The 65,709-nt window shown below is 24.0% G+C and overlaps 9 protein-coding genes across 11 annotated transcripts; 3 read left to right on the top strand and 6 right to left on the bottom strand.

The window, feature by feature from the left end:
- Positions 1 to 9,279: 9,279 nt before the first annotated feature.
- Positions 9,280 to 10,267, top strand: LOC129615880 (U6 snRNA-associated Sm-like protein LSm5). The gene is made up of 4 exons (XM_055531289.1): positions 9,280 to 9,328; positions 9,394 to 9,736; positions 9,819 to 10,015; positions 10,086 to 10,267. The coding sequence occupies exons 2-4, from the start codon at positions 9,688 to 9,690 to the stop codon at positions 10,116 to 10,118; spliced, it is 279 nt and encodes a 92-aa protein (XP_055387264.1). The 5' UTR covers positions 9,280 to 9,328; positions 9,394 to 9,687; the 3' UTR covers positions 10,119 to 10,267.
- LOC129615879 (serine/threonine-protein kinase RIO3) lies at positions 10,194 to 12,395 on the bottom strand. The gene is made up of 3 exons (XM_055531288.1): positions 11,518 to 12,395; positions 10,646 to 11,451; positions 10,194 to 10,585 (listed from the first exon to the last, which is right to left on the bottom strand). Exons 1-3 carry the CDS (start codon positions 12,149 to 12,151, stop codon positions 10,280 to 10,282), a joined length of 1,746 nt encoding a protein of 581 aa, XP_055387263.1. The 5' UTR covers positions 12,152 to 12,395; the 3' UTR covers positions 10,194 to 10,279.
- Positions 12,396 to 13,245: 850 nt separating this feature from the next.
- Positions 13,246 to 26,785, top strand: LOC129615916 (uncharacterized). 3 transcript variants are annotated; one of them, XM_055531337.1, is made up of 3 exons: positions 13,246 to 13,317; positions 13,391 to 14,229; positions 26,658 to 26,785. In XM_055531337.1, exon 2 carries the CDS (start codon positions 13,435 to 13,437, stop codon positions 14,194 to 14,196), a length of 762 nt encoding a protein of 253 aa, XP_055387312.1. In that variant the 5' UTR covers positions 13,246 to 13,317; positions 13,391 to 13,434; the 3' UTR covers positions 14,197 to 14,229; positions 26,658 to 26,785. The 3 variants fall into 3 exon arrangements, with proteins under 3 accessions (XP_055387312.1, XP_055387311.1, XP_055387310.1); XM_055531336.1 differs by lacking the exon at positions 26,658 to 26,785 and adding an exon at positions 16,320 to 16,426; XM_055531335.1 differs by lacking the exon at positions 26,658 to 26,785 and having other exon boundaries at positions 13,391 to 14,317.
- On the bottom strand, positions 15,090 to 27,870 carry LOC129615894 (uncharacterized). The gene is made up of 13 exons (XM_055531303.1): positions 27,598 to 27,870; positions 27,012 to 27,503; positions 26,595 to 26,786; positions 21,594 to 21,695; positions 19,375 to 20,148; positions 19,091 to 19,300; positions 18,569 to 18,928; positions 18,332 to 18,502; positions 18,154 to 18,266; positions 16,715 to 16,748; positions 16,509 to 16,616; positions 15,475 to 16,410; positions 15,090 to 15,396 (listed from the first exon to the last, which is right to left on the bottom strand). Exons 1-13 carry the CDS (start codon positions 27,794 to 27,796, stop codon positions 15,212 to 15,214), a joined length of 3,876 nt encoding a protein of 1,291 aa, XP_055387278.1. The 5' UTR covers positions 27,797 to 27,870; the 3' UTR covers positions 15,090 to 15,211.
- On the bottom strand, positions 18,006 to 21,886 carry LOC129615915 (uncharacterized). The gene is made up of 5 exons (XM_055531334.1): positions 21,750 to 21,886; positions 21,594 to 21,695; positions 19,375 to 20,148; positions 18,332 to 19,300; positions 18,006 to 18,266 (listed from the first exon to the last, which is right to left on the bottom strand). Exons 1-5 carry the CDS (start codon positions 21,844 to 21,846, stop codon positions 18,073 to 18,075), a joined length of 2,136 nt encoding a protein of 711 aa, XP_055387309.1. The 5' UTR covers positions 21,847 to 21,886; the 3' UTR covers positions 18,006 to 18,072.
- Positions 27,871 to 30,324: 2,454 nt separating the features above from the next.
- LOC129615934 (uncharacterized) lies at positions 30,325 to 32,774 on the bottom strand. The gene is made up of 3 exons (XM_055531363.1): positions 32,528 to 32,774; positions 30,772 to 31,260; positions 30,325 to 30,711 (listed from the first exon to the last, which is right to left on the bottom strand). Exons 1-3 carry the CDS (start codon positions 32,703 to 32,705, stop codon positions 30,515 to 30,517), a joined length of 864 nt encoding a protein of 287 aa, XP_055387338.1. The 5' UTR covers positions 32,706 to 32,774; the 3' UTR covers positions 30,325 to 30,514.
- A 2,691-nt stretch (positions 32,775 to 35,465) lies between these two features.
- On the top strand, positions 35,466 to 38,733 carry LOC129615932 (uncharacterized). The gene is made up of 3 exons (XM_055531361.1): positions 35,466 to 35,747; positions 36,882 to 37,388; positions 38,224 to 38,733. The coding sequence occupies exons 1-3, from the start codon at positions 35,555 to 35,557 to the stop codon at positions 38,421 to 38,423; spliced, it is 900 nt and encodes a 299-aa protein (XP_055387336.1). The 5' UTR covers positions 35,466 to 35,554; the 3' UTR covers positions 38,424 to 38,733.
- A 2,612-nt stretch (positions 38,734 to 41,345) lies between these two features.
- LOC129615878 (uncharacterized protein DDB_G0271670) lies at positions 41,346 to 45,478 on the bottom strand. Its single transcript, XM_055531287.1, has 3 exons — positions 45,305 to 45,478; positions 41,797 to 43,032; positions 41,346 to 41,717 (listed from the first exon to the last, which is right to left on the bottom strand). The coding sequence occupies exons 1-3, from the start codon at positions 45,348 to 45,350 to the stop codon at positions 41,518 to 41,520; spliced, it is 1,482 nt and encodes a 493-aa protein (XP_055387262.1). The 5' UTR covers positions 45,351 to 45,478; the 3' UTR covers positions 41,346 to 41,517.
- Positions 45,479 to 47,184: 1,706 nt separating this feature from the next.
- On the bottom strand, positions 47,185 to 61,899 carry LOC129615893 (serine-rich adhesin for platelets). Its single transcript, XM_055531302.1, has 8 exons — positions 61,712 to 61,899; positions 61,350 to 61,435; positions 58,670 to 58,796; positions 58,194 to 58,387; positions 53,341 to 53,431; positions 49,739 to 51,553; positions 48,725 to 48,853; positions 47,185 to 47,222 (listed from the first exon to the last, which is right to left on the bottom strand). The coding sequence occupies exons 1-8, from the start codon at positions 61,791 to 61,793 to the stop codon at positions 47,185 to 47,187; spliced, it is 2,562 nt and encodes an 853-aa protein (XP_055387277.1). The 5' UTR covers positions 61,794 to 61,899.
- Positions 61,900 to 65,709: the final 3,810 nt, after the last annotated feature.

Here is a 65,709-nt window from a genome sequence, read left to right as displayed (position 1 = left end):
ATGTCGGTGTCATGCTTAAATCGCTCAAAATAGTTGTACCTAAAATTTCAAAATTATAACTATTATTAGGAATTCTTAGGCGAATTTAATTATTTTGAAAAATATTGTAGGCATTTAACACTTAATAATTATTTGATTGAAGTGTAGACTAAAACACAAAATTATAATTATTAGGAAAAAAAAAATTACATATTTGCAAATTATTAAAAATTATCCTTTTTTCTTATTGTCCACAAACCTATAAAAACTACGATTATTAGTAATTAATTATTAAATAGGAAGGTTATCATTTTTGAAAAATTTGTAGCAAACCGTGGCATAAAATTTGCTTTCAAAATCATTTAACCTTCACAAAAACAAAATATATGCATATTTAATTTTGTTAATTGTTCAAGGTGAGATAATATCAAATATTAAGAATTTAGTAATTAATTACATATATTGAGGTTCTAAATTTTGTAAATTATAAAATTTTTGATTTTCAATCAATTATACTTTACTGGTGACGTAAATGTCACCAGCTGTAATATTCTTAAATTTCAGAAAATAATTAATCAAAATGTCAAATTTAATTATTAACTATAGCAATAATTAATAAATAGAAAATTACTAGATCAATTGCAAAAAAAAAATTTAATACTAGCCCAGTTTTTTTTTGAAGAATTAAGAAATTTTTTTACAACAAGATTACGAAATTTAAACTGAAGCATATGTATGTTGTATGCATATTACTCCTATATCCATTTTGAAAATTTTTGTGAAACCAGAATGGGAGTATATACATACATATATATACATATGTACATTGATAAATATAGTAGATACATACATATAATTTATAGCGATTTAAAAAATTTATTGAAAATCAAAAAAATATGTACTTAATATGTATGTACTACATTGTTTCCATAAAAGTACTAAATTGTACTAAATTACTAAACAAAATATTTCTGTAGGGAAAATGTCTGTATGTATGTATGGATTTTACAAATTTATATACATACATGTTTACTTGTGCCATTTTGTTAAAAGACCAGAAAATATCAACTGTCAGATTGTTTTACAATAATTATTTAAATTTACTAATATTTTAGTAATTCAAAAAAATAAGTATACTAAAAACTTATTTAGGGATTCGGCAAAAACACAGCTTACAGTTTTAAAATAGTGTGTATTCAATTAATTTATGAGTCTTTATATTAAACAAGCACATGAGCATTTATGCAACAATCCTAAAAGAAGGCAATTTATATTGTAAAATTAATTTTTATATTAGAGAATTCGAAACACAATTGTAACACAATAATATAATTTTATTTGTATATAATATATGTACATATCTAGTTACCTATACATACCTGCATTATATGTATATGGATGTATTTACATACATGAAATTAAAGACTAAATTTAAATTTTAATATTCCGATTATTTATAATGTTAAAGAAATTTACGTCATTCATTTTTGACATTCAGTCATGTTCTATAAGCACATGCATAATTTTTCCATTTGCGATAATTAAATCATCACATAAAAAACCACACATCTGTATACATATATGTATGTATGCAATATTTCAATGATATTCTTAAAATATTAAAAGCCTAAAGCCTAATAATAATATTAAAAGTAGAGTAGATCAATGCAATAAATTTAAATTTGCGTCTATGTACGTATATTTGCGTACGTAAGAAAGTGGTTTGTATTAAAAAAAAATTCAAGTTATACTTAAATTATATTGCAATAATTTTTATATATTCTTCTTTCTTTTATTTTGATTTTATTAAAAATTCCATTAAAAATAGAAAATTTATTTAGCATATTAATTGAATGCAAGAAATAAAGATAGTAATAAAGATAACCAAACTACATACTAGGGCTACTATATCATTAGGACCTCAGAGAACAAGAATAATTGTTGGAAGGCATCATAATTTATTAATTTTATTCTTCTTGTCGCATCTTCTATTATTTTATTTACATACATATGTACATAGCTATCTACATAGGAATTCAAAAAAATTTTATTTTTCTTCTTATTTTTTAAATATTTTACTTTTATTTATTAGTTTTTTTTACTCTTTAACTTTTGTTCGTTGTTACTTATTTATTCTTTTGATTGCAACAACCGCAGCTTTAACTGTTTACATATACGACAAAATCTACGGCTTAATCTGAGTCTGTCGTATAGGTATGTAAACCCTGTTTGACATCAGACTTTGTCTAACGGCAAATAATATTTGATATTTGAAGTTTTTTGGTTACGCTAACTGCTAAATGCTTAACAAAAACAGTAAATATTAGAGTTATAACAATAAATTAGATAATATTTATTATTTCTAATATATTGTTATAATTAATAATTTATTGTAATTATTACATAATTGAGAAATATGAATGTTTTCGTATGTTTATTAACAAAATGTCAAACTTTCAGCGATAAAGTTAAAAGATCAAAAACCATTTAACCGAACATATACATATGTATATATACTCGTAATAATTAATTAAAATAAGATTAATTAATAATCTATAAGAATACTTTTTCTAATTGCTTTTATGGACCTAGAATTAATATAAGAGGATTAGGTGCTGGAGCAATTAAAATATTAAAAAATTCTAATTACCTAATATCACTAAATCTAAATAACAATGAAAATACTAAACTAAATTTAAGATTACTTGTGATTAAAAAGCACAACGTTAAATTTTGTTCTTGTACTTATAGATTTATTTTGTTATATTATTATAAATGCTGCCACATGCACGCACATTAATCATAAATATGAATGCTTTTATACTTTGTTTGACATATAAAAATCACACCATTAAAGGTTATTAGTTTCCAGACAGACATGCAATTTTTAGTTTTACAATTGTTTGATTGCTTATTTGTATTCCATAGGTTTATATTCAAGCCAGCATACATGAAACTGTATGATCGCATACAATTAAGCAATCAATTAAGCAATTTTGCAAACTGATGGCATGTTTTGATTGAAAATCGAAGAAACTATAGCAGCATATTAATATATGAAAATATTTACGAAATATAAAATAATAAACGAAATTATATAACGCCATCTGCGTAACAATAACAAAAACTTTAATTAACACTATGATTTAAAAGAGCGTCATTTTCAATCATATTTTTATACAAATTTAATTTTTCAATTAAAAACAATTTGGAAAAAATATTTTACATATCATATTTCATTGAACACATAATTCTTAAAAATAAAACATTGGTATAACGGTTAAAGGCATTAAAAATTGATCTCAATTTATTATTAAAAGTATAAAAGAAATTTAATGAAATTAAATTCATTGTCAAATTTAAAGAATTATTTTTGCAAAATTTTGTTTACAATATTTATAGATATAAATAAAGTTAGAATTTCTCACAGCCTAATTGCGTATCTCGCTTTTTCATATCACTTTTTATCCACATTCAAATCAGAATTTTTCGTTTTTTTTTTTAAGATTAATCATTTTTTTCAATTGATTTTTTTCCATGTTTTCTCAAATTATATAAAATAAAAATATTAAAAATAAAGTGAATAAATTTTGTATACATTTTAGGAAAAATTAAATACGCAATACAAAATAATTCTTCTCACTCGAAAATTACATTATACAAATTTATGATGGTATTCTCACTTGTCGAGTAAAATACAAGATCTTGTCTTCTCACTTGTCGAGTAAAATACATGATCAGATTTTTAATCTTAGAAAATGTGATTTCTGTACATGAGTCATAAGTGTAACAGTGATTTCTGCGGTAAATCTAATGAATTTGAGATATGACTAATTGTATGAGCGTTTACACAAAGAGAAATCTGATTTCAAAATAATATTGACGTATTCAGAAAAAATTTCAAAATTGATAACTCATACATACATGCATGAACTATTCATGAAATAAAATACAAAATAAATCCGTCCGTTTCAACTTTCAAAAACAAAGGTAAGTAGATACCAAGCGTACGTAATTATTCATATTAAATTAATTAATTGCAATTATTTTTGACAAAATTCACAAAATCCCTTTAAAAACGTTTAATATTTAAACAATTTTTTTTGTGTTATTTAATTTTGAGATCAAAATACTGTTGTGTCAAATCAATGGAAACATTTAGAAATATTTCATTTTTAAGAATTTATTTTAAATGTTTAAAAACCCAAAATGATGAATTTACATGTAAATGTGTTTGTATATAGATTGTAGATTGTATTATTAGGAATTCTTAGGCGAATTTAATTATTTTGAAAAATATTGTAGGCATTTAACACTTAATAATTATTTGATTGAAGTGTAGACTAAAACACAAAATTATAATTATTAGGAAAAAAAAAATTACATATTTGCAAATTATTAAAAATTATCCTTTTTTCTTATTGTCCACAAACCTATAAAAACTACGATTATTAGTAATTAATTATTAAATAGGAAGGTTATCATTTTTGAAAAATTTGTAGCAAACCGTGGCATAAAATTTGCTTTCAAAATCATTTAACCTTCACAAAAACAAAATATATGCATATTTAATTTTGTTAATTGTTCAAGGTGAGATAATATCAAATATTAAGAATTTAGTAATTAATTACATATATTGAGGTTCTAAATTTTGTAAATTATAAAATTTTTGATTTTCAATCAATTATACTTTACTGGTGACGTAAATGTCACCAGCTGTAATATTCTTAAATTTCAGAAAATAATTAATCAAAATGTCAAATTTAATTATTAACTATAGCAATAATTAATAAATAGAAAATTACTAGATCAATTGCAAAAAAAAAATTTAATACTAGCCCAGTTTTTTTTTGAAGAATTAAGAAATTTTTTTACAACAAGATTACGAAATTTAAACTGAAGCATATGTATGTTGTATGCATATTACTCCTATATCCATTTTGAAAATTTTTGTGAAACCAGAATGGGAGTATATACATACATATATATACATATGTACATTGATAAATATAGTAGATACATACATATAATTTATAGCGATTTAAAAAATTTATTGAAAATCAAAAAAATATGTACTTAATATGTATGTACTACATTGTTTCCATAAAAGTACTAAATTGTACTAAATTACTAAACAAAATATTTCTGTAGGGAAAATGTCTGTATGTATGTATGGATTTTACAAATTTATATACATACATGTTTACTTGTGCCATTTTGTTAAAAGACCAGAAAATATCAACTGTCAGATTGTTTTACAATAATTATTTAAATTTACTAATATTTTAGTAATTCAAAAAAATAAGTATACTAAAAACTTATTTAGGGATTCGGCAAAAACACAGCTTACAGTTTTAAAATAGTGTGTATTCAATTAATTTATGAGTCTTTATATTAAACAAGCACATGAGCATTTATGCAACAATCCTAAAAGAAGGCAATTTATATTGTAAAATTAATTTTTATATTAGAGAATTCGAAACACAATTGTAACACAATAATATAATTTTATTTGTATATAATATATGTACATATCTAGTTACCTATACATACCTGCATTATATGTATATGGATGTATTTACATACATGAAATTAAAGACTAAATTTAAATTTTAATATTCCGATTATTTATAATGTTAAAGAAATTTACGTCATTCATTTTTGACATTCAGTCATGTTCTATAAGCACATGCATAATTTTTCCATTTGCGATAATTAAATCATCACATAAAAAACCACACATCTGTATACATATATGTATGTATGCAATATTTCAATGATATTCTTAAAATATTAAAAGCCTAAAGCCTAATAATAATATTAAAAGTAGAGTAGATCAATGCAATAAATTTAAATTTGCGTCTATGTACGTATATTTGCGTACGTAAGAAAGTGGTTTGTATTAAAAAAAAAATTCAAGTTATACTTAAATTATATTGCAATAATTTTTATATATTCTTCTTTCTTTTATTTTGATTTTATTAAAAATTCCATTAAAAATAGAAAATTTATTTAGCATATTAATTGAATGCAAGAAATAAAGATAGTAATAAAGATAACCAAACTACATACTAGGGCTACTATATCATTAGGACCTCAGAGAACAAGAATAATTGTTGGAAGGCATCATAATTTATTAATTTTATTCTTCTTGTCGCATCTTCTATTATTTTATTTACATACATATGTACATAGCTATCTACATAGGAATTCAAAAAAATTTTATTTTTCTTCTTATTTTTTAAATATTTTACTTTTATTTATTAGTTTTTTTTACTCTTTAACTTTTGTTCGTTGTTACTTATTTATTCTTTTGATTGCAACAACCGCAGCTTTAACTGTTTACATATACGACAAAATCTACGGCTTAATCTGAGTCTGTCGTATAGGTATGTAAACCCTGTTTGACATCAGACTTTGTCTAACGGCAAATAATATTTGATATTTGAAGTTTTTTGGTTACGCTAACTGCTAAATGCTTAACAAAAACAGTAAATATTAGAGTTATAACAATAAATTAGATAATATTTATTATTTCTAATATATTGTTATAATTAATAATTTATTGTAATTATTACATAATTGAGAAATATGAATGTTTTCGTATGTTTATTAACAAAATGTCAAACTTTCAGCGATAAAGTTAAAAGATCAAAAACCATTTAACCGAACATATACATATGTATATATACTCGTAATAATTAATTAAAATAAGATTAATTAATAATCTATAAGAATACTTTTTCTAATTGCTTTTATGGACCTAGAATTAATATAAGAGGATTAGGTGCTGGAGCAATTAAAATATTAAAAAATTCTAATTACCTAATATCACTAAATCTAAATAACAATGAAAATACTAAACTAAATTTAAGATTACTTGTGATTAAAAAGCACAACGTTAAATTTTGTTCTTGTACTTATAGATTTATTTTGTTATATTATTATAAATGCTGCCACATGCACGCACATTAATCATAAATATGAATGCTTTTATACTTTGTTTGACATATAAAAATCACACCATTAAAGGTTATTAGTTTCCAGACAGACATGCAATTTTTAGTTTTACAATTGTTTGATTGCTTATTTGTATTCCATAGGTTTATATTCAAGCCAGCATACATGAAACTGTATGATCGCATACAATTAAGCAATCAATTAAGCAATTTTGCAAACTGATGGCATGTTTTGATTGAAAATCGAAGAAACTATAGCAGCATATTAATATATGAAAATATTTACGAAATATAAAATAATAAACGAAATTATATAACGCCATCTGCGTAACAATAACAAAAACTTTAATTAACACTATGATTTAAAAGAGCGTCATTTTCAATCATATTTTTATACAAATTTAATTTTTCAATTAAAAACAATTTGGAAAAAATATTTTACATATCATATTTCATTGAACACATAATTCTTAAAAATAAAACATTGGTATAACGGTTAAAGGCATTAAAAATTGATCTCAATTTATTATTAAAAGTATAAAAGAAATTTAATGAAATTAAATTCATTGTCAAATTTAAAGAATTATTTTTGCAAAATTTTGTTTACAATATTTATAGATATAAATAAAGTTAGAATTTCTCACAGCCTAATTGCGTATCTCGCTTTTTCATATCACTTTTTATCCACATTCAAATCAGAATTTTTCGTTTTTTTTTTTAAGATTAATCATTTTTTTCAATTGATTTTTTTCCATGTTTTCTCAAATTATATAAAATAAAAATATTAAAAATAAAGTGAATAAATTTTGTATACATTTTAGGAAAAATTAAATACGCAATACAAAATAATTCTTCTCACTCGAAAATTACATTATACAAATTTATGATGGTATTCTCACTTGTCGAGTAAAATACAAGATCTTGTCTTCTCACTTGTCGAGTAAAATACATGATCAGATTTTTAATCTTAGAAAATGTGATTTCTGTACATGAGTCATAAGTGTAACAGTGATTTCTGCGGTAAATCTAATGAATTTGAGATATGACTAATTGTATGAGCGTTTACACAAAGAGAAATCTGATTTCAAAATAATATTGACGTATTCAGAAAAAATTTCAAAATTGATAACTCATACATACATGCATGAACTATTCATGAAATAAAATACAAAATAAATCCGTCCGTTTCAACTTTCAAAAACAAAGGTAAGTAGATACCAAGCGTACGTAATTATTCATATTAAATTAATTAATTGCAATTATTTTTGACAAAATTCACAAAATCCCTTTAAAAACGTTTAATATTTAAACAATTTTTTTTGTGTTATTTAATTTTGAGATCAAAATACTGTTGTGTCAAATCAATGGAAACATTTAGAAATATTTCATTTTTAAGAATTTATTTTAAATGTTTAAAAACCCAAAATGATGAATTTACATGTAAATGTGTTTGTATATAAGGTACACATAACAAAAATATAATACTGATAATATTATAAATAATAAAATACAACTTTAGACTTTGTCCCAAAATTTTTTATAAGTATAGACGTAATTGCTACTTGACTTGGAAACTCCTTATTGTGATAAGGTTAACATCTTTTTATTATCATTATTTATTACTTTTTATAAATTACAATTATATGAAATGAGTTTAAAAATACATGTATGTTGTGATATTTGATTTTTATTTATATACAATCTTGTATATGAAGAGATAATTATTGTTATTATCAAACATCAAAATTAATTTAAATTACGATTTATAGTGTTAATTACGCAATTAAATAAAAAAAATCTACAATATATTACGCGAATGAAACAATATAATAAAATATTTGTCTTGTCTAACAACTACTACTATACTTAAATATTCTATTAAATTTCATTATATTTAAATACGAATAATAACAATTTCTTATTAATTATGTTAAGAAGTCAAGGCATATCAATCATTTTGTTATTAAAATAAAGCTAAATAGGAAATTCAAAGAGAATTTTTATAATTTCTTTGCAAAATATTTTTTACACTATATGAAATGAAATTTGTGTTATTAAATTTAATCAAATTTAATCAGTTAATATTATTGAACAACGGAAAAATTTAGTAGTCTATATTTGTATGTACCTACATTTACATTGCATTATCTGCATTCATATATTGGTAATTATTGTTTATAAGAATCACAAATAAATTTTGGTCAATATAAGTAAATTAAAGTATAATGTTATAAAACTTACATGAAGTGCAAAAATTATTCAAAAACGGCCCAGTAGAAACACTAAACACACCATTTAGTTAAACACTTATTTAATTACTCATTATTGTTACCACAAAATTTACTTACTAATTACCCTGGACCAAACTACCGAATATTTAACACTTTCAAGTAATATTTAACTAAACTTAAAACCATTTTGTATAAAATTGATTATCATCTTAAATGTTTTCCAGCCAAATAAAATTATATGGTATAATTAGACTAGATTTGACAATTAGTTTTACATAACATGGCAACAAAAATTGTTTTACAATATCATCCCTCTAGTGAATACTAGATGTAACAGTTTCATATGAATTTGCAACTAAAATTATTGACATTTAATAGAAAAAAATGTTTTGACATATAAACATTATAGCGGCTTCTGTCCTCGCTGAAAATAAGTTTTTCTAAATAAATAAAATTTTATCAGAAATTTATAGTGTTAAAAAAGTAATATAGTAATAATAAACGAAAACCTGATAAAAATGACGTCTGCTGCTCCACCTCCCACTGTTACAACTCTATTACCACTAGGTATTAAAGAAACTCTTTATATTTTGTGCATTCATATATGTAATTCGCTTACATATTGTGTGTTTTATAATTTTTTACATAGAATTGGTTGATAAATGTATTGGATCTAGAATTCATATCATAATGAAAAACGATAAAGAAATGGTGGGCACACTTTTAGGATTTGACGACTTTGTTAATATGTTATTAGAAGATGTTACAGAGTACGAAAATACATCGGAAGGTAGACGAATTACTAAACTTGATCAAATTCTTTTGAATGGAAACAACATAACTATGGTAAGAATCATTCTTTTTTTTCCTAACAATTTTTTTTTTTGAATTGCATTTTTTTGATTTACATACATAGCTTGTTCCTGGGGGTGATATGCCAGATGCTTAGTTAAAGAAAATTCACTACAGCTTTATACAAATGGGAAAATTTTATAGAAAAAATAAAAACTAATATGAAAAAGATATTAATTTTATTAATAATCTTTTAAATTGTCCATTTTTTAAATATATATTTTGGCAATATAATGTACGCAGTGAAAAAAATTTGATTTAATCTCCTATAGAAATGACTTTTAAAGCCTCTGTACTTTCTATAATTTTATTATCACTTTCTTTTGATTTTTGATTCCTTTCCTCCATTGACTTTTCCCAAGCAAGCTCAAACGGATATTCTAAAGGTTTCTTTTCATCTGGACAACCTTCTAGATTAGGGGCAGTGGCTTGTAAAACGGAAATTCCGCGATGATGTATTTTTTCCAACATACCGGCATTATAATGTTCTGCATTTAAAGATGTTATTTTCTCGAATAATTCTTCTTTTGTCATAATATTTGGCAGTTCTCGGCGTTTGAAAAACTAAAACATTAAAAAAAAAAGGTAAATTTTAAGGTGAATTATTGTCTTTAAATTTTCTACCGATATTATATTGTTACAATCACGCATCAAAAATTCTAATGCGCTTGGATGTTCAGGTTCAACTGATTGTGCAACATCTATAAACCAACATTTTCCATCATACCATAAAATATTGTATTCTGACAGATCAGCATGAATCAACTTGACTTCGTTATACAACATTATCATGGTATCAACTATTTCTTCGTAAGCTAAACTCAATTCTGCGTCTGTCAATTTTGCGTCTTTTAATTTAGGTGCTGCATTATGATTATCTCCAATAAAAGACATTACTAATATATGCTTTTTCAATATGATAACATCCGGGCAGTTTATTTTAAATTTTCGCATACGCATTAAGTTGTGCATTTCTTTTTCCGCCCACATATTTATAACAACGTGGTTATTTTGTTTTTGAAATGTTTTGAGGCGATTTTTAAAACGGAAATCATCTTTTATATAACGATCTCTTTGCTTAAATTCATTAAGTGTTGTTTTAAAAACTTTTACAACACATTCCTTGGGAATAATTAAATCTCCATCATAATTTGGATCAGAAACAGCATGAAGAATAAGAGCTTCTTTTCCTGTTGAAATTATTCCATTTATTTGTTCAAGTAATTGATTGTTTATTAATTTATATAACAATAATCTTGTTCGTGCATCAACTCCCATTTCAGCAGTTGCTTGATTAACTTTTCTATCAGACATTTTGTTCTTTTTTATGTTTCTTGAATAAGTTTTAAGTTGGTTATAAACTTGATTTGAGAGCTTCATATCAAAACCAGCACCATCTCCTGTAGGAAATTCAGGTGGAAATGACATAACTAAAAAAGGAAAAAAGAGAACTTATTTTAGGAATCTATTCAAAACTACTTTTTTATTTCCCATACCTTTGCATGCGTTTCGTATACTACAAATTTGTGAGTCATGTTTTGTTATCATTTTGCCATTTTCTTGGTTTATTTTAAAACCACATTTTGGTATGGCTTCAAAGCGTTTTTCATTAGTTTCAAAACGATCCCAATCCTTCTTTTCACTATAATAAACATCATCTAAATCTTCATCAGAATCACTCTCAAAATCTTCAGCACGTTTGTAATTTTCCAAAGAAATAGAAACTTTAGATTCTTTGTTTTTTTGTTTTTCAAGACGTTTTAATTCTTCGTTATATTCATGATCGAATTGACTTTGAAGAACACGAGCTATTAACTCATCTGAACCACAAACTTCTTCGGGGAATGAATTTTCAGTTTTGTTTTTTTCCAAAACTTCTAATACATCTGCAGTTGAAGTTGAATAAGTTATAAAATTAGTGTTTGATAAAGTATCTTTTGAAACAACTTCATTTAATTCAACTCCCGATTGAAGTAAACCTGCAATTTTCTCATCGTTTATCTGATCTCGAATTTTTTTCGTATATTTATCGATTTCTTTATTCTGAAGATCTTTTGCATATTCTTCTGACATTATTTCTTCGAAATTTGTGGATTGTACTTTTTCAATATTCCCCCATGGTGATGCCATATTTTAAATTCGATATTATGTATTAAAATTATTCTAATATAAAGATAACTACTTAACCTATCTCTTGGAATTAAATTTAAAAGTATAGTGAACTTCACACCTGAGTTATATGTTTTATATAGTAATATCACAAAATGCTATATGTGTTGTTTTGGGAAAGATTAAAAATTTAAATGAAAAAAAGAATATACAAGAGTTTCACTAAATAAATTTGAGTAACGTTGTGAAATATGATTTTTTTTATGTAAATAGCTTTTGACACTGACAGCAATTCTGACAGTAAATTGCATTCTTTATAAATTTAATTATGCTTGAGCATAATAGAGCAGCGCTGCACCAACTATAACAAAATTTATATTCTTAAAATTCAGGGTTTAGGAATGTCAACATAATAAAATTATATTAAGGTGCTTTCGTTTTTTACATCAAAGCAAATTTGGAAAAGATTAGACCGACTTTGCGTGTTCGTTTTTTACCTAAGAGCATACAGAGTTAAGAAATCGCTCGTTGCTAAAATCAGAGCTCTCAGGAAACAATTTTTTTCCTTAAGCCAGAACGTGCTCTTACAATTATAATTTTTAGTTCTATTTATTGTTATCATCGATTCGAGATGTTGAAATATCGAGAGATTTGTACTTCAATTAACACAACATTTCACATACTTTTCATTTCCTCTTTAAATTATTGTGAAAGATGGCATATACATAGTACATTATAATACAGGTTTCGTATTTAAAAACAGCTTAAATAACTAATTTTTTTACTATCAGTATTTTTTCAATAAATATAAATTAAACTAGATTAGGAGCGGATTTATTTTTGACTACATGTATTTATTCATTCTTTTTAATGATAAAAGTATTTGTGTGAAGATAATCTAGGTATTTATTAATACTTTATTAGAAAATTGAACATATTTACTTTAATCTTACTAACTTAAACTTTCACGCTGTGGAACTATTACAATGCGAATCTATTATCAATCTATACTTGTAATCGGTATGTAATGTGTTTACCCTCTAGATAAATTCAATTGTCAACTCTAGTAAGATTCTTAAAAATAATTTATTCTACTGATTTGTGACATAAAGATATTTTGATTGACGTCGATTTGTTTTTATAAAAAATTAATTAATAAAAAAGAAACATCACCACAGTTTTCTAAGGTAAAGCCACTTATTTTTCTTTAAAAACATATTCAATCATTAAATTGACAAATAATATTTTTTTATAATTTAGAGTAATTGTATGGGGCTTTATATTTTAAAAATATTTTATTAAAAATGACAAAATTATTAATAATAACACTGTTAACATGGTTTCAATTCACTGCATACGCAGATGAAATAAACACAGATACAGAATGGAAGGGAATATGGTTCCCAAGAAATCCATATGATGAAAATTTAAGCCTTAGCGATTGTCAAAGCATTTGTGATAATGGACATAATTGTCTGCAAACAGATTTAGATGAAAATAAACACAAAGCCTTATGGACATGTGAAGATAATCGAACTTTTTATGAAGGAAGATTTGATTTAAATCCTTTATATACAGAATTTGATATACCCGTTGCTTATGTGCCTCAAGCTCTTTGTATGAATGAGTCAATATATTATGGTGAAGAACTAACTGCTTTTGGAAATTATAGGCCAGTATGGGCTAGTTACGGGGAATATACATATTTACCACAGCAACGATATATGCATAATTTGGATTTTGGAGCTGTTGTTGCATTATATCATCCATGTGCAAATCGAATGCAAATAAAAAGTTTCAAATCTATTGTTGCCAGTTGTTTATTTAGGCATTTAATATCGCCATCAAGAATGTTGACAAAAGAAAGGCCATTTGCACTTTTAGTATGGGGTAAAAGTTTAGAGATGCCAATTGTTGAACCTTTTATAATTAGAGATTTTATTAAAAAAGAAGCTATTAAAACACCCAAAAATATTTATAGTGATGGAAATTACCAAAGATTATTAATTAAGCCCGCTAATTTGGTGACAGATGAGAAAGATTCTGAATTATGTCCAATTGATTAAGATGTAAAGCTTCCTATATACATATTATATTTGGTATGTACCTTCATAAATTATATGTACAATATTATATCGTCTTTACAAGCCAGTAATACAGAAATTGAATATTGATTTCTTAAATAAAGACTTTGAAAATTATTATAAATTTTATTCCGATATTACCTTATCCATTAAAGTTGTTTGAAATGTAACAAAATCATAGTTGCAAAAAAAAAAAAAAACTCATGAATTTTTAAGATTTTTAAATTTTAATATTTTACAATTCATAAATTTTTTCAAATTAAATTTAAGCTAGTCAATAGTTTTATCTACCAAAAATAAGTACATATGTATTGTATAAATTCTAATAAAAAAATTTGTTATTACCACATAATTATTGCACTCTAAATTAATAGTGAAAGAATTGAGTTTTTTTCTATTTCACCTTCATCAGTAATCATAATTTTAACAGATGTTACGAATGAAAACATTTCATTCGTAACCTTTTAGAATAGGTATCAGTAAAGGTATTATTAAATGTTTTGTGATTTCATGAAAATTGCCTAAAGTCCTAAAAGTTGCCTTTATTGCATATTTTATAACTTCGAATATTTTGTTATTGCGTGAATTGATACAAAAGACGGAAAGGCTGGTTTTTTTGAAATCTCAAAATTTCAATATTTTTCATCAGTATTAGCTTAGATCTTGATGATCTGAGTTTTATAAAATTAGTTACTTTGATAACATGTACTCATGTATTTCATATTGACGTGTGTATAATCCCTTCATAAAATGGTATTTTGATTACTACGTAACACAACACACTTACATGCTATCAAAGAGTTGTTAAAAATTTCATATCTCATACCTTTCCTTAATGCTGTGTTATCAGCTACGTGATTAAATAATTAAAAAAATCAATACATAATAGATTTATTTGTAATACTTATAGCGCATATATGTTTGTATAGATAAACAAATTAGTTTAATCCGATGAAGAACTTATATTGCTGATATACATACGTACGCATAGGTAATCTTAAAAAATAAAGCTAAAAAGCAAAACAAAAAATGTTAATCCTACTGTTGCTTTATACATTATTGCGGATGACTTTCCATTATTACAGTTGTTGGTATTGCAAAGTTTGCAATTTTTACTTTTTATACACCTTTCATATTCAGTCTTTGTTAAATCGGATTGGCAACCTCTTCTTATTAGACCATCTAAAATAAGAAACAGAATTTGCTTACGTAAGGATCATATTTTAACTTTGTATGTAGGCAATATATACATATACTTACATATATTTTGTACGTAACAACCAATTTTATCAGTTTGAATTTGGCAAGAACTTGGCTGTAATTTTTCAACATAGTTTTTGCAATTTTCTTCGAGATCACTTCGACATTTATAGCATGTTGAAATTTCTGGATTTGTTTCATTGCGTCTCCTATCGCAATTTGAATAACAGTATGTACAATTAGATGAATTAATTGGTGATTTACCACACCCACTAACAATGTTTTTATTATTATTATCATGACAATTTAAATGGCATACTGTATTGAAATCTTGACATCCATTTTCTTTAATCCAATCATTTTTATAATCTTTGATACCGCAATCTTTGTCAGATTTTGAGTTACATTGTAGGCAATTGATTTTTTCAATTAATTTTGAATTACATTTATTTTCGTTACAAAGTTCAACAAGATAACCATTATTTTCACTTACGTTTCTTTTAGAAGCACAACCTCGTGTTATAAAATCATTTTCATCAAGATATGTATAACAAAAATTACCATTTAAATCAGGTTGACATTGAATTTTTTTAATATTATCAATATTTTCTGGTTTTTTACATTTCTGATCATTACTTTGACAACTGTAACATTCTTTAAGAATATTACAACCGGATCCTTTACATTCTGAACAAGAATTATCATTTTTGCAGTTTTCCGTATAGAATAAATCAGATTTGCATCCATAAACAGATTCATTGATCCCTCTATTTAGTATATAGCATTCATCATCCTTTTTATAATTATAACATGGTAATAGGTTTGTTTCATTAATGCTATTACAATTTTTTCCTGAACATTGATAACATTTAATACGATCTACAGGTAATATATTTTTATTACAGTTGTCTTCAGAGCAAATTGTACAATTATAATTTCCTTGGCAATAATGATGATTTTCATAATAACAACCGCGAACTGTTGAACCTTCTTTGCCTTTAATTTAGTTGGGTCGAGATGAAAAATAAAATATTTTTTTGTTGTTAATGCAAACATTTTGATGTACTTTTCGTTTTTTTTTTAATAAAACTTACTTATTGCTGTAAAACATTGATTAATTCCTTTTGAACATTCCATTGAATTTATTAATTCAGGACTTTGAACGCATTTCACATTTTCAGCAGAACATCCTATACATTTAACTAAAATTTATATTATATAATTTAGATTATTAAACAAGCAATTAAAATTATTATTTCTAATATTTATGTGTATCTTGTATGTATATATAAAAACTTACTTGCCCAAATTGAATTTACAAAATTTGCAATTAATAACGTCGTAATTACAAAATTTATTTTTGAAATCATTTTTTTTTTGCTAGATTAACGAGCAAGAGTTTCTTTCATCATTTCTAAAATAGTAGTGCTAAAAAAAAACTTTTAAAGAAATTTTCATTCTATTCCAGCTACTATTAAATTTGAAATGTTAATCTTATTTTAATACAGTTAGATAATGTAAAAAATCTTATCATACAATATGTTAGGAGAATATCATTACACACAAATATATTAAAATTAATTAAGCCAAAGCCAAATCTATCTAGCCAAAGTTTGTTTTGAGTAATTTTAAAAATAATTTTTTGCGGAAGAAAATTAGGCGAATGTAAGTTACCTTCAACAGGATTATGTTTATAGGAAGTTTCTCCTAAATTTATGCAATTTTTTTTATTGAAAACTCTATGTAATTAAGAGAAACGTAGCTAGGTTATTGACTGAATTGTTAGCACTTTTCCAAAAAATTTTTGAAAAAAAAAAATGCTTATTAGTTTCACTCTGTTTGTCCGTTTGTCTTTCCGTGTAGATGTTTAAACTACTTCTGAAATATTAACAACTTTTAGACACCAATAAATAGTTTATTTCGTTGGAAGAAAATTTTTTCCTATCTCCACCTCCTCTCATGTTATAGCTTTTCGAAATTTGTAATATTTGAATTTTAGGCGCCTTATATTTCCGAAACTGCAACCCTTTTTTAAATTTCTATAAACACAGAAAGCTAACGGTAAACTTAAACCTATTAAAAAATATAATTATTTTTCTCCAGTATTAAGTACAACTCTTCAAATTTTTTTTGTTTTATTTCAAAGATTGCAAGGTTTATCCTAAATATATGCAATTCGTGAAATAGTTTCGTATATGAATGAAAGTAATTTCTATCTAGTAATATGAATCTAATAGTGTAGTAGTAGGTATACACAGATTAATTTTAACAGCAGTATTTTCACGTGTTGAAGGGAAAAATGCTACATTACAAACCATTGGTCTAAACTAACTTTGTTAAAAACTTTAGTGGTGATTCAATGTTTTAAGCAAACATGAGAATATTTTAAAATAAAGTTTTAAATGTTTTATTAAAATTTGAATAAAATGTAATAAGTCTGGGGCAAAGGAGTAGGTACCAACTTATATAAAGAATTAAAATAAGTTTCAGTTCTATAAAATTTGTCGTATTACAAGTTTTTTTGATATTTTCAAATAATATAAAAGCCCATTATACTTTTATACTCAAATTAATTTAAAAAAACATTTTTAAATAAGAAATAAAATTCACTTTTTTATTAAAAAATATATGTAATTATAAAATTAAACACTTTGTATTTTATATGATTCTACTAATAAAGCCTATTGTAATAAACAGTAAAAATGATGAAAAATATAAATTAGAAGCTGAATTCGGTGCTTTTTTATTGTTACAACCGCTACCTTGACAAATATTACAACTTTTACTCTTTTTACATTCATTAATTTCATTTTCTGTTAATTCTGAAACACATGCTCTAAACACAATACCATCTAAAAATATAAAATTATATTTTTAATTATTATTGAATTACATAAATTGCAAATATTATACTTACTAAATTTTTCTGTATAACAACCTACATTATCACCACGTATTTCATCTTTACATAATTCGGGTTCTAATTCTGAAATATCTTCTTTAGCACAAATTGGGGTAGCATCACTACGACATCGAATACATTTTTGACGATTAATTTTATCATAATTACAACCATCACCAATACAAACTTGACATTTTTTATTATTTTTATCTTCACAATTAAATTTCTTATTATTTGAATCTAATGTACAACCTCTATTAACTCTATTACCATCAATATGTATAAAACATGTTTGATTACTATAATATGGTGTTAATTCACATTCTAAAGCTTCATTTTTATCAAAGCCAGTCGAACATTTTATATCAGTTTCATCACATTTCATACATTTTAAAGATGTTCTTTTAAATGGTGTTAAATTACAACGACTTCCTTTACATTTAATACAATTATTATTTGGATTATTACAACCTTTACGATTTTCATTTGTATTTGAATCATCGGATTGACAACCTCGTATCATATTTTCATCTTTATCAGCATATAAATAACATTGTTCATTTGTTTTATATATATTACATGGTTTAGCCATATCTTCATTTATTTTCGGTTCTTTACACCATGGATCATTTTTAGAATTACATTGAAAACATAAAGTACGATCAGTTGGTATTACATGTATATTACATAAATTTGAATCATTACATATTTTATATTCTAAATATTCTTTTTTCCAATCTTCATCTTTTGGTAAACAATTTCTTCTCGTAAAACCATCTTTTGTAATACCAACAAAACATGATTTTGTATTATAACATTCACCAATTTCCAAATCATTATATGATCCACCATTTACACAATTTAAATCTTTTTCATCACATTTATAGCATTTCCGGTATGTTGGTTTAGCCATACAATAATTATCAAAACAATAATTACAATTTGACATTAGTGATTTACCGCAACCTCGAATAGTTCTGCCATCTGTGTATTGATAGTATAACAAAACAAATTTGATTATACTGAAGAAAATAAAAATTTTTTTAAAATATACTCACTTGTATCTTCACATCTATGACATACACTATTATATGAATCAGGACAATTTTTTTTCCATTCTGGATCAATATCTGATGTTATTCTACCACAATCATTATTAACTTCAGAATCACATTGAATACATGAAATATCTTTAATACAATTATTATTACATTTATTTTTTTGACATGTTGTCAATTGACCATTTATATTCTTAATATCAAGATCTGAATAACAACCCCTTTTCACATAATTATTTCTATCTATATATGTATAACATAATTTTAATGAATTATTAACTATTTTTGGCATACATGATTTTGATTCAACCTCTGTTATCAAACAATTATTTGGATCTACATTATTTGGATATTCATCAGGATATTTGCAATTTCCTTTATCCGAATCACAATTTAAACATTTTAATTCCATTGTATGATTGTTACACGCTTCAATATTATTTCCATTACAAATATTACAATAAATATCATATTGTTTGCATAAGTCATAAACGTTTTTTTTTTCATCAACACAATCTCTTATCATATTTATTCCATCAAAATATGTGAAACATTTATTTTCGGTATAATTAAGACAATATTTTGGTATTAATTTCGTAACATCCATACATAATTCATCATTACATTGATAACATAATGGACGATTTTCTGGTAATATTTTATTATTACAATTTGATTTATCACAAATATGACAGTGTGGTGTATCATTTGTGCAAACTGTTGTCTCAAATTCTGTTAAAGTTGATATACAACCACGTTTATGTTTATTGATACCTGCATATATATAATAAGATAAAAACAAATAAAATTTTAATAAAAAAAAAATTTTTTTTTCGATAGATATCAAAAAAATTTAATGTTGTTCAACATTATATCGATAATAATATAAGCGATAAAATGTTGTAAAGATATAGTTTGTTAAATTTTATCAAATAAGAACGTTTAGCACTCAAATGTACATACGTATGTGTATTATATGCGGCAGATCTCATATACTTATAAAATTTTATATTTAATATTGTAATTGTAGTCAATTTTTCAACAAAATTTCCCAAATATTTTCATTTTTTCCATATATCAAATTAAGAAGAGTTCAATTCTATTAAAAATATTTCAAAATTATTTTAACTTTTATTAAAAGTTTTAAGAACAATTTAATTTACAATTTGATGTACATTGCATGTATGTATCTATACTTATTGTATGTACAAAATATTTTTATGTTTTTAATTCAAATCAAATTTAAATGTCACAAAAGTGTGTCCATGTTTGGTTAACAATACTACGATAAAAGTTGAATTGTGTTGAAGAAATTGAATACAAAAAATTTAATGATGGGCGTTAAATTTTTTGTATAATTTTAATTACTTTCAAAATACTTGCACATTTTATATAAGCATACTTACAATAATTTAGTCTAATTTGATATTTAGTGATATAAGGTATAGAAAACATTTTTTATGATATGTTTTGAAATTTATTTATTTAAATTCAATAGTGGACATTTTCCGTAGTGTGTCAAAGATATAATCATCATGATAATTACCTCATTCAAATGACAATCATCTGCAATTAAGTAGTTTGCACGTATTTTAAAATATGTAGTTACATACTATTTGAATAAAGCGGGAAATTTAAAAAATTTTAAAATTAAAATTTGTTTTTCATCACATATAAAAAATCACTTATGCATCAATCTGATATGCAAAAAAAAAAAGAGCTAAAATAATAATTAGAGTTGCGTTAGCGTTGGCAATCTATATATTACAAAATTATAATGCAATTTATCATGTCGCATTGGTATTCATGACTAATATCGGTTCCCTAAAATCCCATCATAGTAGACATTTTATAATTGCAATTAATATTATTTGCACGCACTTGATATACTGAGAAACGGCCAGTCTTTTTGTATAAATGCAAACTGACAGGAGAATACGTTTATCCTTCTTGAAAATTTTGTTTTAAATATGAAAAATTACAATTATAATAATTATTAATATTTATAAGATATTTAATAATTTGTTTTTTAAATAAAATTATTGACCAAAATTAATAATTAAAATGGCGGAGAAAAATTAAAATTTTGTATTGAAAACCACTGATTTAAGGGAAATTTTTCTTGATTATAATTTCTAGAATTCCACTCAATTGTAAAAAATTAAAAAAAAAATGTAGAAATTTTAAAATTATTATACATATATTACATATATATTTACCTAATGAAATTGTAAAACATTTCTTTGCATCACAAACAACATTTTTAATTGGATTTTCCAAAGTTGTACAATCTATGTCTTTATCGCATTCGTAACAAGTAACTAAAAATGATATTTTATATAAAATCCAAAATATTGTACATAAAACACACTTACAATTAGAACTAACTAGTTTAATTGAAAATCCTCCAATTATTAACATTATTTTTAAAAATATTTCATATTTAAATTTTTTATTCATATTTAAATACATAATTTATATATGTATAATGATCACTTTATACTATGTTCAGAGTTAAAATAAAACTAAAATTAATAAAATATTTTCAATTAAAATATTTTTGCAAATCATATATTCCAATTTGATAAACTAATATATTGTCAATAAATTCATACAGTTATTCATACATACACACATATATATATATACATATATAGATAAAGATAACGTAACAAACTAATTACAATCATTGATAAAGATAAAATTATGAAAAAGAAAAAAATAATGAAGAAGATCTCAAAGGTAAGTGCTTACACTTGAGTTTCTTTTAATAGAACTTTTTGGTCTATATACATAACATCAGTAACATACAATATTGCCGTATTACCATATGTAATTGGTTATGTAATTGTATACAATAATATAATGTTTTTGAAAAATTAATAGTAAATTTAAGAAGTACAAAGATTTGAATATTCTGCGCTGCACTTGCCATTTATTTAGCGTATACAACAAACCCAAAAATATAATATTGAATTCAAATATATAATTTTATATTAGATTAGACTGTAATTTGGCAGTGGTCATACTAAGACCAGATTACTATAGACTTATTGTAACATCTCACTTATAAAGCGTCAACTAGGCCTATAATTGTTACGTAATTACAAATTCATTATACAATCGCCTACTAGGCAATATTTCACAAAAGCAGAGAATATGCTAAATCGTCTCATCTTCATCATGGAAAATCCTACATAAACGGTTCCCATATTGTACCAATTTGTGAAAGTGATAACCCAGTCGGCAATGTTCAGTGAGGTGGCCGGCTGCTAACTTGAACTCACTCTAACGTATATTAGATGCATACAATTATGTAACGTATGCGTACATAGTTAATATTTCTGTTATATAAATTGTGTTCTCATTTCAGAATTTCAAGTGGATTTAAGATTTGTGAAAATTTTATTATGTTATTACGTATTCCGCGGGACTTCAAAATTGCAATTAAACTGTTATACTGTTATACAGTTGTCTACAAATCTCATTTTAATGCTTTTTATTATATTGCAATTTTTTAATCACCTTTGCACATCTCTATCTGAAAGAGATTTTACTGTATAACTAAAAATTTTCATTTTATCCCGTTTATCAAAAGAAAGTTCATTGTGTTATCAAAATTCAAGAGAAATTTTAAATTACTAAAATATTATGAATAGCATATTCAGATGAAAATAGTTTTATTTTTTAATTGAAGATAACAAGAAAAATTTTGAAAATTTATAGAAAATTTGAACTCATATATGTATATAAACATTTAGAGCTACTGTAATATTTGTGATAATTCGAGAATTTCATTTCATACTGCGTATAAGAACAGGTACAATACATGAGATTACAATTTTGAAGTTTGAATTAAAGAAGATTAGATCTTTGTTACAAAACTATATTTTTAAACGGTTCTTAATTATAAACGGCAATAAGAATTTATTATAAGAGGCAAGAAATTAAATTCTGATGTACTTAAGAAAATCTTAGATTTTTAAACACTGATTTACTGAATTTATATCTATGGTCTAAGTAGTCTATTAGGGAAAAATTAAAATATTTAAATTAGAAAAAGACCATTATTAGTAATCCAATTCAAAGGAGTCAATTAAATGATAAACACATACACAACGTAAATTTAAAAGAAATAAACCATATAGATATTAAAAATTTGAATGCTCTTCGGGTCTTGAAAACAATTTTAAATGTTTACTCAATTCATTAATGTATAGTTATTTGCTTGCTACATTATTATACTGGTTGTCAATACAAGTAAAATTTTTTGCATAGCTACTCTTAAAGAAAATTATTCATATAGATATGAAATGGCATGTTCTCGGCAATTAATTGTACCGCATTCCGTTTGATCTAGGTCCATACATTCTAAAATATGAAATTAATTGCTTACTAAGCGAATCAAAAATTGTTAAAATATTAATAAGCTGATATTGTTTCTGATCTTTAAACCTGTTTTTATATTATTGACCAAAAAACATGTTAAGATTAAATTTCTGATTTTTGTTTTTCAATATTACATTTAAAAATATTTCTTAATTTACAACTGAATTGGTGTGCATTAGACGCAGCATTATGAATACATTAACGTGCGGGTAACATATGTAAACCAATATTAAAAGATAAAATAATTTTAGCGCTAGAAGGAACTACACTTATTAGCTATCACCATAGATTAACAACTTAAAAAATTGTTGTTTGGTCTTGCTAAGTATTGTTAAAAAAACCCTCGCTTTTTTTACAATTATACTTAATAAAATGTACTATGTAATTCAGAGTTTGAAAATCTTCTCCTAAAAGTATGTAAAAAATAATATCTTATAAGAAATCAAATAATCATAATCAACTTTAAAAATCTTCTACTTTTCGAAATTTTGATGACGAAATTCTAAAATTTTAAATTATGTTTCAACAACTACAATAAAAAATATTTTTTTTTTTTTCCTTTACAAATTAAACATTTTAAAAGCGATTTGAAAATATTATCAAACTTTAAAGTTTTGCAATGTTTATATAAGTGTGTGAAGGTCTTATTCTATATACTAGAGTGTCTAAGATAATCGCAATATTAAATCTGCATAAATAGCATAGATACAAGCATAAAAATACATAATGCAATAAGACATTAGATAATATTGATAATGAACTCGTATATTATGCTTTTAAAAGCATAAGGTTTGTAAAGATTACAAAGTAATAAAAAAATATAGCTATAATCAATAAATCAACTTTAACTAAATAATGTTCGTAAATATCCATAATGTTATGTATTAAAAAATTTGTCTACAATAAAAACCATTCAGTCGCTATAAACCGACTGAATTATATATACCCTGCACCTTGATAATCTGATAATAAGAACATGATGGTTCTATAACGGCTACCTCAACCTATGAGACACTTTTCCACAAGAAGTTCAAGGATATATCTCTGAGCTATAATTTAACAAATATTTAATGTTAGCTTTTAGGGTTGTATGATAGTTATACTAGAACTAGTGGAGGAAAGATGGGTGAATGGGCAGACATATGGTCTAAATAAACGCAAAATTTCAAGCTGAATAAGAATATATACATGTTCATATCGTAGGCTCCTTCAGGTGGTAACAAACTCCAAACCAAAAGTTGATATATCCTTCACTATAATATGGTATAATAAAATTTCCCAATTTGACTGAATTTGAGACTAATTAAGTCTCAATTATTGATTATTATAAGTTAATGATAAGTTTCATTATTTTAGCTAAGGAATATTTTGTAAATTTGGCTATCTTTCAAATTTATTAATCGATTAATAATTTATTTAAAAATCGTTGGTACAAATCAAAGCTATTAAAGCTATTTTGATGAATGCTATACATAGCTATTGAGATTTTACTAACTGAATTAGAATTTATATTTTCAATAATATATAGAAATATGTAAAAGTTATTATAGGGATAGGGAGTATACATATTGAGAATAACAAATTTCATATTGATGAATCAATGTATGTAGCATAATTGATACTATGGCACTGTTATTTATTACTGAGTATGCTTATAATAATTAATAATATAGATTTGACAAATTATGAAAAATGTGGAATACGAAATTAAGGTGGAAGTGGAATTAAATACCGTAATAAAAAAAATCTTGAAAACAGAGGAAAAGCGATTTTCCCCGGCGAATTTAACCAACGACGGCAAAGTAGTCTAAAACGTTGTCAATTTTTTTTATATCATTTGTTTCCAAGTGTGTATGATATTATATATATGCAAAATAGAAAACAGTGTTCTGTGTTAACAACAGAACTCATTGGCCGCTTTCGTTTTTCTTTTTCGCTTTAGTTTATTTTTTACACTCTTAAATTGACAACAGAACGAAAACGAATTTGGTAGGCGAAAATTTAAAATTCATATTGAATACACATATTTGAATGGGACTGTCTGGAATCAAGTCAAGTTACCGCCGAAAATTTAATCGCCGGGTGTAAAACAGTCCAAAATTCATATATTACCGCTGACGATTTTTTTTTTTTTGACATTATTTGTTTCCATTTACGCGTGCCACATTATATGCAAAATTCTGCTCAATTGATTTTGAATTTCAAACGGAAATCGTTCGCCGTTGCCCCTTACCGCTTTGATTTTGTTTTCACAGATATTATCCAAAAACTGGCATACATATGTTATTTGTCTGTCATTTGATTGCTGTTTGAAAACATTAACTCTCGCCATTTTACTTTTTAACAATGTGACAGAGATAATTTGAAAAAAAATAATTTATATATGATTTTTTTTTTTTTGTCAGATTAAGTTTAATGTCAAATAGTGTTTACACATTACACTTTATTTTGATTTAGATTTAATCGTAGATTTTCTTGCATGTATTTGTAATTCTATGTCGTAATATGTTATCATGTTTTAATCAATTTTTTGTTATCATTGTATGTGATATAACGTAATTTTGTAATCAATAACAGTACATTGGATAAATCTTATAAAATGTTAGGTTAACTCAATAATTGTTTCAATTTCACAATATAGAAATATTCAGTGAATTGATAAGGAACCTTATAATGAAAAATCTTAATCCTTATCAATTTGACATAGCATTTTTTAATTGAATTTGATAGCGCGAACATATTTAAGAAAATACCAAAGAATTTTCATTTAATCCAATTTTATTTTTATTAAATTTTTTTTTTTAATTTAATATTTTATTTAATGCATTAAATGAATTTCCATAGACTTAATATTGATGGAATCAATATAATATAAGAATATATAATTTTTCCAGCTCCATTGATTTCTTCAAAATTACATATTGGCGAATCACAATATCGGCACTGTTTATATTCAGGATCTTTACATTGTTTTAATTCTTCATCATTTAAACTGGATGCACATCCACGTGTTGCTACACCATCTATACCATATATAGATATTTTAATTATTAAAATAAAGAATTAAAATTTTAAATTCGGATCAACTTTAAATTGATAAAATTTTCTATTAAATTCACTTTTATTCAAATTGACATTTGAAATTCAAATAATAAAATTAAATATTTTAAACATTTTAATTGTATTATTAAAAATTGTTTCTGAATTTTTATTATTTTAATTTTTCAAGAATATGAATTTCAATTTACCTGCATATTTTTCATAACATCCATTACGAGCTGAACAATCTTCATAAATTGATTCATTAAATTTTTTAGTACAACGATTATTATCTTTACTATTACAACTATAACATTTATATCCTAATACAACTGGTACTACATTACATGGTCTACTTTTATCAAGTCTATTATTTGTACATGTAGTTTTAGAACAATTTTTACTAAAACCTTGACATTCAAAATCTTCTTGGGATGCACCAACAAAACATCCACGTTTAACATCAAAATCACCCTTTGTAACATAACAATCAACTAGTGATGAAGCATCATAATATAAACAATATTCTGGTTGTAATTTCTTTCCAATAGGATCAGCACAATCTAAATCTTGACAATTAAAACAAGCTGGCCTGTTATAAGGAATAATTCTATCATTACAAAATGTACTATCACATGCTGTACATTTTTCTGTACATTTATCTTTATCAATACAACCTCTTTCATTTCGACCAGTGTCATCTGTTTTTTTGAAGATTATTTTAAAATTTAATTGAATTTTGTATTTTATAAATTTTAAATATTAAAAAATAAATTTTTTTTTTTTTTATTTTACCTGTTTTAGTAAAGCAAACCTGTTTAGTGAAATCACATTTTACAGATTTGTGTATCATACTCAATGGATCAACAGTACAATTTTTTTCATCTACTGAACATAACAGGCATTTGTCCTCAACGACATCTGCATAAATATTTATGAAATTGCATAGTAATATAAATGCAACTGTTATATTCAAGGAAAATTTATATTTCATTTTTATTTTGTTCCTATACTCTTCTCACTGATATTGACTATTAGGAAGGACTTTAAAGTCATAAATGAGGTTTATTTTCTTTTTCAATATTAATTTTATTCAAAAATTTATTACAAAGTATTTTATATATTCCACTTTATTATTTTACTTTTATATTTGTGTGAAATAAAACTATAGATAAGATAAAATAATGTTGTTATGTATGTATGTACAAAGGTTTTAGTTTTAGATTATTTTGGCTTATGGATCAAAATAAAATATACACATACTTACACATACATTTATATGAAATATTTATCTATGCCTATATAACATATTTACATAATACTTGGAAAAATTTTCAAAAACTTGTTTGTATACAATCAAAAAAAAAGTTGTTATACATACTTAAATAAAAAATAATATAATGTATAATACATTGCATATAAAAATTATAATGTTTTACATTCTAATCTGAATTGTGAATAATGAGTTTTTAGAGTGTTATATTTATTATAATTGAGATTAACTAATGCCGAATATAATTTTGATAAAAATATTGGCACCTACTTATTATACATACTGTAATATAAATGCTAATAAAATTTTATTAATACTAAGATATTAGTATAATAGTTCTCCCATATAATATTATACAATTAAGAATATAATCAATCTGTTATACAATTTAAGAAAATTTTCAACCTGTAATAAATTCATATATATTTTACTTAAATAAAAATCATCGGTATTTACAAAACTGTTATATACAAAAACTTAATGTAATACTGTTTTAAGTATTAGAAATTCAAAACTGAATTTTATTAATTTAAATTAATTTTTAAATTACTATTTACAAAAATCAATGTTTGCAAAGTTTAATTTAATTTTTATTTTAGCTTCGATTACAATATTATAACAGTTGTAAATTTGCAAAATAATGTATTTGATTATACATTAATCCAAAATATTATTATACCATTAGTATATAGGGATCGGCAACTTGTGACTCGCATGCTGCACTTAACAACCTTTTGTAACAAATTGGAGAGTGACCATTGCGAAATGTTACCAGCAAGAATAACATGCTCTAACAGAAGTTTAGTGGGTAACCTATCATACTGCGGAAATTAAATCCCCATACTCTCTACTAGAAAGTATAGCCATATAGTATTCTTTCATTTTTCTATATAATTTACTTCTGTATGTTAATGATAACATAAAAACTTTGTGCTTGTTTTACAAAGAATTTACAAGTGTATTCAATGAATTTAATTGCGTCGCTACGTCGTTAAGTAACTACGACTCGAAACATAAAAGTGAATATGATAAAATATTTGAATCTCATTTTAGTTAAGTAACACTTGAGTATGCGGCCCGCATAAAAAAAATTTTTTTTGAAAATGTTCTGCCGTCTGAATAAGGTTGCCGATCCCTGTTATATATTATCATCTTTAAGATTATTGATTATCGTGATACTTTATTCGAAACTTTAATACAATGTAAATAACATTGCGCATAACGTATATTATATGTAATACCTATGTATACATGTAAATACAAAAATATTATTTTATTAAAATTTTTCAATTTGGGTGTGTGTAGAAATTCGTATATGTTTTTACATGCCGATGAATATTGGCACTTAAAAATTTTTAAAATATCACTTGAAAATATGAAGAACTAAAATTTTCTATAGAACAATTTTTAAATTTTGTATTTATAGATGATATTAGAGTAGACTGGTTCCCAAGTCAAAAGTAGAAATTTTAGTTTCTGCATATACAAGAAATTATAAAATGTGGATCAATCAAAAACTAATTTAATGATATCAAAATTCACAATCGTTTAAAATTAATTATTAAATAAATAAGGTTGCATATTTAAAAATTTTAATTTATTTATATAGATTAAATTTAAAATTATTTTTGTGTGCCTTTCTTTTTGTTATTCGTATGTAAAAATGTTGAAAATTTAGAAAAGTCTCGTACTTATATTTAAAACTGAAAGTGTCTTTTATCAATTTTTCATTCTCTTTTATATTTGTTTTGAATTAGATTTGTGTTTTCCAATATTATTTATTAATCGTTATTTCTTTTTATTTTATAGACGTCTTCAACTTGAATTGGTAGGCATTTTATTAATTTGTCAACTACAAAACCGAGACTCGAAAGCACTCTCCTCCAAATACACAGACTCAGAAGAACGACTAAAATCCTCGAGTGACATTTTCCATAGTAGGCTCTTCTTCTCGGGCTATGTGGGCTCTAAGTCGGAAAATATAACATTCCGATAAGTCAGAAAATATAACATGTACCTTTGATGTACTAGTTGTGTCCAAGACTTTTTTACTTTCCAAGATATTTAAGTGCAAGGTAAAAATTTCTAATATTGTTTTTTACTGACGGTACTGCGCTGTCATGGTAACATTTACTTTATATATTTAAGAAAAAATTTCTAAAACCTTTTTTTCCAATTCAAATAAAATCTTGTATATTTAAAACAAAAATAATTAAAACTTGGTGTGCGAAAATATAAAAACAACTTAGTTTAAATTTCAATGCGAATAAAATTAAGTTTTGTAATGAAAAATATAATTATTAATTTCTTAATTTTCAAACTAGTATAAAAATTTTTTTTATTAAACAAAAAAAAAAAAAAAAAATATAATAAAATTTACAAATTTAAGAATAACAAAAAAATTCTTAAAATAATGAATTTTTGCTTTTGCTTTAATTTTTAAATTAATTTAAAAAGACTTAAAATCGAAAGAAGAAAACTTATACTCGTATACTTGATCATATTGGCAGCATTTATTTCTTCAAAATTACAAACAGGCGAATCACAATAACGACACTTTGCATTATTAGGATCCTTACATTGATTTAATTCATCAGGTGATAAACTTGAAGCACAACCACGATATGCGACACCATCTAAAAATCGAAATATATAAATAGAATTTATTTAAAAAATGCAATTTTTTTAAATCTTACCAACAAATCGCTCATAACATCCTTTATATTCTTTACAAATTTCATGAATAGTTTCGGTAAATTCATTTGCACAATTTGATATTTCATTACTATTACAACCATAACATTTATATGTTAATTCAACTGGTAAGAAATTACATGGCTTTCCTTTATCTTGATCAAAATGTGAACAATAATCTAAGGTGCAATTTTTATTATATCCTGGACATTTAAGATCTTCTTGTGTAACATTTGCAACACAACCTCTTTTTACATAAAATTCATTCTTTGTTCTATAACAATCATGTTGTTGTTCATTTTTATGATATAAACATCTTTCAGGTTTAATATTTTCTGCTGGATTAGCACATTCAGTACCGTTACATTGATAACAAACTGGTCTTTTAAATGGATAAATATCTTGATTACAATTTCGATTAGCGCATGGTAAACAATCATTTTTACATTGTTCCTCTTCTGTACATCCTCTTATATTACGTCCTTCATTATCTTTTTTGTTTTTAAGTTAAAAATTGAATTCAATTAATAAAATAATATATTAAAATAAAAATTATAATAAAATTAAAATGAAACGTTGCATTTTTAATATTAATGTTTTCGTGCAACTTAAAGAAAGAAAAAAAAACTGATATTATGAGCACACAACCGATTGTAGTGTATATTTTTGTGTTTAATGCAAGTGTTGCAGAAGATTATGAAAATTCGTTTTAAATACTTCTTTACAATTTTAAGGACACTAGTAAGGTTTTAGTTAACGTTCCTCGAAAAATGTAAATTTGGCTCTTAGCAAAGTCCTGCTTTGCGTAATTCGAATTTCTTGAACAGCTTGTCAGTTAGTTTCGGTAATAACCAAAACTCAAATATTAAATTTGAAGGATATTGGTTGATTATTTCTCTTTATATGCGATAAAATGTAAAATCGGGCTTGTGATACACGCACTCACACCGAAATCTCTTTAAAAGTAGTTTATTTAGCTTCCATACTACGGAGAAGCGCGTTCCCAGCGAAAACTCGACATTCGAAATTTGGTGCCATCCCACAACCTCCCCTATTGTATGCAATACAGTCAGTAAAAATATTCGGACATATCGAACTCTGCGTAAAAATATTTGTAGAATTTGAAATGAAACTAAAATATTACGAAATTTATTTTAAAGAAAATCTAAAGAGCAGCAATAAATGTAAACTGAAGAAATACAACTTCAATATATATATGGGTATATGACAGCTATATTTTGAGTCATTATTGACTTAAAATACCTTTGAGTGAAATGACGTCATCGAAATCTGTAACATATTTTTGTAAATTCATTATAACGGATGATCATGTTGTTTAGATTTTTGTTCCGGCGACACCATTATACTCGTACATTCATATATATATTGATAATTCAAATTTTAATGTTTACGTATATAACCAACGGATTATGTTGGAACATTTATTATAATTTTCTACAAATAAAACGAGAATGAGTACAAAAATTTTAAAATTTCAAAATATTTTTAAAATCATTTTCTTTATAAAGGAGTTTGTTTAGGTATATATGTAACTAACGTTTGTGTTCCAAATTATTATTTTCAAATTATAATATTTGTAATATATAAAGTAAAGTGGAAACATTTAAATATATAATTAATTCAGCAAAGCAAATGTACTAAAACTACAGTATTAACAATTTGATATTATTTAAATCGCAATTAATGCATAGATGTATGATATTTTTAATTTTTATTTATTATTGTATATATACATACCCATTCTAACAAAACAAACTTGACTAGGAAAATTACATGGTACAGTATTTTTAATTTTTGTAGGATCTATAGTACAATCGATTTCTTCTGGTTTACATGATAAACAAGTGTTAGCTGATGATTTATTCACAAAAAATAGTATTATTAATATGAAAATATTTATTTGAAATTTCTTCATCTTAAAAGTTATTGTATATATGTGTGTGTATATGTAAATAGATATTTATTTACTTTCATCTAACTTCTATACTTGCAGAAAATGAATTAATGAATAAAATTATATTACTATTGAAAATTTGTTTATTACAAATTACTCCACCTTAGAAAAATGATTAAAGTTATTAAAGATAAGATAATTTTTACAGTATTTTTTTAAGATAATCGAATAAATTTAATCATTTATATATTAATAATATTAATTTACTAATTACTTGTGTATATTTTCATATTCATATGTGTATCTATAAGTCTACAGTTGAATCTCGATAAAAAGATTCCATGTATACAGATTTCATGTATAGAGTCACATCTCTATATGCGCGTCAATTCTGCACGAACTAATTTCAATAACTCTTCATCTTAGCTAAAATATGGAACTTAGTTAAAATATGTGTCAAATGTTACGTAAAAGGTTTTATTTCAATTTTCAATAAATTTTTGTTTTTTCGCCAAGGTAGGGGGTCGTGCAAAATTTCAAAAAATTTTTAATTTTTTGCCATGGTAGGGGGTCGTGTAAAATTTCAAAAAATTTTTAATTTTTTGCCAAGGTTAAGTGGAGTTAACATAATGCTCGATTTTAAGGGTTAATTTTACAAATTTCAAGAGGCAATAACTTGAGAGAAGGTGGAAATGGAGAAAAATTTTCTTCTAACGAAATGAAGCACTTATTAGTGTCTAAAAGCCCCTAAAATTTCAGGCTTCTACAGGTTGGGATTTAGAAGAAAAACGACATCAAAAATTTGGAAAAAAACGGACTTTAGATAACGGTAAATTTGAACGGCCATTTTGTTTTTCTTAGGTTTAACTATAGTATACAGCAATAGCAGATACAAGCCACTGCCTTTCTGCGTTTGCAAAATTTCAAAAATGCTTATAAATATAGCCCCTAAAATGGTTTCACTGCACTAAATAGTTAAAAAATGGCATTTTTAGGGTTTTGGAGGGGTATAACTTCTAGAGGGGGGGAGATAGGTAAAAATTTTGTTCTACGGAAATAAGTTTCTAGTAAACATCTATGTACATATAAAATTTCAGCTTTCTATCTTCAAGGGTGTAGAAGTTTTGTAAATAGACACACGGACAAACGGACGGACGGACAGACGGACAGAGTGAAACTAATAATCACTTTTTTTCAAAATTTTTCCAAAATTTTTGGAAAAGTGCTAATAAAAGTTATTTCAATAAATAAAAGTGTTCATTTTATTCATGTTATATTGTATTCAAATATAGAAAATTTTTTAAATATTCACAATAGTTTCAAATATATTTGTAGATTAGATTAGAAAATTTAAAATAGTTTTAGTTTTTAAAAAATCAAATTCAAATAGATAATTCATAATTTTGTTCATATCTTTTAAAACACCATAGTAAGAAAAAAAGGAAATTTATATTATGTAGGCTTTGTAAAATTCTTCAGAAAATAACATTCCATTCTATACATGGTTATTGTTAATGTTACCTGTTATAACTCGAAATCTGTTAAAAATTACTATTTATATCATAGACACCGTATCTATGTATATTCAATTTTATTGATTAGATAATCTGTTGTCATATAATAAAAACTAACCCGCCTGATAATTAAAAAAAAATATACATATATAATTTTTAAAAAATTTCAGAAAAATTTGTTTAACTTTTTCAATGTATTACTTTACCAACATTTTAATCAAATAGGTGCGACATCTGTTAGTCAATAGAACACTTTTAAATAATGATTAAATTTTGCAGGGTGTGTTAATATAGTTTTTAAAATATTTATAACAGATTACTAATAATTAAACTTTGTTTGTAAAAAATTGAAATAATTTGCATAAAAAAAAAAAGAATTAACAACTATAAACTATACGACTTTTTGCATTTGTGAGAAAAGATTTGGTGAACTATAAGACTTCGAGCTTTGCCTCTTATGTGGTAAATGTTATTAATTAGAAGAGCGAAATAAAATTTTATAATTTGCAAATGCTTTCGGCAAGCAACCTATATAAACTAGTAGCAGTTTTTAAAGTCGAAACTTTTCTATTTATACCTACCATTCTACTTTCTTAAAAATTATATTTTGAAAAAGTTTTGTCGACAAATTAGAAACAATAATTCTACTGTTTCACGAACACATATTTTATAGTTATGATATGATAGTACCGCATAGTAAAAGTACATAGTACAGTGTAGTAAAAGTACATAATAGAATAAGGTTTTGACATAAAAATTTGAAAATAAATTAATATAAAATGCAAAACTTTTTACATCAACATTTAAATACGCCGCCCATCGGTGCAGCCAAACAGATATTATTCAATCTGTCCACCCTTTTTAGGGTTATATGTCTGGCACAAGAATTCAACGATTAAAGCAGAAATTTGTTCCCATACTTATATACTTATAATATACTTTTAGTCTAAATATTTTTAGTTTTAAGCCTTAAATCAAAAGAGCGAAAAGGCAATTTTTTCATACCTAAATAAAAATTTTAGCTTGCATACAACAAAACAATAAGATAAGCAGGTATATATTATTATGTGCGTATTATTCAAAAAACAAAACTGTTATTTTTCATCTTATCTTATCCCTTACTATAAAGGCGTAATCATTATTATCGATATTATTTTTTTTTTTTTTATTTTTTCATTATTTCTTTTTATAAACATTCACTAAGAGTTAAGTAAATTAAAAATAATGATAAAAAATTTTTTTCAATAAATTAGTCATTAATCAAAAGTGTTCAGTGAAAGCGTATTGAGCGCAAAACCAAATAAAGCAATAGCTTAAGCATTAAATTTTTATTAGTTGTTTTAAAAAATTTAAAGAATGAATTTTACTATGAAATTATATTCAATAGTTATTTTTTTAATAATAGTTATATTTAATAACAATTATAGTTTAGCGATTAATTGTATTGAATGCGACAACAGCGACAAAAATTGTACAACTGCACCAGAATTTATAACGAAAAATGTGGCATGTGATTTAGAAAAAGGTCAACAATGCTACGTTCAACTAGGTAATGTGATTATATATGTATATGCACCTATACCTACATTATATTCATAAATAGAAAAATTATAAAAATATTCAAATTTTTTAGAGAAATTTTTCTATAATCATATTTTGTAGAGTAATTCATTGTTGAAGTTTTACAGAATCAGTTTTTGTAGACTCATATTATAGAATAAATAATACGTACGAGTATACTCCAAGTATATAACATTATGTATTATCAGATTAATCAGAGTTACCGTCTACGATTATTTGGATATATCAAAGGAGTGTTTGTTTAAAAATATTTTTTTAATAAAATTTAAAATTATAGGCTAGCTCTATAATTTTGTAAAATATTCAAAATTCTCCAAATTCTGAGTATATTAATATTTGTTACTGCATATTATATAAACATTTTATAACAGTTTATAATAATAACAATGTTTAGTAACTACAATGAAAGTAAAATAGGTTAAGCTGCAGTATTTCTTTAATAACACTGAAAGAATTTTTGAAATTTATAAAAATTTCCTAAAAATTTTGAAAAAAAATTTCTTTTTTGCCAAATTTCATAATTCTTTTGTTTGCACCTGATTTCTATTTTAATTTCTTATCAAAAAAAAAATCATTAAATTAACATTTTTCTGATTATATTTATAAAATTATCGGACGATGACTAATTAAAAGATAATACTGATAAATGTACTGTTATTAATAAAACAAAAATACTAAGAAATATATTAAAGGTAATTTAATAAAATTATAATAAAGATATTTCTTGCCAATATTAGGATCATAAAATGAAAATTCTTGTATTGGAAATAATAAAAATATATTCTTTAGATTCTTATTAGCCTTTGTGTTACATATAAATATATATATATATATATATATATATATATATATACGTAAATTATTAATTTGAATCGTGTAGGTGCTTTCTTCGTAACGTATTATTAATTAACCGTTCCATTTATAATGTTGAAACATAATTAATTAATATACGGTTACAATTCTACTATTCTTATATTTTAATTAATATAATATACATAAAAGTATATAGAAATATCATATAGTATATAGAATATACTATATGATATTTAATTGTATTATTGTATATAATTTTCAATTTATATATTTTTTTTTTTTTTTGTAGAAGCTGATGGAACAATTAAAAGAGGTTGTGCATCGGATGACTTCTGTAAAGATAATACAGATAATTGCGTACAATGTAAAGATAATAATGGAGAAAATATTCCTTGTAATGTACAAATTTTACCAAAAACAAGACCAAAATGTTATGTTTGCAAAGGATCAGATTGCCTAAAAGTTGATGAAAAAAAAACAAAAATTGAATATTGTCAATATTTAAATAAAAGTAGCAATTTACATTGTTTTACTAAAACTGTTAATCAAGATGTTACCCGAGGATGCTTAGCAAAATCTGGAATACAATGTGATACATCAGATTGTAAAAATTGTACAAATACAGATAATGATAAGCCTTGTAATAATGATGATGGACAAATTAATGATAAATTTTCATGTTATGAATGTAGAAGTGATGCTTTTAAAGAATGTGAAGAACCAGAGAAGAATAAACAAAAAGTTGATAAAAAAGAATGTAAAAATCCAATAGAAGGTTGTTTTGCTGAACGTTGGGGTAAGTAACATTATTCTCTTGTTAAATAATCAAGAGATTTTTTAATCTTCTTTGACGTGTTTTTGATGCCGGGTACATTTTCAAAATATTGATATTTCAAAAGAAAAAACACCCTTTCCTACAATACTTTCTTAACAATACAAGAATATAACTGCAAAATGTTTAGTTTTCCATTTCTTAATCGAATATTGATTACTGTTTTTCTTATTAGAAGTATTTAGGAGTAGTTTTTAAAAGGAACCCTTGTTTTGCATTGAAATCATGGTATAGAGAAGTAAAGACTAATAATAAAATCAAGTGACATGTTTATTTTAAGCTGTTTTAAGGTCTGTCATAGAAATTGGTTGTTTGAAGCACCTATCTTTTTCGGAGTCAAAATCTATAATCGAAAGCTATAATCGAAAAAACTTGGATAAATAGAAATTTCGTGAACATCCCTGTATCTCAGATACCGTTGAGATTTAATACCTAGTTGTGAACAAGAATTTTATTCATTTTTAATGCCTTAAATGATGGTATATGTTATGTCACTAATTACTCTATCATTCTGTATATAAATTTAAATATTCCTGACTCCTTTTAATTAATCATTATGTTTAGAGTACAAATACGTTTGTTTACCTTTAATACTTTTAAAATTAGTAAAATTAAATTAGGAAGCAAAATTAGGACGCAAAATTAGAACGTTAAAATTAGGACGGAAAAACTAAACGTCTTACGATGTGATTGTTAAATTCTTCATCGAATTACTAAATCGTAATATTCCGATATATATATATATATATGTATAAAGTCTTTTTATCAAACTTATTTTATTTATGTATTTTTCTTTTAGCTGGTATAACATTCCGTGGTTGTGCAGAAATTTTAGAGGACAGTGAAAAAGCCAAATGTTTAGAAAATAAAAATGGTTGTCTAATATGCAAAAATGAGACTTTATGCAATGGGAAAGTCTTTAACAGTGCAATTATTAATTCAATATCAACTGTTTTATTAATAACATGTGCATTTATAACAAAGAAATTGTTAAATTAAAATAATTTGAGTAAAAATATTTTAAATATATTAAAATTATATTCTGTTGAACATGTTATTAAAATTATTACATATACGATACGATATACAATTTTTGTAAATTTATATTTTATTAAGAAATTAAATATTTTGTAAATTAATGTAAATATTATATAAAATAAAATTAACTAACATGCTTACATATTATATATACTGGGTGACTTCAAGATTATAAGAGAAAGGAAGCTGTAAAATCGTTTTTAAATCAATTTTTAATTTTATGTCTTCTATTTTTGAATTGTGTATATTGCAGAAATAAAAATTTATTAAAAAATTTCTATAAATTCTAAAATATACTAAAATTAAAAAAAAAATTAATTATTTTTTATTCTGCACTTTTCAATAGTTTAGAAATTGACTTGTCTTATCAAATGCAAAATTTCATAAATTCTAAGTAAATTCGTAGATATGTCAAATTTTTAATTTAAAATTTTCAAACAAACTTATTTATTGACCTTTACGTTACATAGATAAACACATAAAGAAAATATTAATTTAATTGGTAGCCAAGTTTTAATTTTAGATTTTTCGCAAATGCTATGTTAAAATTTTTTTTTTTCTTTTATGCTAAAAAATTTATTTTCGATCAAAATTTGTAAATATTGCTCGGAAAATTTCATCATATCTCCTTTAACTTTAAGGAATTTAATTTTAATTATGGAGAACAATAAAAAAAAATCTGATGTGGTCAGCACATAACCGCATTGTGTATTGTCTAGTTAAATGAAAGTGTTACAGAATATTATAAAAATGTCTGTTAAATACTTCTTTCCAATTTTTAGGACATTAGTAAGCTTATAGTTAACATACTTAGAAAAATGTAAATTTGGCTCTTAGTAGAGTTTCGCTTTGTGCTACCAGAACTCAAATATCAAATTTCAAGAAATTCCATGACGGACAGACCGACACACCGACAGACCGACAGGTTGCTAAAAATAGTTTATTTACACTTCCCTACTATGGAGAAGTACATTCCCACCGAAAACTCGAAAAAAATTTGGTTTCCTATTTTATGCGAATATGTAGATTTGTGTTCAATGTTACGAAGTATCATCATGAAACCTAAGTTATTAATTTTTTTTTTTAATTTAACGTTTCACTGTTATAAATACATACATACATACGAATGTATGTACTGAGTAAAATTAAAATTTTTCTCATTTCAAATTTGTTTTCCGAACAGCTGAAAAAAATATAATTTTTTTAACAGGTTTTCGTTTTCAATTTGTTTCATACGCGTGTCAGAATTTGTCAAAAAAAAAATTCTTATCAGTTTTTAATCAATTAGTTAAAAAAGAAAAAATGACAGATTTCAAATGTTTCTCATTTTTCATATGAGTTTTTAATGATCGTCACAAGAGGCGCCACAGTCAACAGTTGCACCGTTGAAAAGTTTATTAAGTCCCTTCTTTAAGTTTTTTGTAGCAAAGGCCTGTATGTACATATGGAAATAAAATTTAAAAAAAAAATTATTTTTGCAATGAGTTCTTAAATGTTTTTAAGAAATATCAATTTTAATATTATTTCGATTACTAATTATTTTTCTGTATGGTTAGTTGCTAACTTATTTTGCAGAATAACGAAACACGATTGTTTTATTGAAAATAAATTTCATTTTGTTACCATTTTACAGAAGCGGATGAACGGCAGCATTGATACCTGATATTGACAGTTCAGTTGAATATAAACATTATGGTAAAATCAGGGACTAAATCACACAGGTATTTTTATTTATGTCAGGTATTTTTTTTCAGGAGATGGACATTTTGCTGCCGTGATAAAAAAGTAAAGAATCGTGAATGCAGCCATCCGAACAATGGTAGTGTAAAGAAGGGAGCACCATTTGCATATATTTTGTAATTGATGAAACATTATGGTAGCAAAATGGATAGATTTGTAATTAAAGACAACAAAAGGAATATAATATTAGAAGATGTCATGCGAACAATGCTAGATAGCGTAAATAAGTGAAATATAATATCAAAATATTATAGAAGCAGTGTTCTGTATGAAGAAATGACTAAGATATCAAGACGATTCGCAAGAGATAGAAACGGTGTAAATTAAAATCCATAATACAATTAATGAAGAAATCTTTTATGATATAACAGAGTCATATTTGACTATAATTAAAATGAGGAAATATCTCAAATATAATGCTTTAACAAAAAATCCTAACAACACTACGCTTGCAAGCTGTTATGGAACTTTGTAAACAGAAATTTTTTTCCGATTTTCTTTAACCCTCTAAAATTACTCCTATAGATATCTGACTTTCTGCCATCTCTTTTCCTTCACGTCTTAGTTTGTTTTTTTTCTGTATCTAATAAATTTTAGGTCGGGATAGCGTTTTTTAATTTAAGAATTTTAAAAAAATTAAAAAGATATTAGAAAACTGCTTCGTAAGCTGAAATTTATGATATAAAAGCATGCCATGAGACATAAGTAAAGTTCAATAATATTAGTTTCTGTGAATTGGGGTAAAGGATGAAAGTAATACCTAATTTTGTTGAAAATGTGATTATATTTTCTTTCTTCTATTTTAATATCCGATAATACCATATACGAGTATCAGATATACGTTATCAAATTTTGAAATTTAAAATTTGTCACAAGTTACTAAAAGTATAAAAGTTGTCGATTACCTTATTTTCTTTATGGGTCTTCAATTTATCAAGATTTGTCTTGGAAATTTCTAATATTGTACAACAAATAAAATGACACATAAATGTTCATTCATAAATAACCTAAAGTTAGAAATAAAATATCAAAATCTCAATTTGGAAATAGAAAAGCATTTGGATGCTAAAGGGAAATATTGAAAATCCAGGGAAAGATTGTTTTCAAAGATTTTAAAGTTCTATTTCGATAAAAACACCTACATTAACAAAAAAAATTTAAACTTTTATTACATAACAGAATATACATACATAAATATATAAATAAAAAAATATATAAATTATAACTTTGCAATTATAGATTTTAAGGCAATTTTTTGTCATAACGAAATGAAATATTATTTTTTTATTTTTCCAAAAATTAATTTATCAAAATTTTAATGAAAATATTTTCCGATTAAAAACATTCCTAAAACCATTACAAATGAAATACTAAGTGCTTTGCTTCCGTTACATTTATCTTTATCGTTACAAACACTACACTCACTAGCATCTTGAAGATTTGATTCAAGTTTTTTACAAGCATCTTCTTCATTCTTAACGCATCCTCGTTTTGTTATTGTATTACCATTGCCATCTATATTAAAAATTAAATGTGTATTTATTGGAAATGTTATATACATATATATGTATTTACTTATAGATATATATATTACCTTTATATTTAATTTTAAAACACGAGTGTGTCTTTTCATCTAAATTAACAGCTCTACGGAATCGTTGGATAACATTAGGAAATTTTCCAAAACGTGCATATTTTTGAAAGCCATCAATTTCATTTCCATCAGGTAAGTTTAATTGTGTACTCGAATCAGTTGATGATTCCGTGGATGATTGTGTACTTGAATCAGTTGATGATTCCGTAGATGATTGTGTGCTTGAATCAGTACTTGAATCCGTTGATGATTCTGTCGATGATTGTGTGGTTGAATCAGTACTTGAATCTGTTGATGATTCCGTGGATGATTGTGTGGTTGAATCAGTACTTGAATCTGTTGATGATTCCGTGGATGATTGTGTGGTTGAATCAGTACTTGAATCCGTTGATGATTCCGTGGATGATTGTGTACTTGAATCCGTTGATGATTCCGTGGATGATTGTGTGCTTGAATCAGTACTTGAATCCGTTGATGATTCTGTCGATGATTGTGTGGTTGAATCAGTACTTGAATCTGTTGATGATTCCGTGGATGATTGTGTGGTTGAATCAGTACTTGAATCTGTTGATGATTCCGTAGATGATTGTGTGCTTGAATCAGTACTTGAATCTGTTGATGATTCCGTAGATGATTGTGTACTTGAATCCGTTGATGATTCCGTAGATGATTGTGTGCTTGAATCAGTACTTGAATCCGTTGATGATTCCGTGGATGATTGTGTACTTGATTCTGTTGATGATTCTGTCGATGATTGTGTGGTTGAATCAGTACTTGAATCTGTTGATGATTCCGTGGATGATTGTGTGGTTGAATCAGTACTTGAATCTGTTGATGATTCCGTAGATGATTGTGTGCTTGAATCAGTACTTGAATCCGTTGATGATTCCGTGGATGATTGTGTACTTGAATCCGTTGATGATTCCGTGGATGATTGTGTGCTTGAATCAGTACTTGAATCCGTTGATGATTCCGTGGATGATTGTGTGGTTGAATCAGTACTTGAATCTGTTGATGATTCTGTGGATGATTGCGTGGTTGAATCGGTACTTGAATCCGTTGATGATTCCGTGCTTGTTGTACTGGTTGTGCTTGTTGTACTGGTTGTACTCGTTGTACTAGTTGTTGATGTACTTGAAGTGGATGAATTATCGTCTTCTTCACAATTCTTAGTACGCGTGTCGTCTTTTATACTATCACAATCATCACAATCATAGCATATTAATTGAGCATTAACTGAAAATTCAATATGTACATACAAAATTTATTGTGAAAATATTTAAAATTTTATTAATGATTTTATACGTATTTTTAGCTTTAGTTTCATTTTAACTATATACATATATGTATATGCTTTGTGAATATATAAAAGATGTTGTTGTGTATAATATGAAAATCAAAAATGTCTTTGTTTCAGTTCAGTTCAGTTCAAGTTTCAATATATTTTATATTTAATGTTTTTAATTATGTTTATACATATATAGAGTTTAATGATTCAAAACTCAGTGATGACTCGGAAACCATTTATTAAAAAAAATTTCGGTACCATAAATTCATGTCTTAAAAATATTTTTCATAACTTTTAATCTTCTCTATACAACAGTAATAATTAAATTTTAGAGGAAAATTTCAACTTTTATGTACTCGTAGAAAATTTTTAAGTATTGTAAACTACAATATATGAGTATGAGTAATGGTATGGGTTGATGAAGCCAACCTATCGAATAACCAAAATTCATCATGTTTTAATTTTGAAAATAAAATAAAAAATTCTTCAAAATTTTTAATTTGAATGAAAAGTGTAACATGGAATATAGTAAATTTTTTTGTGTTTGTTGTAAAGTAAAGAAGTTTGTTATAATTCATATATTTTTTCTCAATTTATTTTCTCTTGAAATTATTTTTAAATTTGGAAAAAGAAATTCTTGAACAATTTGATCCTATTTGTTTGTTTAATTTTCGCAGATCCTATTTTTGTAGATGTCATTACAATATTGATTTGTCGAACATATTTTATGTTAGTTATAAATTAGCCCTAAATTATTATAAATAACCAATATATTTTTCAATACAACGATGTTTGGAATAAAGATTTGTGATAAAAAGAAAATATGTTTAGAGTTCGGTGAATTTACCCTATGAACATTTTTCAATTTAAAATTTATTTTGATTTTTATTTGATAATTAAGCTTAGGACCCTATTGACAATGAAGAAGTTCTGTATCGATTTAATTTCTATAAAGTTTTGAAAGCATATTTTTTTTTTTTAGAAAATTCGTGTTGAATGAAAACGTCACTCTTTCCCAACTTTTCTTTCTAAATCTTTTCAGTTATTTTTCGATGCAAATGACTTAAAACATAAATGGACGGTGAAAATTTTTTTTTTTTCTTCACATAAACCCTATACATTTTTGTTTTAAATTCATTAAAAGAAAGCCAGGCGTTGGTTTAATACTAAACAAGGCAGTGGTATAGCCTTGATTAAAGTGAATATGATTTATTGTTACAATGATTAAAAATATTTTCGAATCGACTGATTAGAAAGATTTTTTTTTGAAAATTATTAAAAAAAAAACAAAAATTTTAAATTTTCAATTAATTTTTTTTTTTTTTTTTTTAAATAAAAGAATTTAGTTTTGGTTGAATTTAAGAAGTTTTGATATTCCAAGCTCGTAAGTAATTGAAAAGAAAATTTGTTATGTATACATGGTATCTGGGACTCAACAGTACTCCCGCAATAGGATAATATAATGACTTCAGGTAACATTTATTGACATTTTGCTCTTTGCGATCTCTTTTTCATATTAGCATTACAATCAGAAATAAAAGTCTTCTATACAATTATTTTCTCTCATAGCTCTTTACCAGTAAAACCTATTAAATAAATTTACGCAAAACCCCCTGCATATGGTAAAGCGCACTCTTCAAAAATTATCCTGTATTTATTTTTTGTTCAAAATCTCAATTTTTAATTATAATACTTGAAATTAAATAATTAACTTATAGTAGGAATATTATTTTTGATTTGATATTTTCTTGATCCTCAAATCAAATTTCTTGAAATTCTCAAGAAATCAATTTCATTAGTTCAGTTTGATTGTTAATCAAATTTGTGATTTGAGACTTTTTCTTTAAACATTAAGAAAATCGCAATTATCAATGACAATGAATTTTGTTAATTAATATTATAAAGAGCAGAAAGAAGTTTTTGTCCAAATTTTATCCAATATTGTTAATGAATATATTTTAATTATAAAGTTTTTTTTTTATCACAATTAATTCAAGAAAATTTTCATTTTTATTGTTTCTAGTATGTTTAAAGAGGCTAGAATAAATTAACAATTTTTTTTTAATTATTTTAATTTTTTTTTAAATTTTTGCTATTTTCTTATGATTTTTGTTCTTTTTGGTTCTTATTTTTTGAAAATTAATATTCTAATTCTAATATTTTATAAATTTGTAAATTTTTTTATTAATTTAATTCAAAAAATTTTAACATTACACACACCTTTAATTAATAAGAGTGAAAAAATTAAAATATATGCGATTTTCATTTTTGAACACTTTTTTTTTTTCTAATTATCGAAAAATTAGACGAAAAAAAAAAAATGGGTTAAAAAAAAATTTTTACAAATTATTTTCTTTTTTGTTTTTTTTTTTCCGTTTTAAAAAAACGCTCCGCTCCGTTAATACTAAAACCGTTATTCTGAAAGCTTCTACTTATATAGACTTTATAAAAATGCAATATAAAAAGTGATAAGGAAAAATCCGATATAAGAAAATTTTTCCAATTAATACAAAATCATATTGAGTTTAATTTTTTTTATATACACACATACATACATATATACATTATATATAATACTTAATACTATTATTATTATAGGATTTTATCAATATTTGCATTCGTAAATGTGCACATACACATTACTGTAGATATATATATATATATAATACATGTATATTACTGTAAAAATATTATAATATTATATATGTATATAGAATATGTTGTATATATTATGCCTATTTGTATATTTATTTGTATATATACTATGTATAATATATATATAACAAAATTCTGATAAGTAAAATTAATGCTGAAAAAAAGCTTTATTTTTAATTTTCTTTCTGTTTTAATTTTATTTATTATATAATATTTATATACATATATATGTGCAATAAATGAAAAATTGTATTTTATATTATAATATTATATATATATATATATATATATATATATATATATATAGTTTTGTTTTAACATTAAAATAATAATATAATCTAAGATTAACTATGTAGCACCCTTAATATAATTTTCGATATTGCAAAATAGCAATAATTTTTGTTTCTATAATTTTGATCGTAACACAAGTTCATTCAGTTTTAAAGAGCTTGGTATATCTATTTTTTTCACAAATACTCGCGTATTATAAAATTTTTATATTTTCATATAAATTTTGAATAAAAAATCGTGTAAAAAAAAACCACTCTCTAGTATTTAGCACTCTACTTCTAAACCTATTTCCGTCAATCCCGTACGCAGCTCTATTTCGTAATATTTTCACATATTTCTTAGTTTTGTTTAATTTTCATATTATATAGAAAAATTTATAACCTTAGCTGGGTTAAAGAAAACAAAATTTAGCTAGAGGTACAAAATTTACGGTATCATAAATATAAAATACATATATGAATATTTAGAAGAAAAAAAAAAATCTAAAATAAAAAAAATTTATTAGTCAAAATCGAATATTTTAAGTGATGAAATTGTTCACAATCAATATAAATAAGGCAGTAAAATCGAATTTTATTTTCATAATCTATTTCATAATAAGGCAGTAAAATCGAATTTCATATTTAGCTCTATGTGTGCTGGCTTACTATAAAATATTTAAATTTCTAGTAAGTAGCACCCGGGCTGATGTAATTTGAAAATAATATTCATATAAGCTACAGAAGACAACACTTTTATAAATGTTAAGTGCAAATAATAATTTTTTTTTTTTATAAATTACAATTTTATCCTAATTGCAAATTCTATGTGATTCTATATACATATACAAGAAACCAGTACTTTCACCTTATATACTTTACTCAACACTTTCAATTTTTTATTATAACTTTGGCACGAAATTTAATTAGCTAAATATAATTGAAATTTAAATAAAAAATAAATATAATTTTATTTTCCTTATGATTTCTCATTAAATAGGTGCTGTGCATTGAAGGAATCCTGCGTATTGTTTACAGTGCTTGTATGTAGCTAGTTTCTACATTTATTTTATTGAAAATTATTCAAATTTTCTATAATATTATTAGCCATCATAATAATAATATGATTCTTTAAAATGTTTCAAATAAATGTTGCATATTTTTAGGATGCTGCACTTATTGTTGACTCATAAATTTTCTTTTATCTTGTTCATCTTTAGAATATTAGAAAAATGATTAAAAATAATTTTAAATTTATATATTTGTATGTATGTATGTATATATAAAAATATATATTTATATTCACGTAATATTTGCGTATTATATGTATGTATGTATAACGGCAAATAATTTTATATTTTAAATATTTTTAAATTCTAATTGTATACAAAAAATTCTGGGATTTTGTTTGCTTTCTTAAACATTTCCATTTAATTGTAAAGCTATTACTAAATGAAAAGTTAAAATTTCGAATATAACAAAATAAAAAAAAAATATATAAAAAACTAAAATAAAATTTTGGTTTTTTTTTGTTTGTGTGTTTAAGGTGTATGATCGATTTTAACTCTTATCGTATACATTTTTTGTATGTAAATAATGTTAATTTCAATAAATTATGCTTATATGTTGTATGTATGTATATATGTATGTAAACAGTACCTGTTATCAATAGTATATCGTATCTTGTATAGTATTTTAAAAATTATTTTCACTTGTTTTTTTTTTATTTTTATTTTAAACAAAAATTTCTTTTTTAAAAATACTTTTAAATTTTTTTTTTATTTTTTGATTTTACGGTATTGCATTATAGGGCTAAATCAATTCAGTATGATACCTTGACCAGATTTTAATTTTGTTTTTGTTTCTTGTACTTAGAGTGACTGAAAATTTTCTGTTAAATAAATTTAATAAATCATGATAAAAATAAATATTCGAGGTCAATATTTTATCTTATGCATTTTTAGAAATAACTTATATGATTTCTATATAGAAATCATAAAAATTTTTTGATTATATAGAAGGAATAAATATCGTATAACTTATATATATGTACTTGGTTTTCTTTTTCCCATTAAAATGTATTATTCTTTATATCTTAATCAGCCCATAATATCAAAACTGTTTCAGATTATTAAACCGATTTAAATGATCATTTTCTTGTGAATTGATTCTATTTGCAAGATAACGATCCTATAAATATTGTGCGAAAATCGTTAAAGAATGATTAATTTTCAATGTGCCATAGCAGTTACGCACTTATAGAAAATTTATGGGATTTATTGGAACGCCGTATTTCTAAAGCTATAACATTTAAAATTACGTCAACAACATCGCTTAAGGAAGTTCTTTTAAAGCTCAATACACCTCAATAGACTTCCAAATTAGATAGATTTTCTGTTAATGTGCATACTTAATTTGGATAAATTATTAATTGAATTGAATAATTGAATTTTCTATATAAGAACCGTATTATACGGCCGTGTCCATTGAGCTATGTTCAATTAAGAACTATTATTCATTTAAGAATTTTTAACTTATTGAATTTAGCATTGAAAGAATTGAAATTTATAATATTATTAATTTTAAATAAACATTTTCATTTTTTAATTTATAAATACAATATATAATTAAAATACCATTACTTAAATAAAATTAAATACAAATAACATAAAAATCAAAGATATTAATGATAATTTTATAATATTTGTATTATTACAAATATGTCCTTGACATAATTCACAATGATCATATGATTTTTGTAATTTATTTCCAACTCTAGTACATGTGTCAGCATAACCAATTGAATAAAAAGTGCATCCACGTCTTATTTTTGTTTTATTGTTATCTAAAATTAAAAAACAAATAGTTCAAATTACTCGTACTTACATAAATAAATTCAATTTAATTAATTTCAATTCTTATACACAGAGCGTAATTACATAATTGAAGATAATGAGTAATATAATAATCTTCTACTTTAAATTCATAGATATTGTAAATATTAAAATTTCAAAAATTTTTTACAATTCTGCAGTAATGTTAGATATTCTGGTTTATCTTAAAAGTTTAAGTGGAATATAATAATATTATTAATGCAGGTACTTATAGATCATCATATTTTCTGTATAATACTGTTATGTAGTTGTATTACATAATTAATGTTAATGTTATATGTATAATGTTTAATATTTATTAATACAATTAAATTGAAAATTTTTAGCTTTAATTTTAAATTCTGATTAATATTTATTCTAAATAAATTAATCTATTTAAATTGAGGTAGATTTAGGTAGATCACTAATCGTAAATACAATAATTTAAAGAATGCATTGTGAATTATTCACTACTACACGGTCAGCTCTGATAAAAATAAACACAATAATTCGTAAAATAATTAAAATTGAATCGAGAATGAAAATAATTCTAAAACTAGCTTCTTACTAAGAATACCTATGCAGTAGATTTACGAAATTTTAATTAAAAAATGAGATATTTGAAGTAAAATGCTTTTGTTAATATTGTTACGTAGAAAATTACATAAGAGAATATTATTTAAATTATTTTCTCTTATTTTGTTAATTCTCTTAAAAATTCATTATTCTTAATTTGTGAATTTTACTCTGATTTTATTGCCACCTAACGTAAATATTGTGTAAATTCCAAATTCTTAACATCTATTTGAAATCAATTAAATTTAGTAATAAAATATGTGTTTGAAATGAAAATTTACCAAAATAACGCATTTTATAACAGGCCGGCTTATCTTTTATTAATCTTTTACGTGCATTAAATACTGTTAACTTGAAATCTTCCGTACTACTTCCATTTGTAATTTCAGTTACAGCATATTCTAAATTTTTTTTCATACGTGTATTTGAAAAGGACCTAAAATTTTTTAATCTGTTTTCTTGTGTTATTGGAAAATTTGTAATTAAAAATGTTGTTCTTTCAGGCCTTACGATAATATTACCATTTCTTGCAATGAATTTTTTATTTTGTTCTAGTATTATTGGGTCATTAACGCTTTTATTTATACCTGAAGAATTCTTCAAATTTTGCTCTGTTATACTATTAGCATGGAAGTAAGTTGAATTTCTATTTGTAAAGAGATTTCCTGTTGTAAAATTAAGAGATAACGTAAATGATTTCTCTTTTTCAGAATTTGATGTTTTTAACAATTGTTTTGTTGTACTTGGTAATGGTAAATTATTTAATTTATGATTTATTGATTTCGTTGTTGAATTCAATTGTTGAGATGTTGTAACATTTATTGTTTTGTTATTAGAATCTGTAAACATAATTTTAGATGTTGACATTAATTTTTCGGTAGTATGTGATATTATTCCACTGATGTTAACAGTTGACGAAATTATTTCGAAATTCGATTGATTACTGAGACTTGTGTTTTTCTCATTTATTTTTACTGTTGTAATTTGACTTGATGTTATAGGTGTTATAGTTGTTTTATCAAAAATTGATTTTGATGTTTTACTACTGGAATTTTGAAAAATTGTGTTAGTTGTTGATAGATTCTTTTCATTGTTTATAGTTGTCGAAGCTACTGTTGATTTAGTAATATTCACTTGGGTCGTATTACCTTTGATTGTACTAATAGTTGAATTGATTTGAGTTTTTGTATTTGTTGTTTCCCAAATACTTGGTGTTGTGTTTTCATTTAATGTTGTTGAATTTGAATTTTCAGTTATATTTGTGAGAATCGTTGGTGAAGTTGTAGTATAAGAATTATTTGTAGCATTGACTGTTACTGAACTTGCTGTAGTTGATATAATTTGTGAAGAATTTAAAATTGTTAATTCAGTAGTAGATGGCATTGTAGTATTTATTATGTCATCAGTAATTGAATTATGTGTTGTTGTTGGAGTAGTATTTGTTTGTTCAATTGTCGGTGTTTGATTTAATGTAGTTGATGAATTCATGTAATTAGTATGTTGATTTGTTTCTTCTGTAGTTGATTTATTATTCGGTATTGAAATTGTACTTATTTGTGAAATACTTGAAGTCATATTTATTGGTGATCCTGTGCTTATTTTATTAGTTGTTTGAATCGTTTTTATACTGGATTTCTTTTGAGTAACTGTACTATTTTGAAAAATATCAGTTGTTGTTTGTTCAGAAGATATTTGAATTGGACTTGTAGTATTTATTGAAGCATCAGTTTCCCCTTCAGTTTCGAGTTCCATTTCCGTTTCATCAGTAGTTAATGTTGTTTCTAAACTAGATTCGTTATTTAAAATTGTACTTGTTTCAGTTATAATTGTTGTAATTTCTTGATTTAATGTTGTTATATCGATTGTAGTTGTTGATGTTTTTGCACTACTAGGTAACTCTGTAGTTTTATGTATTGTTGACATAGTAGTTGATGATGTTTTTAATATAGTTGTTGGTTTTAATGTTGTTGAAGTTGTTGAACTTGTTGTTAAAATTTTATCTGTACCTTCACATTTCTCTAATTGTAATAAGTGCTCATAACCAATTTCTGGACAATCATCACATACATAACATGTCAGTATATCATAATCTAAACCTACAAAAGAGAAAATTTTTTAAGTAATTTTTTATTTTTACCATATTTTAATTTTTTTTTCCGGAACCCTTATAAAAAATTCAAGTTTATTTATTGAACTCTTGTTTTTAAAATAGAAAACAAGAAAATGTTAATCATAATTTTTTGCAACATTTTATACATTTTCAGTATATAACGCTAATATACTTATATGTATGTGCATTTATGCTATATATACATGATATTTACCTATAATGAGCCCACATTTCAAATACAATGTTAGAAGATAAGTTATCATTATTTGTTTTAAATTCATTTTATAAAATTCTCCTTGGTAGACGTTCTTATATAATTATATACATATAAGTATTAACATTAAATGCCGTTCAAAACGCGGAAATAAAAAATAAAATTGTGAAAAAAAATAAACAAGTTAAAATTATTGGATCTTTAATAATTATAAATCACATCCATGGCGATGACAATCTAAACTAAAATTTCAAGAATGAATTCTACACAAAAAACGAAAAAGATAAAAAAAGAAATTTTCTATTTTGGGAGAGTAAAAATTGACAAAATTAAAATGACAAGTAAAACAATTCAGCGGGCATCTTTCAAATAATTTTTGTACTATATGCGGAGAAATTAGAAAAAATAATCTAGAACAGGAGAAGTTAATGAGAGTAGGAGAGTGGTAAAACAATTTGTTTTAATATTAAATTCATGCATAATAATAAAATTTATAAATGTTATTTCCTTACTGTACAGATTATAATAAAAAATTCCCAAAATTATTCAGCAAACCTCCGAGCAACCTTATAATCCGAATGAAATTACTCACCAATTTAACTGTAAATGTTATCATTGTGTTTTATTACCATTATAAGGCAAATAAAATTAAATATAATTTTTTTTTTTTTCCAAGTACTACAAATTCTCAAAGGTCAATTATGAAAACTAATATACAAACACAAGGAAAATAATTTTAATATGAAGAGCAATTAAAAGAAGGAAATTTTGTATTAAAAAAAAAAAAAAATTTTCACAAGAACTTTTCATTTTGAAAATTTGAAAATTTTGGACTTGTCAGGGATTTATGTGTGTGCCAACGTTGACGGGAGCTTTCGGAAGGAGGAGTAGTTGACCATATTAATTATCAGTTTCATTACACCATATTTATTGATATATATATATATATATATATATATATATATATATATATATATATAGATTTTTATCGCATTTAAAGAAACGTAAAATTATTAAGATGTTTGAAATTTTTAACCCTGAATTTTTATATATGTATACATACATACATACATGATAATTTTTTTTTTCGAAATTAATCAATAATTTTATATTTTAAATAATTTTTAATATTTTAATGATTATTATTTTATTATTGGTTGGCGCTTAATTTTCATTGTTGTCACCTACATTTTTTAAGAATAACTAATATTAATTTAATTAATTTAATAGAATTATTAGCCATATTTATTTATATATATATTGTGTTAAGTTTGCAATCCAAAGTGTAGAAATTTTAATATTTGTTTTGAAATTAATGAACTACAATTGATAGTCAGAATAGATCATATATGCAGCATAGAGTGATTGCCTTCCAACTATCTTTCATTCCAAATCTATATTTTCGAAAATATTCTATATCTGTATCTCTTATACTTATTATTCTCATATATAACTAGATTGTAAAGAAGGGGTAACAGCACACCGCGACCAGAAAATATAGATCTATTGTGCCCCCCAATTAGCGGAACAAAGCTCTACATCACTTTCTCGAGACCCACCCTCGTGATGAATTCGAGCAACTTTGAAGGGTCGGTAGACTGTAGCTCCGCTGGGCTGAGCACGTAGTTCTAATTTATGTAAATTATGTAACTATATTTAAATAATTAATTATTAGACTTATACAAGATTATTTAAATACAATCTAAATAAATGTTAGAGAAAGCAACTAAACCTCTAAATAAACTCGATTATGATTTCTAATTTATATTGAGTGCATATGTACTCATAATAAATTAAATTATAAAATATTTTTTACTATGGTACATAAAATTCTTGATGAATTATAATTATTAATTTTTAATAAATTTATATTAATTGTTGCAATAAAACAGCAATAAATCTGTTTTCGAATTTTTCTTAAATTCAAGAAAAAAATGGTGTTCATTCCACATGTCCATATTATGTATAATTGTAAGTGATTCAAAAAAAAATTTCAAATTTTAATACATATATTGTATACTATACTTAATATACAAATCACTTTAAACCTTAATTGTTCAGATTAATTATCAAAATTAATCTGAAAAGTAATAATTATTATGAACTATTCTTATCAGGTAAGTGATTGCTCAATCGATTAATAATAATGTAGATTATTATATAAGTATACTTATGTATGAATAATTAATTATTGGTTTATTATCCAATATAAAAAGCTTGTATACATGTGTAAGATTATATTTTTAATTGATAAACTCAAAATTGAATTGAAAATTTTGAAAAAATCGGAAATAAAAATTCAAATATTGCTCACCAATATATATATATATATATAATTTATAATGTGAAAAAATTATTTAACATAATAATTTATAACATTTTAGTGTCAAATTTCTTCCCTAAAAAACATATAAAAATATGAGAGATTTTGTAATTTCTAATGAAAATATAGGCTTAATGGGAAACTCCTGCCCCATTCGGGTCTCTTGAAAAAAATCTACGAAAATCTAGTGCTATAAAATGTATATATTATAATTAATTTGGTGATAGTTGAAGGTCACTATTGGAAATTTTTATAGGATAGGAATTGGAAATTTTTAATAATAATTTAAGAGTTCTAATTTACAGATTTTAATAAAAGGTATGATAAGAGATTTTAATGAATAGTATGACAAAATGAAGCTGCATAATCTGCAAAGCAAAATATTGAGTTCGATAAATTTTTATTACAAAAAAAAAAACAAAAGAATGTTCAAAATTACCGGTTGCCCTTAAAATTTTAAGGCATTTTTCATAAATGCTATAAAAATCTTTGAGTTCCATATTGCAGTAGTATTACGATTATTTAGTCTGATGCAACTTAAAACAGGAGATAATTTTCTATTTTGATACAAGAGATTTAAATTAGTAATATATTTATTTTAGAATAGAGTTTTATGTTAATACCGAATTAATTATTGTGTTATGCAATTCAAGGAATATTTTTTGAGGTAGAAAATTTTATGTATTTTAAATGCAATAATAAAAATTCGATTAATAAGCATGGGTCTTATAAGTCTGTGAAAGTAAAAAATTTGGCGTTTTGGTAGATTTGTAATTGTTACCAAAGTTAAATTTTAATTGCATGTCCGGCTTATTAAAAATCACCAATGTTAAATAAAAACTATAAAATAAAAGTACAGTTATAAAATCTGTCAAACTTCAAAGTTTTTTAGCTTAGCGTATACTTGATAGGTAATCATTTTAAAAAAAGTCTATTTTAATTTTTAGAACATTTTTATTTTTTTTTTTTTTTGAAAAATGTACTTTTTAGTGTAAGATAATAAAAATAATAAATTTTTGATATTCTCTTAACTGATATTGAAATTGATAACTGTCATATTATATGGGCATAAAATATTCTTTATGATAAAATTTTTTTTTATCATCTTCTACATTGATTACAAATTTTATTGATAAAAAATAAATTCTTCATTCCATATTTTAATATTTAATTTTTTATATGCATTCAATACTAATTTAATATATGCGAGTTTAATTGAGTCTTTTTGCTAGTGTGCAACGTGCACCTGTTTCTCTATATTTTCTGTTGTATTACGCATTATTTTATATTGTATATTATATACATATGCATACCTTAATATCTATAGCAATATGGGCATGTGAGTTTTGTTTAAAAATGTGGTTGCCTTGGATTTCATAAATTTAGGTACGTAGTATATTAAGTACGTAGACATTTTTGAAGTAGGCTTGTAGTACAAAATTACTTTTTTATATTTATAATAAAAATAAAATTTGCACTTCAATAATACTTTTTAGGTTATGCCAATAAATTTATCAAATAAAAATTAAAAAAAAAAAATTTTTATAATAATTAAAAGTGTACATTATGTACATACATATATGTAAGTACACTTTGTTAATCGACCGCATTGCATATAATAAGGGAGGTTATGTGGTGCTACCAAATTTCATAGGTCGAGTTTTCGACAGAAATATGTTTCTTCGTGCTACAGAAGCGTATTTAAATTATTTTTAAAGAGGTGCCGATCAGTCTGTATCTCTGTCTGCCTGTCTGTCAGTCTGTCTTTGTAGATTAATATTTCAAGTTCAGGTGGACCGATTTTTACCAAAATTTATATTTGAGATACTGTTATCTTTTTAATTAAAATGTAAATATAAAATATAAATAGTTAAATTATAAAGGCATACTTAACTTTGAATTTTCCTTGGGAAATAAATGTCAGCTTCAAAAGATCACTCAACATTATATTTTCTCTCATTTTACTTTATACTTATTATGGTGACTGATGAGATAAAAATTGGTGAATTAGAATGATTGTGATGATTTTTTTTCTTATTTTTGATTTCAAATCTATTATGACGATTCTTGTTAAGCATATTTATTGTAGTATAGAAATTTATTGAAAATATCAAAAAAAAAAAAAATTAATTAATTAAATTTAAATTATTATTTACTATGATTTTTGTTAATAATATTCCATTACCCGAAATTCTTATGCATAAGCTCTCTTTATATTTTTACAATATATTTAAAGTATATTTTACCTGATTAACTTTATTGTAGTAATCTCTATTCTCCAGAAATACAAAAGCACATTTTTAGAAAAGTTAAAAAATTTCTCCATTATCTCTTTTTTGCAAATTTATGCAAAATATTTAATTTTCTCTACCATATTAGAGTGCTGTATTACATTTTCCATAAAATATTTTAATTTCTCTTGAAAATTGTAATTGGTATAGCAATGTGAAAGAGTATAGAATTTTATTTAAACATATTCTAATTTTTTTTTTTGTTTAAATTGGAAAAATTAAGTATTTTGATTATTATTATTAATATTTTTTAATTCGTAATAGTACAAAAGAAATTTTCTAATTGACGTTTAAAGAGATTATTTATTTTTACTCATAGTTTTAGATTGTAATATTTAATTGAATTAAGAAAATTTTATCTCTTCATCATAATAAAGAGAAATAAATCTAAGACTTTTATAAGAGTACGAGTATAAATTCATTTAATATTATTACAGAAACAGAAATGAACAATTATATTTCTCTTTAATTTTATGATGTAAAAATTTTTCTCTTTAAATTTTTTCATTTTATTCTTAAATATTTTAACAGTACCAATATTAATCTAATGTAAGTCTATGTTGTAAAGAGAAATTGTTTAGATTAATAAATAAAATATTTTAGAAATTTTAATTCAATGGCGTACAACTATAGGACTATATTATGATATTTAGAATTAAATTCAATTAAATTCAATAATATTATAGAAAGAATTTAATTTAGAAATTTGAATATTAAGAATTTGTTTTGTTAAAAACAAAATTATGAATTTAATTTAATAATGGATTTTAATAATAAAAAATAATTATATTAAATTGTTTTTTTTTTTATGTATATATATATATATATATATATATGAATTTATTGTGCAACAAACTTTATTTATAATATAATATATATATGTAATTTAACAATATTATAATATTATTTTTATTTATTTATGTATGTGTGTGGTATATATATACATTTACAATTATAATGTTATTGTGTTTAATTATAAAACACTGCCCTGGTAAGTATAATCTGCCAATGTATTATAAAAATTTTTCCGAACTGCATCAATCGGGTCAACTTCGATATAATTCGTATGTTTTTTCCCTCAATTAATTGAAATTGAGTTAAAACATACGAATATTATTTTTCTATTGAAATTATTTTTTAAGTTTGATAAAAAAAAAAGAAACAACGAGAACAATTAGATCGGTTTTGTTTGTTTATTATACTCGCTAGGGCAGTGAATAAAGTATAATAATTTTCTGCTTTAAATTTATTGTCTTTATAATTAGTAATAATTCTGTAAATTTTAATAATCGATTATCGATATTTTTATCGAGAATATTTATTGAGATTTTTGATTTTTATAATTGTTATATATAAGAATATTGTGTGTGATTTTAAAATGCTGTGATATAAATTAAATTTCTGATTAATACGCAAACATACATACATTTATTTTTTATGAATAAAATATTTTAAATTTTGTGTAAAATAAAACAAATAATTTTATTTAATAATTAATTGTTTTTTTTTATATGATGAATATGTAAAATGGTGAAAAATATTGCATTTTTAATTAAAATTTAATAATTGATTTTAATTATAATTTTTTTTATTTTTAAATATAATTATTAAATATTATATAAAATTACCAACAATATTAATTTTGCTTGTTTTATTAATTTTTAACAAAATTTAATAATTTTTTTTTTTTTTGATTTAATTTAAATATAATTTTTTAATATTTATTTTGTATATTATATAATTTAAAATATAAATTATTTATTTATTAGAATTTTATTGATAAAATTATAGTTAAAGCTGTTAAGAAACCAATAAGTGTTGGATAGATTTTAAATTTTATAGCATTATTACAATTGTCATTATTACATAAATCACATGATATAATTTGAATTTTTTCATTACTTTTTCCAGCTGATTTCATTAGACTTTCACATGGATTTGAAAGTTTTGATTCCAATTGACAAAAACGATATGTCGTAACTGGTCCATTTCCTAAATTAAATCTTTATTGAATAATCATAAATAATAATCAATATAGAAATTATAATTTAAAATTATATTGTGAATTTTTTATATAGAGAAAAGTTCTGGAATTATAGAAATTTAATTACAAAAAAACTCAAACTATTTCAAATTTCTTTAATAAACTTGGCGTATTTCTTATTAATTTTGCAAAAAAAAACAAAATTCATAAATCCAGTCACTTTTCCATTTAATTCTTAATTAATTAATTATTCTTTTTTTTTCTAGTTTGTTTTTTATAAGGCAACCAACCTTTAGTGCCAACAACTTTTTGACACTGCATTGGTGTATCTACTTTACTTTTTGTTGAATCAAAAACTATATTATTTAATTCAGCTAACCATGTTTTAATAGTTGATTGTTTAAGTAAGTCACATTCCTGTAATAACGAAATATTTTTATTTTTTTTTTATTAATTAAAATTGTTTAATAAAATTTAACAATTAATGGTTATTAATTGGATTAAATATAATAATTAGATCTGAATTCATCTTCAATAAAATTTGAGAATTTTTAATTAAAATGAGATTAGATAATAATAATATTCTCAAAACACGAGAATAACAAAAAACATTTCATAACCCTAAAAATATGCAAGACAAAATAGTTAAAACTGGCAGGCACGTGTGAACTTCTAAAATATTGAAAAATTTTGAAAATACATTTTGCACAAATTGCTTTAGCATAAAATCTCCAACCTTTATCATAGTTTGAAGCACCACTTGCAGTTTTTTTTTTTTGTGAAATTAGCGACCATTAGAATTTGAATCTTGAATTCGAATTCCAAATTTGCCAATGAATTGAAAAATTGACTTTAATTTATTCGACAGGAAACAATATAAATAAATATAGATGAAATAAATCCAAAATTCTACATTCGAAAAATTTTAGAGTCTAAATTTCTTTATTTATGTGGTATTGTAGCGATCTATCACGAATTCAACTGAAGTTACGACGGAACAATAAAAAACCTTATAGAACATATCATTTTCCATTGATTGAATTTCGCTATACAAATTGACATAAATACTACAATGTAAATTTGTAGTGTAAGTGATAGTATAATTTAAACTTGAGTATTGTAAATTTATTTTCTTAATTTATTACTAATAAAACTTATGTAAAAATGTAATTATATTTCAAGAACATGCATATATTTATGTGTAACATATATGTATATGGACTTTCAAATCAATCCTCAAATAATTTAAGTTGAAGTTTCTAAAATATTTTTTAAAAAATAAATTCGATTACTTATTTTTGCCAATAATGTAGAATAAATTATTTAAGTTGAAATTTTCTCTAGAAAATTGAAATTAATTAACGAAAACAGTAAACTATACCCTGATTTCATTGGGTATAGCTACTTGAAGTTTATACATTTATAGTGTCAAGCATCAGTGCATTGCATATAATAGGAGAAGTTATGTGATGACACCAAATTTCGGATGTCGAATTTTCAGTGAAAACGTAGTTCGCCATCGTAAGGAGTTGTAAATAAACTTTTTTTTAAAGAAATGTCGGTCTGTTTGTTTGTGGATGCACCCGTGTATCTTAAGTTCGGTTGAAACGATTTTAATTAAATTTTATAAATGAATTTATTTCGGCTATGTCAAAGTGTTAATCAATTTTTGTGACATGTCAGACCTCTGGAATTGGATCTTTGGGTGATTTTTATTTTAATTAATAAATTTGTTTCAAATTTAATATTTAAATTGGGGGAAGTGAAAAAACTTTTTTTTTTGAGCAAAAATTCATTGCGGACAATTATCTTACATACTAAATAAAATGTAATTTATTCAATAATATATTCTAATCTCGAATAAAAAATTTAATTCAACTTTATAGTTGAATTCTTTTAGTAATTAATAAAAAATTTTTATTGTTCGTAACAATAAAGGCATAACTCAAAATTATTATATTCTCGGATAAATCAATTACAAACATATCTGAAAAAGTTTATTCAAAATTCACAAAAAAATTTAATAATAAAATTAAACCTCTTAAACAGAATTCCTAAAATATTAGTTTAACATTTTACAACTCCAAATTATTTACTACAATCTTGTTAAAGTGCGGTATTTAATTTTTATTTCTCATTAGTTCAAATTTTACTAGATTTTCAAAATCACAATATGGTTTTCCAAAAAAAAAAAATATAAATTTTTTATTTTAATTTCATTATCAGAAAATTGAATTACCTTGTTTTTGAATTGAATTAAATTTAACCGGATCATAGATTTTATAGATAAAAATTCAATAATATCTAGGCAGATTCAATTTAAGCCACAGATTTAATTAAAATAATAATACAATTTAGAATTGGAAGAAATTCAACTTAAATTTCAATAAAAAATTGTTTCTAAATAAATATTATTAAGGCGAATTTGAATATGATCGAAAAAAAAAAACCCTATTATAAGTAGTTTCTCTAATTTTAATTTGAACCGTGTTGGAATTCTCTCAAATCAGTAATATGAATTAAATTTTAGTTTCGTAAATAAACTAGCCATTCTAATTAAATATTTATTCAAATCTAATTCCTATTTTTCTATAAAAAAAATTAAAACCAGGCAAATTCAACATTTCTATTCTAAAATTTTCTTCAATATTTTCCCAATTGTTTTTTTTTTTCTAAGTTTTCTCATAATTCATAATATTATGCAAAAATTTTATAAAACAACTTGTACACTAGCTATAAAAAGAAAAAATTTAAACTGTGTATAATAAAAATTTAATGACGAATAATAAAAAAAAAAAAAAAGAAAAAATAAATTGCGTTCGTTTTCTTTTCACAAAGAATTTTTCATATAGAATTCATTTTAATGCACATAGAATCAAGCTATTAATGATGTTGTTCCATTTTTACGTGATATACAAACATATTTCAAATATATTATATAAATGAGTATATAAAAATAATTATACAAACCTGTGGTTTTATATTACTATTAGATTGAATATCTCCACATGTTTCATTTAAGGTTGTGTCACAAACATAACATTGCAATCCTGATGCTATTTGTTTTTTTTGTTTTGTGTGTTAGAAATTGAAAAATCCCGCAGAAATCCATTATGATTTAAAATAATAAAAAAAAAAAATTAGGCACAATTAATAAAAATTTTTATTTTTTTTTTTTTTTAATTTTTTTTCAACAAAATATTTGCTTTTTAATTTATGAGTTTGTAATTCTCTAAAATGAAAATATTTTAATAAAAAATTTTGGTAAAAAATTAAAAAAATTTACATAATTTTAACACTTATGAAATAAAGGACTCCAAAAGGACACTAACCATTTCTAATAAGGCATGTAAAAATTATAATATGCAAAATAAATGCATTTGCTACTTTGATATTTTTTGAATAACAACCCATGATTATTTTTTATTTTTGCAATAATCTAAATAAATTTTTTCAAATTTAATTAATTAAGAAAATTATTTATTTCACAATAAGACTCTTCTTCAAATAATTATTCTTGAATTTTTAAAATTTTCTTGAATTTTTTTTTAATTTTCAACAATTTTTTTAAAAAAATTAATTAAAAATTTTGCATTTTTATTTTCTTTTTTCCATTAATTTTTATTTATTTACATTTATTTTTTTTTTGTTATTTTTGGCCCGCGAAAAATTTTATTTTTTAAAATTAACAAATTATAGTAACAATACCCTACTACATAACCGTTATTTAGTATACAAAAAAAAAAAATAGAATAATTTTTTTCCTATTTCCTTTATAAAACGTCTTTATATCTTGAAGTTCAGTTAACAACTAATTAAAATAAAATGAAATTTTAACATTAAAATGTTACCAAAATCGAAGGATAATGAAAATTTTTTTCCAAAAGGATAATATACTATACAAACACTCACACACAGGCCGACGTACATACACATATAATAATATTTTTCTTTTTGATTATTTTGTACGCATTTTCCTTTTATCCTTTTCTTATATTTTCATTTTATTTCGAAAATTAAAGGTTTTGTTTAAACAATTAACAAAAACAAAAAAAAAAATATTCGAAATTTTTTTTTAATTTGTTCATCAGATTTTTTTTTTTTGCCTTGTATTTTAATCGTGTTTCTTCGGTACACAACGGAGTGGTTATAAAAGGATTTTTGTATTTTGTATTTACTATTGTGAATTGAAGTTTTTATGTAAACATGTTGCATATTAAATAGTTTACGAGTATTCGAATTAAAAGAGAGAAAAGAGTTTTGTTTTCCGGTATTACTCTTTTCCTTTTGAATTTCAATTCAAAAATATTGTTTAAATGAATGAGAGTTCTTAAATTTTACAAATTTTATAAAAATTTGTAATTAATTTTGCGATTAAAATGAATAGAAATAGATAATTATATCATTTACAATGTTTTGCAACATTTTTTGTGTATAATCATGAAAATGTTGATGAAATAGTAGAAATATCTTGTACAATAAACTTCAAGTCCAAGAGATTCATATCGAAGAGAGTAATATGAACACAATAATAAGGATAATATGCTCTTCATTTATGGGAGAATGACGAAATTATCAGAATTCCTAAGATAATACTAGTGAAAATGAATAATATTTTGAATTACTTGTAGTCTATTGTTGCAATTTTATGAAAAAAAAACAGAAGATATTGAAATATTTGAGGGAAGGACAATATGTATTTTGAATTTTAATGAGTATTGAAAGGCAATTTTACGAAATACTTTTTTTATTAGGGGGTCGTGCAAAATTTTAAAAAATTTTCAATTTTTTAACAAGGTAGGGGGTTGTGCAAAATTTTTAAAAATTTTCAATTTTTTGCCAAGGTAGGGGGGTCGTGCAAAATTTTAAAAATTTTCAATTTTTTGACAAGGTAGGGCGTCGTGCAAAATTTTAAAAAATTTTCAATTTTTTGCCAGGTAGGGGGTCGTGCAAAATTTTAAAAAATTTTCAATTTTTTGACAAGGTAGGGGGTTGTGCAAAATTTTTAAAAATTTTCAATTTTTTGACAAGGTAGGGGGTCGTGCAAAATTTTAAAAAATTTTCAATTTTTTGACAAGGTAGGGCGTCGTGCAAAATTTTAAAAAATTTTCAATTTTTTGCCAGGTAGGGGGTCGTGCAAAATTTTAAAAAATTTTCAATTTTTTGACAAGGTAGGGGGTTGTGCAAAATTTTTAAAAATTTTCAATTTTTTGACAAGGTAGGGGGTCGTGCAAAATTTTAAAAAATTTTCAATTTTTTGACAAGGTAGGGAGTCGTGCAAAATTTTAAAAAATTTTCAATTTTTTGACAAGGTAGGGGGTTGTGCAAAATTTTTAAAAATTTTCAATTTTTTGACAAGGTAGGGGGTTGTGCAAAATTTTTAAAAATTTTCAATTTTTTGACAAGGTAGGGGGTCGTGCAAAATTTTAAAAAATTTTCAATTTTTTGACAAGGTAGGGGGTCGTGCAAAATTTTAAAAAATTTTCAATTTTTTGACAAGGTAGGGCGTCGTGCAAAATTTTAAAAAATTTTCAATTTTTTGCCAGGTAGGGGGTCGTGCAAAATTTTAAAAAATTTTCAATTTTTTGACAAGGTAGGGGGTTGTGCAAAATTTTAAAAAATTTTCAATTTTTTGACAAGGTAGGGGGTCGTGCAAAATTTTAAAAAATTTTCAATTTTTTGCCAGGTAGGGGGTCGTGCAAAATTTTAAAAAATTTTCAATTTTTTGACAAGGTAGGGGGTTGTGCAAAATTTTTAAAAATTTTCAATTTTTTGACAAGGTAGGGGGTCGTGCAAAATTTTAAAAAATTTTCAATTTTTTGACAAGGTAGGGCGTCGTGCAAAATTTTAAAAAATTTTCAATTTTTTGACAAGGTAGGGAGTCGTGCAAAATTTTAAAAAATTTTCAATTTTTTGACAAGGTAGGGGGTCGTGCAAAATTTTAAAAAATTTTCAATTTTTTAACAAGGTAGGGGGTTGTGCAAAATTTTTAAAAATTTTCAATTTTTTGCCAAGGTAGGGGGGTCGTGCAAAATTTTAAAAATTTTCAATTTTTTGACAAGGTAGGGCGTCGTGCAAAATTTTAAAAAATTTTCAATTTTTTGCCAGGTAGGGGGTCGTGCAAAATTTTAAAAAATTTTCAATTTTTTGACAAGGTAGGGGGTTGTGCAAAATTTTTAAAAATTTTCAATTTTTTGACAAGGTAGGGGGTCGTGCAAAATTTTAAAAAATTTTCAATTTTTTGACAAGGTAGGGCGTCGTGCAAAATTTTAAAAAATTTTCAATTTTTTGCCAGGTAGGGGGTCGTGCAAAATTTTAAAAAATTTTCAATTTTTTGACAAGGTAGGGGGTTGTGCAAAATTTTTAAAAATTTTCAATTTTTTGACAAGGTAGGGGGTCGTGCAAAATTTTAAAAAATTTTCAATTTTTTGACAAGGTAGGGAGTCGTGCAAAATTTTAAAAAATTTTCAATTTTTTGACAAGGTAGGGGGTTGTGCAAAATTTTTAAAAATTTTCAATTTTTTGACAAGGTAGGGGGTTGTGCAAAATTTTTAAAAATTTTCAATTTTTTGACAAGGTAGGGGGTCGTGCAAAATTTTAAAAAATTTTCAATTTTTTGACAAGGTAGGGGGTTGTGCAAAATTTTTAAAAATTTTCAATTTTTTGACAAGGTAGGGGGTCGTGCAAAATTTTAAAAAATTTTCAATTTTTTGACAAGGTAGGGCGTCGTGCAAAATTTTAAAAAATTTTCAATTTTTTGACAAGGTAGGGAGTCGTGCAAAATTTTAAAAAATTTTCAATTTTTTGACAAGGTAGGGGGTTGTGCAAAATTTTTAAAAATTTTCAATTTTTTGACAAGGTAGGGAGTCGTGCAAAATTTTAAAAAATTTTCAATTTTTTGACAAGGTAGGGAGTCGTGCAAAATTTTAAAAAATTTTCAATTTTTTGCCAGGTAGGGGGTCGTGCAAAATTTTAAAAAATTTTCAATTTTTTGACAAGGTAGGGGGTTGTGCAAAATTTTAAAAAATTTTCAATTTTTTGACAAGGTAGGGAGTCGTGCAAAATTTTAAAAAATTTTCAATTTTTTGACAAGGTAGGGGGTTGTGCAAAATTTTTAAAAATTTTCAATTTTTTGACAAGGTAGGGGGTCGTGCAAAATTTTAAAAAATTTTCAATTTTTTGACAAGGTAGGGCGTCGTGCAAAATTTTAAAAAATTTTCAATTTTTTGACAAGGTAGGGAGTCGTGCAAAATTTTAAAAAATTTTCAATTTTTTGACAAGGTAGGGGGTTGTGCAAAATTTTTAAAAATTTTCAATTTTTTGACAAGGT

This window comes from Condylostylus longicornis, unplaced genomic scaffold (genome assembly GCF_029603195.1).
Source record: "Condylostylus longicornis isolate FDR11 unplaced genomic scaffold, ASM2960319v2 ptg000153l, whole genome shotgun sequence".
NCBI classification, from domain to species: Eukaryota; Metazoa; Arthropoda; class Insecta; order Diptera; family Dolichopodidae; genus Condylostylus; species Condylostylus longicornis.
Note: the sequence above shows the minus strand (reverse complement) of the source record. Positions and strands in the feature narration are given on the sequence as shown.

Excerpts from the sequence above, each read along its gene's own strand:
- LOC129615880 (XM_055531289.1), top strand. The coding sequence starts at position 9,688 with ATGACGTCTGCTGCTCCACCTCCCACTGTTACAACTCTATTACCACTA. Across the intron at positions 9,737-9,818 it reads TACAACTCTATTACCACTAG|AATTGGTTGATAAATGTATT; the intron begins GTATTAAAGAAA and ends TTTTTTACATAG. Across the intron at positions 10,016-10,085 it reads ATGGAAACAACATAACTATG|CTTGTTCCTGGGGGTGATAT; the intron begins GTAAGAATCATT and ends TTACATACATAG.
- LOC129615879 (XM_055531288.1), bottom strand. The coding sequence starts at position 12,151 with ATGGCATCACCATGGGGGAATATTGAAAAAGTACAATCCACAAATTTC. Across the intron at positions 11,452-11,517 it reads TATACGAAACGCATGCAAAG|TTATGTCATTTCCACCTGAA; the intron begins GTATGGGAAATA and ends TTCCTTTTTTAG. Across the intron at positions 10,586-10,645 it reads ATTGTAACAATATAATATCG|TTTTTCAAACGCCGAGAACT; the intron begins GTAGAAAATTTA and ends TTAATGTTTTAG.
- LOC129615916 (XM_055531337.1), top strand. The coding sequence starts at position 13,435 with ATGACAAAATTATTAATAATAACACTGTTAACATGGTTTCAATTCACT.
- LOC129615915 (XM_055531334.1), bottom strand. The coding sequence starts at position 21,846 with ATGTATTTAAATATGAATAAAAAATTTAAATATGAAATATTTTTAAAA. Across the intron at positions 21,696-21,749 it reads TAAACTAGTTAGTTCTAATT|TTACTTGTTACGAATGCGAT; the intron begins GTAAGTGTGTTT and ends TATCATTTTTAG. Across the intron at positions 18,267-18,331 it reads TTGTTATACAGAAAAATTTA|ATGGTATTGTGTTTAGAGCA; the intron begins GTAAGTATAATA and ends TTATATTTTTAG.
- LOC129615894 (XM_055531303.1), bottom strand. The coding sequence starts at position 27,796 with ATGAAATATAAATTTTCCTTGAATATAACAGTTGCATTTATATTACTA. Across the intron at positions 16,617-16,714 it reads TGTAAATTCAATTTGGGCAA|TTAAATGTATAGGATGTTCT; the intron begins GTAAGTTTTTAT and ends TATAAATTTTAG. Across the intron at positions 16,411-16,508 it reads TCAATGTTTTACAGCAATAA|GCAAAGAAGGTTCAACAGTT; the intron begins GTAAGTTTTATT and ends ACTAAATTAAAG.
- LOC129615934 (XM_055531363.1), bottom strand. The coding sequence starts at position 32,705 with ATGAAGAAATTTCAAATAAATATTTTCATATTAATAATACTATTTTTT. Across the intron at positions 31,261-32,527 it reads AGTTTGTTTTGTTAGAATGG|ATAATGAAGGACGTAATATA; the intron begins GTATGTATATAT and ends AAAACAAAAAAG. Across the intron at positions 30,712-30,771 it reads ATGTTATGAGCGATTTGTTG|ATGGTGTCGCATATCGTGGT; the intron begins GTAAGATTTAAA and ends TTCGATTTTTAG.
- LOC129615932 (XM_055531361.1), top strand. The coding sequence starts at position 35,555 with ATGAATTTTACTATGAAATTATATTCAATAGTTATTTTTTTAATAATA. Across the intron at positions 35,748-36,881 it reads ACAATGCTACGTTCAACTAG|AAGCTGATGGAACAATTAAA; the intron begins GTAATGTGATTA and ends TTTTTTTTGTAG. Across the intron at positions 37,389-38,223 it reads TTGTTTTGCTGAACGTTGGG|CTGGTATAACATTCCGTGGT; the intron begins GTAAGTAACATT and ends TTTTTCTTTTAG.
- LOC129615878 (XM_055531287.1), bottom strand. The coding sequence starts at position 45,350 with ATGAAAATCGCATATATTTTAATTTTTTCACTCTTATTAATTAAAG. Across the intron at positions 43,033-45,304 it reads TTCACTCTTATTAATTAAAG|TTAATGCTCAATTAATATGC; the intron begins GTGTGTGTAATG and ends TTGAATTTTCAG. Across the intron at positions 41,718-41,796 it reads TTTTAAAATTAAATATAAAG|ATGGCAATGGTAATACAATA; the intron begins GTAATATATATA and ends TTTTTAATATAG.
- LOC129615893 (XM_055531302.1), bottom strand. The coding sequence starts at position 61,793 with ATGGGTTGTTATTCAAAAAATATCAAAGTAGCAAATGCATTTATTTTG. Across the intron at positions 61,436-61,711 it reads TACATGCCTTATTAGAAATG|CATCAGGATTGCAATGTTAT; the intron begins GTTAGTGTCCTT and ends AAAAACAAATAG. Across the intron at positions 47,223-48,724 it reads ATTATGTCAAGGACATATTT|ATGAACAAGATAAAAGAAAA; the intron begins GTAATAATACAA and ends AATATTCTAAAG.